Source organism: Dendrobates tinctorius, unplaced genomic scaffold (assembly GCF_039654945.1).
Source record: "Dendrobates tinctorius isolate UK_male_01 unplaced genomic scaffold, ASM3965494v1 ptg000079l, whole genome shotgun sequence".
NCBI classification, from domain to species: domain Eukaryota; kingdom Metazoa; phylum Chordata; class Amphibia; order Anura; family Dendrobatidae; genus Dendrobates; species Dendrobates tinctorius.
Window position 1 is genome coordinate 26,873,455 of NW_027361747.1, and position 72,089 is coordinate 26,945,543.

A 72,089-nucleotide genomic window follows, 5' to 3' on the forward strand; every position below is an offset into this window, starting at 1 on the left:
GTCCCCATGGATGAAGCTCCACTGTCTTATGGGCCCAAATAATGCTCCAAACATAATGGGCCCCATTTCTAATGCTCTAGTGTATAATGGGCCCTGTAAATGCTGCTCCAGTGTCTGATGTCCACCTTTGGAATGTTCCAGTGTATGGTGGGCCCCATCTATCATTCTCCAGAGTATAGTGCTCCCCAAAAATTGCTGTCCAAACATTGAAAACAATCATATAAGTCTCCTCGCTAGGGAATCCCTGTACTAGTCTGGACTCCTCGTCGTCCCCATCTTCCATCTCACTGCACAGTATTTCAACCTTGCAAGTGCTGTGATCCTGAGCAAGCAGGGGGGGCCCACTCGTTGGCGACGGCACTGGCACAGGGCCCCTGATAGTACGGTGGTGTGTCTGATGGCGGGTGGGCCGAACCTGCACTTTCATCTGCAGCTTCCTCTTTGTCACCGTGTAAGATGGAACTGTATATGGGAAGGGTAACCTGAGTTTCATCAGGGTCAGATTCAGGCCGGGTAGCGTGCGAGGGGAATGTAGTGGTCTGGGTCAATGTACCAGCAGATTCATCGAGCAGTGGCTGGGCATCAGTGCACTTGTGTCGCCCCCAGGAGTATGGTCGCCACAGTGGCATTACCTTCCTCCTAGGGAGTGTGATGTCATACTTGGGAGCAACGAAGGATCTCTCTAGCAGGTTAACTGATTGGGCGGCGTTATTCCCACGAGTCACGACCCTCCAAACAGCGTTAATGAAAGTAAAGTGTTTGTTTTACGTGGGCAGTATGGTTGCAAAGCTGAACCTTAAAGGAATGTCCAGAAGGGCACCACCAGGAGTGGAGCCTACGGCGTAATTTGACTCAACACGGGCAACCTCAACCATGCCAGCTACAGAACAGATGCACACATTGCAAGCTTAATTCCGTTAACGAACGAGACTCCGTCATGCCCCGTGGTCCGAGTCTGGCTTACTAGAGGGACACGTGAGGCTCTGACACATGAGATTGGCCAATAACTGGTGTGTCATGCCCTTACATGTCCGTGGCTGCATGTGCGCTACACTGAAAAGGCCAGCGTTTGTCGCTTACAGGTGCAGATAACCCACTGAACAACGTTAGTGATGGGGATCACTGATTACAATTATTACTCGCGAACGATGATTTCCCAGTAAGTACAGGTCAACCGCAGTTCCGGAATTAGGCCTAACCGTCATTCCTGAAAAAAATGAAAAACTTACGTGTGCAAACCACAGGTGCTGTAGCTTGCTTAACAGCTCGCCAGCCGTTCTCACGCCCAGTATGGGTTACACGTGATTGCACAAAGGTGAGAAAGGGTACCGTATCCCCGGATAACATGTATGGATAGCGTACACATTCAAAAGATATGTCTATACATCAGGAGGCAGGCTCAGACGGTGTTAGGCCCAGTATGGCTTGCACGTGATTGCACAAAGGTGAGAAAGGGTACCGTATCCCCGGATAACATGTATGGATAGCGTACACATTCAAAATATATGTCTATACATCAGGAGGCAGGCTCAGACGGTGTTAGGCCCAGTATGGCTTGCAAGTGATTGCACAAAGGTGAGAAAGGGTACCGTATCCCCGGATAACATGTATGGATAGCGTACACATTCAAAAGATATGTCTATACATCAGGAGGCAGGCTCAGACGGTGTCAGGCACAGTATGGCTTGCAAGTGATTGCACTAAGGTGAGAAAGGGTACCGTATCCCCGGATAACATGTATGGTTAGCGTACACATTCAAAATATATGTCTATACATCAGGAGGCAGGCTCAGACGGTGTTAGGCCCAGTATGGATTGCACGTGATTGCACAAAGGTGAGAAAGGGTACCGTATCCCCGGATAACATGTATGGATAGCGTACACATTCAAAAGATATGTCTATACATCAGGAGGCAGGCTCAGACGGTGTAAGGCCCAGTATGGCTTGCAAGTGATTGCACAAAGGTGAGAAAGGGTACCGTATCCCCGGATAACATGTATGGATAGCGTACACATTCAAAAGATATGTCTATACATCAGGAGGCAGGCTCAGACGGTGTTAGGCCCAGTATGGCTTGCACGTGATTGCACAAAGGTGAGAAAGGGTACCGTATCCCCGGATAACATGTATGGATAGCGTACACATTCAAAATATATGTCTATACATCAGGAGGCAGGCTCAGACGGTGTTAGGCCCAGTATGGCTTGCACGTGATTGCACAAAGGTGAGAAAGGGTACCGTATCCCCGGATAACATGTATGGATAGCGTACACATTCAAAATATATGTCTATACATCAGGAGGCAGGCTCAGACAGTGTTAGGCCCAGTATGGCTTGCACGTGATTGCACAAAGGTGAGAAAGGGTACCGTATCCCCGGATAACATGTATGGATAGCGTACACATTCAAAAGATATGTCTATACATCAGGAGGCAGGCTCAGATGGTGTTAGGCCCAGTATGGATTGCACGTGATTGCACAAAGGTGAGAAAGGGTACCGTATCCCCGGATAACATGTATGGATAGCGTACACATTCAAAAGATATGTCTATACATCAGGAGGCAGGCTCAGATGGTGTAAGGCCCAGTATGGCTTGCAAGTGATTGCACAAAGGTGAGAAAGGGTACCGTATCCCCGGATAACATGTATGGATAGCGTACACATTCAAAAGATATGTCTATACATCAGGAGGCAGGCTCAGACGGTGTCAGGCACAGTATGGCTTGCAAATGATTGCATAAAGGTGAGAAAGGGTACCGTATCCCCGGATAACATGTATGGATAGCGTACACATTCAAAAGATATGTCTATACATCAGGAGGCAGGCTCAGACGGTGTCAGGCACAGTATGGCTTGCAAATGATTGCATAAAGGTGAGAAAGGGTACCGTATCCCCGGATAACATGTATGGATAGCGTACACATTCAAAAGATATGTCTATACATCAGGAGGCAGGCTCAGACGGTGTCAGGCACAGTATGGATTTGACGGCCCAGACTACACAGCGGAGAAGCAGGGAGAGGTAAAGATTGCAAATGCTGGGGCCCTGCCCAAGCAAGGGGGGCCCACTCGTGGGCGTCGGTACTGGCACTGGGCCCCTCATAGTACGGCGGTGTGTCGGACGGCGGGTGTGCACCACCACCGTCAGAGATACTTGATTGCACTATGAGGGACCCTGTGCCAGTGCCCGCGCCCAAGAGTCGGCCTACCCACCTGTCCAGGGCAACGGCACTCGCACGGTGTCGTGCGCTAGGTGGTGACCCCGGCCATGGGGGGGGGAGGCAGCACAGTTAGGGAGTTTTAGAAAGTGGCATATGCTGATGTTGGACATTCAGCTGATGCAAAAGGTGAAATAGGTCAAGTCCCAGGAAGAGGTGGACCAAAGCAAGCCATTTTTCTGTCACCCTATGTGTCATCAGGGGAAGGTGGGACAAAATCCTTGGAAACCCATGCATGGTTCATTTTAATGAAGGTTAGATCATCCACATTTTGGGTTGACAGACGGGTCCTTTTTTCTGTCAGGATTGATCCAGCTGCACTGAAGACTCTTTCCGATAGCACACTTGCAGCTGGGCAAGCGAGCTCCTGTAAGGCATATTGTGCCAATTCAGGCCAGGTGTCCAGTTTAGCAGCCCAATAGTCAAAGGGGATGAGTGGGAGAACATCAATATGGGAGGAAAAGTAGTTTGTAACCATAGTTGACAACTGCTGTCTCCTGTCACTTTCCATCGATGCTGTATTACCAGTTGTGTGAGCGGTACTTGAAAAATCAGTCCACAACATTGTCATGAAACCCCTGTCTCCAACGCCACTTCTGCTGTGTGCACCATGAACACCTCTGCCAAGCTGCCCCCGGCCCGTACAGCTCGTGTGAGAACCATCACCGCTGCTGTGTGCTGGGAATGCCTCAAGCAACCGATTTACCAGAGTTGCTTGTTTATTAGCCAATATTAGGTCAAGGTTCTCCTGTGGCATGATGTTTTGTAATTTGCCTTTATAGCGTGGATCCAGGATGCTGGCCAACCAGTAGTCGTCATCGTTCATCATTTTGGCAATGCGGGGGTCCCTTTTTAGGATCCGCAAGGCATAATCTGACATGTGGGCCAATGTTCCTGGTGTCAATGATGCACTGCAAGTGCTGGTTGGAGGAGCACTTTCTGGCAAATCCACATCCCTCCAGTCACGCACAAACCCTGTACCAGACCTTGCCACGCCAACATTTTCACTTGCCCCACGAGATGCATCCTCCTCCCCTAAGTAATCATCCCCATCATCATCCTCCTCCTCCTCTTCTTCCTCCAACTCGTCCAGGAGAGGTCCCTGAGCAGACAATGGCTGAATGTCATCAAGGATTCCCTCCACCTCTTCCTCCTCATCAACATTGGCTGCAGACGCCTGCTCCTTAAGGTGCGTCAAAGTTTGCATGAGCAGACGCATAAGTGGGATGCTCATGCTTAGGATGGCGTCGTCTGCGCTTACCAGCCGTGTGCATTCCTCAAAACACTGAAGGACTTTACAGAGGTCTTTCAGCTTCGACCACTGCACACCTGTCAACTCCATGTCTGCTCTCAAAGTGCCTGGCCGTGTATCCTCCCACAAATGCATTATGGCCTGCCTCTGCTCGCACAGCCGCTCCACCATGTGCAGGGTGGAGTTCCACCTTGCTGCAATGTCGATAATGAGGCGGTGGTTGGGAAGGTGGAGCAATCGCTGCAGCTTCTGCATACGAACGGAGTGTACAGGCGACTGGCGGATGTGCGCGCACAGTCTTCGCACCTTATGGAGCAGGGCTGTTAACTCCGGATAATTTTTGAGGAAGCACTGCACCACCAGGTTCAAGGTGTGAGCCAAGCAAGGTATGTGGCTGAGTTTTGAAAGGGCTATGGCTGCCACAAAATTACGGCCGTTATCACTAACTACCTTGCCTGCCTCAAGATGTACACTGCCCAGCCATGACTCAGTTTGTCGCTTCAAGTACTTGGCCAGCACCTCGGCGGTGTGTCTGTCGCCCAAACACATCATCTGCAACACAGCCTGCTGACGCTTTCCACTAGCTGCTCGATAGGGGGACACCTCGTGTGCAACATTGGCAGCTGCAGATGGAGTGCTCGTACGACTGCGCTCTGTGGACGAGCTTTCGCTTCTGGAGGAGGAGGAGGAGGAGGGTGGAACGCCTACAGCCAACTGTTTCCTATACCGTGGGCTAGGCAGCACTGTCCCACCACCGCTGTCCCCTGTGGACCCTGCATCCACCACATTAACCCAGTGCGCAGTGATGGACACGTAAACGGCCCTGGCCATGCCGACTGGACCATGCATCAGTTGTGAGGTGCACCTTTCCACTCACTGACTGCTTGAGTGCATGGACATGATGGTGGAGGGCTGGGATGGCTTTGCGAGAGAAGAAGTGGCGACTGGGTAGGTCATAGCGTGGTACTGCATAGGCCATGAGTTCGCGGAAAGCTGCGCTTTCCACCAACCGATAGGGCATCATCTCAAACGAGATTAGTTTGGCAATGTGGACGTTCAAACCCAGTGTACGCGGATGAGAGACTGAGTACTTTCTTGACCTACTCATAGTGTCTGGGAGGGTGAGCTGGACTTGAGAGCTGCATATGGTGGAAGTAGCGGTGGACAGGGCGGACTGAGAGAGGGTTGATGATGGTGATGGAGTTGGTGTTCTTTCTGATGGCCTAGATTCAGTATTTCGTTGATATAACAGTGGGATTCCCTGACTGCTGTGGCCTTGCAACGACACCTCAACATTTGCTGCTGTGCTAACCGGTGGTCTTACAGTGGGGGAAACAATGTAGCGTTGCTGACTACCTTCTTTGTGATCAGTTGCACATGTGGCACTTGAGGTTTGGTGTTGTGTCCACGCTTGCAAGTGCATGCTGGTTAAATGTCTAAGCATGCAACTGGTATTCAAATTTTTCAGATTTTTCCCTCGGCTAAAGGTCTTTGCGCACTTCTTACAGATAACCTTGGCCTGATCATGAGGATTTTGTTCAAAAAAGTGCCACACTGCACTCTTCCTACTTTGGCAGACATTTTGCGGCCTAGCACGCTGTGATGTTTTGACCCTCTGGACAAGCTGTCCAGCAACTCTTTTGATTTTTGGAACCTGTCTTTGGAGTGCTCCGGGCCTGCCAGATAACAGCTGTTGCGATGTTGATGTCTGCTGTGGATGCTCCTCATCTGAGCTATTGGAAGCAGCACCCTCTTCCCCCAATGGATGCCAATCTGGGTCAACAACTGGGTCATCCATCACCTCCTCTTCAATGTCATGTGCACCTTCCTCTGTGTCACCGTGTATGGTGGTATAGTGTGCGGGAAGGGGCACCTGAGTCTCATCAGGGTCAGAATCTGGCTCTGTACACTGCAAGGACAATGTAGTGCTCTGAGTGAATGTACCAGCAGAATCATCTATCAGTGGCTGTGCATCAGTGCACTCCATGTCAGATTCATCTTGGCCTGGGTAATTCACCATTTCACTTGATAATCCAGGCTTGGTATGTGAAAACAGCTCCATGGAGTAATCAGTAGTATGGCCTGCGTCATCCTTCAATCTTGGTTGTGGTGAAGGACACAAGGAAAGGTGTGGTTAATGAACATGAGCCTCCAATGACGACTCAGTGCTTTTACTTTTTACAACTTCAGAAGAGGAGGCGATAGAGCTGGAGGCTGAGTCAGCAATGTAAGACAAAACTTTTTCCTGATGCTCTGGCGTTAAAAGCGGTTTGCCAACTCCTAGAAAACTAAGCCTTCGAAGCCTTATGGAGCCAGATGATGACGCAGGCTCAACACCTCCTGCATTCGGTCCTATTTTGCTTTTGCCACTACCATCAGATCCACCACCAACACCATCATTACCAGCTGCCAACCCCCGCCCAATTCCACGGCCTCTTCCACCAGCCTTCCTCATTTTTGGTAGAAATGTAGACAAAATCCAACAAACTATATAGTAATGTAAAACAAGGTACGAGGTGTCTATAGGACAGGGGAGATTTAGATTTTCTGCACACACTAGTGGACACTGGACACTTTTGGATTGTGTGAGGCCCACTGAATATCAGAGCGCTATGTCACAGGCTCGATGGCACAGGTGTGAAAAAAGTGACTACAGGATAAGGGAGATTTTGAATTTCTGTGAGATTTTAAATTTCTGCAGACACTTGTGGACACTGGACACTTGGATTGTGTGAGGCCCACTGAATATCACAGCGCTATGTCACAGGCTCGATGGCACAGGTGTGAAAAAAGTGACTACAGGATAAGGGAGATTTTGAATTTCTGGGAGATTTTGAATTTCTGCAGACACTTGTGGACACTGGACACTTGGATTGTGTGAGGCCCACTGAATATCACAGCGCTATGTCACAGGCTCGATGGCACAGGTGTGAAAAAAGTGACTACAGGATAAGGGAGATTTTGAATTTCTGCAGACACTTGTGGACACTGGACACTTGGATTGTGTGAGGCCCACTGAATATCACAGCGCTATGTCACAGGCTCGATGCAGCAGGTGTGAAAAAAGTGACTACAGGATAAGGGAGATTTTGAATTTCTGCAGACACTTGTGGACACTGGACACTTGGATTGTGTGAGGCCCACTGAATATCACAGTGCTATGTCACAGGCTCGATGGCACAGGTGTGAAAAAAGTGACTACAGGATAAGGGAGATTTTGAATTTCTGCAGACACTTGTGGACACTGGACACTTGGATTGTGTGAGGCCCACTGAATATCACAGCGCTATGTCACAGGCTCGATGGCACAGGTGTGAAAAAAGTGACTACAGGATAAGGGAGATTTTGAATTTCTGCAGACACTTGTGGACACTGGACACTTGGATTGTGTGAGGCCCACTGAATATCACAGCGCTATGTCACAGGCTCGATGGCACAGGTGTGAAAAAAGTGACTACAGGATAAGGGTGGTTTTGAATTTCTGCAGACACTTGTGGACACTGGACACTTGGATTGTGTGAGGCCCACTGAATATCACAGCGCTATGTCACAGGCTCGATGGCACAGGTGTGAAAAAAGTGACTACAGGATAAGGGAGATTTTGAATTTCTGCAGACACTTGTGGACACTGGACACTTTTGGATTGTGTGAGGCCCAATGAATATCAGAGCGCTATGTCACAGGCTCGATGCAGCAGGTGTGAAAAAAGTGACTACAGGATAAGGGAGATTTTGAATTTCTGCAGACACTGGACACTTTTGGATTGTGTGAGGCCCAATGAATATTAGAGCGCTATGTCACAGGCTCGATGCAGCAGGTGTGAAAAAAGTGACTACAGGATAAGGGAGATTTTGAATTTCTGCAGACACTTGTGGACACTGGACACTTTTGGATTGTGGGAGGCCCAATGAATATCAGAGCGCTATGTCACAGGCTCGATGCAGCAGGTGTGAAAAAAGTGACTACAGGATAAGGGAGATTTTGAATTTCTGCAGACACTGGACACTTTTGGATTGTGTGAGGCCCAATGAATATCAGAGCGCTATGTCACAGGCTCGATGCAGCAGGTGTGAAAAAAGTGACTACAGGATAAGGGAGATTTTGAATTTCTGCAGACACTTGTGGACACTGGACACTTTTGGATTGTGTGAGGCCCACTAAATATCAGAGCGCTATGTCACAGGCTCGATGGCACAGGTGTGAAAAAAGTGAATTGTAGAATTGGGCAGAATAGGAATCTCCCTAGAGTGTAGGTCTGTAAGAACGGAACAAGTCCTCCACAGTGACACACAGATAGCTTCACTGTGGCTGTGATAACAGCCGTTACACAGTACTGTGTGAGGAGCGTACACCGCTGTATGGTGTGAATAAATGCACGCTCAGTACCTTAGCAGGACAAAAAAAAAATTGGGATTGCTTTTAAAAAAGCAGTTTGCAGAGCAGTGGGGAAACAGCAATGCAGCTGTCAGGAAGCCTTAGAAGGCAGCCTAACAACCAACACCGCTGATCCACCACAATATAGCCTCCCCTTGCACTGCACACACAGTGACTGGTGTGTTGCACAGGCAAAATCGCTAGCAGCAGAAGCAGTTTTTTTTCTTCTTCCCTGCCTAACGCTCTCCCTACAGAATCAGCAACCTCTCCCTATGCTAAGATCGGCAGAAGTAAGATGGCGGTCGGCGTGCACGCCCTTTTATAACCCCTGTGACGCCCACCAAAGCAAGCCAATCACTTGCATGCCCTTCTGAAAGATGGTGGCGACCCCTGCCTATGTCAACACGTTGCCCACAGTGTCCGTGGATCCTGATTGGCTGAAAAAGAGCGCTAAACAAACTTTTGAAACGCGACTTTGGCGCGTAAGTCGCCGACCTCGTGGCCGACCTCATCCTAGGGTCGGGTTTCGTTTCATGAAACCCGACTTTGCCAAAAGTCGGCGACTTTTGAAATTGTTCGACCCGTTTCGCTCAACTCTAGTTATCACCAATCCACAGGTTAGGTAGGTGGTAACTTATTCATCGCTGGAATCCAACCACTGGAAACCTCACCGATTGGAAGAATTGGGAACTGTTATCCCTGATAGGGCACATTTTTCTCTAATTAAAATGGAGCAGCAGATGGGATGTCTGATCGCATCCTCATTCATTCTCTTTGGGGGCTTCCAGAAAAAGCCAAGTGCAGCTACATAGGAAATTAATGGATCACCGGTCAAATCGCACATGCTGCTAAACACTAATGGGGCTAAAAGTTTCACATTCTGCAGATTGATGCACGTCCCAGCAGTCAGATCCTCACCAATCAATAACTTTCATTTATCCTTTGGCCACGTTCAGTTTTTGGTCAGTAATTTACATCAGTATTTGTAAGCCAAAACCAGGAGTGCAACAATCAGAGGAAAAGTATAACAGAAAAACATGACCACTTCTGCATTTATCACCCATTCCTGGTTTTGGCTTACAAATGATAATGCAAAATCCTGACTAACTTGTGAAGCATGGCCTGTGAACATGGCCTTAGGATAGGTAGCTACTTGTTTTCACCGTAGAAGACCTGTAAGTGCATATTTGCTACTGTGTAATAGATACCAGACAGGGAGGGGTTAAAAATCAAAATAATTGATTTCTATTGTAAATCAAGAAGATTCTTCTCCTTATTTATATTAGAGAGAACAAGTGACCTCCATATACAACACAATCCACTGTACCTAGACCAATGATACCACATGCAAGGAACAAATACTGCCACACTGTGACCAGACTACATATTTAGTATCACCACACAGTGAACAAACAACACATAGAGGGTTAAATACATATTACCACCACATAGTGATCAAGTAATATCACATACAGGGGATTAATACCACCACACCTTGACCAGACTACATATTACCACCACATAGTGACCGAATAATTTCACATACAAGGGACAAATACCGTCACACCATGACCAGATCAAATACTACCACCACATAGTGACCAAATGATACCGCATACAGCTGCTGCAAAGGCAAATAAAATAATGGAATGCATTAAAAGAGGTATAGATGCTTATGAGGAGAACATAATTTTACATCTATATAAGTCACTAGTGCAATCACACTTAGAATACTGTGAACAGTTCTGGTCTCTGGTGTATAAGAAATACATATCTGAACTGGAGCGGGTGCAGATATGAGCAACCAAGGTTATTAGGGAACTGGGGGGTCTGCAATACCAAGACAGGTTATTACACTTGGGGTTGTTTAGTTTGGAAAATTGAAGGCTTAGTGGTGATCTTATTACAATGTATAAATATATGAGGGGACAGTATAAAGACCTTTCTAATGATCTTTTTACTCTTAGACCTGTGACGGGGACAAGGGGGCATCCTCTACGTCTGGAGGAAAGAAGGTTTAAGCATAATCACAGATGCAGATTCTTTACTGTAAGAGCAGTGAGACTGTGGAACTCTCTGCCATATGATGTTGTAATGAATGATTGCCTACTAAAATTTAAGAAGGGCCTGGATGCCTTTCTTGAAAAGTATAATATTACAGGTTACATACACTAGTTTCCTTGATATTGCGTTGATCGAGGGAGCTTGTCTGATTGCCGTATCGGGAAGGAATTTTTTCCCCAATGTGAAGTTTACTGTTTGTCACATGGGGTTTTTTTGCCTTCCTCTTGATCAACATGTTAGGGCAGGTTAGGATAGGATTTGGGTTTAACTAGATGGACTTAAAGACTTCCTTCAACCTTAATAACTATGTTACTATGTTACAGGGAACAAATACCACCACACCATGGCCGGACCACATATTACCACCACAGAGTGACTGAATAATACCACATACAGGGGATAAGTATAGTCAAACCATGACGAGACCACATACTACCACCTCATAGTGACCCAAAACTAATATTGATCATTAATAAAAACCACAATGTTAATAACACTGTTATTTCCACTGGAAACATTATACACAGGAGCTGTGTATATAGTTTCAATGTACATGTAATACAGTGATCATCAGTGACATTATGCACAGGAGCTGTGTATATAGTGCATAGTGTACAGGTAATACAGTAATCACCAGTTACATTATTCACAGGAGCTCTATATAGTTTCAATGTACAGGTAATACAGTGATCACCAGTGACATTATACACAGGAGCTCTGTATATAGTGTATAGTGTACAGGTAATACAGTGATCACCAGTGACATTATACACAGGAACCCTGTATATAGTATCAGTCTACAGGTAAGACAGTGATCACCAGTGACATTATACACAGGAGCTCTGTATATAGTGTACAGGTAATACACTGATCACCAGTGACATTATATTCATTATGGGATACGTGGCACCTCTGGTTCTGCTGTAATTTAAATGTCGTTTTCCTTTTGGGCCATTAACCGTTGCCAGTCTCTTGCTGGCAACTTCTTTTAAGCTGGTCATCTGATGTTGTTTGGTAACCACGCCCACCATCCTTTAACCCCTTCACTACCAGAGGTATTTTCGTTTATCTGCTTCTTCCCAGAACCATAACTTTTTTATTTTTTGGTCAATATGGCCATGTGAGGGCTTGTTTTTTTGTGGGACAAGTTGTACTTTTGAATGACACCATTGGTTTTAACATATCGTGTATTGAAAAACGGGAAAAAATTCCAAGTGCTGTGAAAGTGCAAAAAAAGTGAAAATCCACAGTTTTTTTTTCTTTTACCATGTTCACTAAATGCTGAAACTGACCTGCCATTAAGATTCTCCAGGTCATTACGAGTTCATAGACATCAAACATGTCAAGGTTCTTTTTTTATTTAAGTGGTGAAAAAAAATCCAAAATTTGGTTTAAAAAAATGACGGCATTTTCAGAGACCTGTAGCTACTCCATTTTTTGTGATCTGGGGCTGAGTGAGGGCTTACTTTTCGTGCGCCGACCTGCCGTTTTTATTGATACCATTTTGGTGTAGATATGATCTTTTGATCGCTCATTATTGCATTTTAATGCAATGTAGCGGTGACCAAAAAATGTAATTCTGACGTCTTTAATTTTTTACTAGTTATGTCGTTTAGCAATCGGGTTCTTTTTTTGTATTGGTAGATCGGGTGATTGTGAACACGGTGATATCAAACATGTGTATATTTGATTTTTTTGTATTGATTTATTTTGAAAGGGGGGTGATTTGAACTTTTATATTTTTTTATTTTTTTAATATTTTTAAAACTTTTTTTACTTTTTGCATGCTTCAAAAGTGTCCATGGAAGACTAGAAGCTGCAGTTGTCTGATCACCTCTGCTATACACAGGCGATGATCAGTTCGCCTGTGTGTAGCAGAAATGCTCACTTGCTACAGTATGAGCGCCGACCACCGAGTGGCAATCATAGCAATCCAGCTATGACAGCCATAGAGGTCTGCTAGAGACCTCTGGTTGACATGTCAACCCATCGGTGACCCGCGATCATGTGACGGGGTCACCAATGGGTGGGATTAGTTACGCGCTTCCAGTAAGCGCAAGTTAAATGCCACTGTCATAAATTGATAGCGGCATTTAAATAGTTAACAACCACAGGTGGATCACAATTCCACCCATGGCTATTGCGGGCACATGTCAGCTGTGTAGATCAGCTGACATGTGCCCGGAAAGGTGCATGCTCAGCACCGGAGCCTGCACCAAACAGGGGGTGTCCGACATCGGCATACTATTATGCATGATGTCGGAAAGGGGTTATATAGTCATATGACCCATCAGCTGATTGTTGGTAATAGAGTTATTCTATGCAGACCAGCTTGGAGTGAGGAGCTCTCCTGTGTTGGTGGTTTTGCTGCAGCTGTGGTAGTTCAGATTCCAGGTGGTGTTTTCTATGCTGCTGTGGAGCTGCAGCAACAGAGCCTGAAGTTGAGCATATTGTCCGTTTTTCTTTGTGCATCATGTGTTTGTCTCTTCCTCTGTGTTATACCATCAGCAGTGGTGACGCTAGTGTCCTTGCAGGCCAGTGCATTAGCTAGGGTACATTGAGGAGACAATCAGGGAGTAGGCACGTGTCTGCCATGGTGGGGAAGGACCCGCATAGGGCATTAGGCCGGAGTCACACTAACAACAAAAACCGACGAGTGCAATGCGATAAAAATTTGCATCGCAATCGTCCCAATGTTAATCTATGGGTCAGCTCCCATCATCCGATTTTTTTCTCGGCCGTTTTCCTTGGGCCGATACAATCGCAACATGCTGCGATTGTCACCGATTATCGGATCGGACTCGCCAATGCAAGTCTATGGTTGCGAGAAAAAATCGGATTACACACGGACCTCAAGTGTTACTTGCGAGAAATACGCACCAGGTGTCATTTAACAAAAGCCGGCAATTCATTTTGTGAGACAGTAAAATCAAACTGACATGTTTAATAAAGAAACAAAAGAATATATAGACATATAGAATACATATATACAGTATATATACTGTATATATACATATCATTGAGACACATATATATACATATTTACATATCATACAGTTCTACATAGCAGAATAGCCGCTAATTCAATTGCCAGCTTCTTTAAAGTTATTACAAAACCCAACATGAAATGACACATGGTTTACATACAGTAAACCATTTAACTTCATGTATTTTTTATATGTCCCTGACTAATAATTAGTTAGGGTTTGTGTGTAAAATATGGGACATGTAGGTGTTAAATAAATCGGTTAATTTGTTGAAAAAAAATTGCGTGGGCTCACGCAGTAAATGCGCAACCAGAGAGGGAAAGCCAGTGAGTGAGGGCATATTTTATTAGACTTGAGAGGGACCATTGTTTTTGGCCCCCCCCTGACTACAAAAATCTGCGCCAGACACCCTAGAAAAGGTGCATCTATAAGATGCGCTTTTTCTGGCACTTAGCCTCTCTTGTTATGAATGAGTCACCGAAGGAGGAAAAAACAAAAATACAAGCTAAGTCCAGAAAACCGGAGGGGTTGGTAGCTATCGGATTGTAGACCCCTGATCCTATCCACAACAACTAGCAATAGCCATGGGGGGTTCCTACGATGCCCTAGACCCCTCGATCACAGCCGGAGAACTAAATAGGCCTAAAGAAAGAAAGGGGAAATCTAAACTGCCCCAGAGCAGACCCCAAAGCAATAGGCAGCCCCCAACATATAATGACGGTGAAGCAAGATGAAAACACTAACACAGATAGAAAGATAGGTTGAGCAAATGATGGGGCCCAAGCTAACTAAAAAGGACAGGATAGAAAAGCTGCTGTCTGCAATCTGTAAAAAACCCTACCAAAAAATGTCCCAACTGTCTGATAGGAAAAACAGGCCCTGAAGTCGCTAGGACTTCAAAATGACTATATCAGCACTCAGGTAAATTCTGAAGACAGAGCAAAGAGAAAAACTGATCAGAGACAAAAATGGAACTCAGCACACCCCCAACCGGGGATGGCTGAACTCCAAAAAACAAGGTAAACAAAACAAAACTAATAAGTTCAATAGCAGAGCAAAAACTTATCTTTGGGAAGCAGGAATCAGACTGGTCTCCAAGAATCCAGCAGAGAAGTCACCAGCGACTCAGAAGGGCGTCGGCTGCCTTATATCCAGTCAGAAGTTCCTGTTACCCAGTCATCATCTACTCGATCAGGTGTTTGGTAATCAGCCTCGCTACCTTCCTTCACCAGAAGAGGGAGTTCATCAGACATCGACGGTGAAGGGGAAAATGAACTCACAACACTCTCTATTTCCATTGCCCTGTAGTGGTGGCTAATGGGTTAATATTAGTGGGTTAATGTCACCTTGCTATTAGAAGGTGACATTAAGCCGATTAACAATGGAGAGGTGTCAATAAGACACCGATCCATTATTATCCCTAGACTATTAAAGGGTTAAAAAAAAAAAACACACGGACATTAATGAAAAATTCTTTTAATGAAATAGACACACCAAGTTTTTGACCAGATTTATTACTCTGCTAATCCATAAATAAACCATTGACCTGTAACAAAAAATGTATAAAAAAGCAACAATATCCTTACCTCTCTGCTGGTCAGTCATGTCCCCCGCTGCAATCCATCAGAAGGGGTTAAGTGGTTTAGAACGGGACCAGTGCTAATACGACCAGCCCGCTCTAAACCACTACCAGAATGAATTAGTTCCTCTCTTTGCAGCCTCCCCGGCTGACTGGAGATGAACTAATGAGCGTGGAAAAGTTTCTGAATTTTTTCCCACGCTCATCAGTTCACCTCAGGTCAGCCACGGATGTCAGGGAGGCTGCACAAAATCCCCTGGCTGACCTGAGGTGAACTGATGAGCGTGGGAAAAAATGCAGAAACCTGCGAGCAAGGCGACCTACAAACCTGGATCAGTTACGGACTCTAGTTACTCCACTGTTGGTAAAGTCCCCTATATCACTCTATAAAGAGTCTAAAAGGCATTTTAGAGGTGACAGACTCCGTTTAGTGTAAAACTCAGATTTCTTTTTTCTTTATTTGTAGACACCTCCCCTACTTGTACTGGGATTGTGTGGCTGAATCAATATATTCTTTTATATACACAGGAGCTTGGGGTTGAGGGATGCTCCAGTAAGGTTATCAGAGTATACGTGCTGTATAACAATTTACTGTAGTGTTGTCATAAACCTTCTAGCAATATGTTTGAAAATTGTAGTTGTCCCTAATTGTAATAATGTAGACACTGATAGTATTCCCACCGACTCTCCCTTTATATGATGTAGACACAGATATCACTCCCTTCCCATGTCTCTCTTTATAAATGAGAGACATATTGCACTTGCTCCCCTTTTCTCCCTGTACTAGATGTAAGCACAGATAGTGCTCCTTCTCTACAAATAATATAGACAGAAGTAAGACTCCCTCCTCTTCACATCCTGAGAAATGTAGATACAGATAGCATCCCCTCAATCTCTCAGTGTATATAATGTAGATACAGGTTATTCTCCTTTTCCCGTCTTTCTGTAAGTTGTGTAGGCACAGATAGTACTTCCTCCCCTTCTCATCCTGTAAATCATGTAAACACAAGTAGCATTCCCTCATTGGCAACAATGTAGGCAAGTTGTGCTCCTTCCTGTTAATGGATCTTACTCATTCATGTTCTCTAATATGGTGACTTTCAGGTAGGTTTTCTTTTATTAGCACAGCACTAACCAACAAAAGCAGGAATTTCCCAATAATCACTGTGACAAGAACACGAACGTTGAAAATTTGTCAGTGAAGAGTGGAGTCCACATTAGCACATTACTGTAAATTGCAATTATTCTGTGAAGTTAGATGGATAATGCTTTATATATCTTCACAAACTTTAATTTAATCCTACAGAACGCCTTTTAGAAATTAAGAGTAAATAGGTGAGGTTATAGATTAGTTTGTGTCTGACCCCTGGGAAATCTGTGCACTGTTACTCTAGTTAGAATGGATCGGCAAAGCGCATGCTTGATCGTTGCTCCATTTTTTAATTTATTTTTATTATGAAGCTTCTGGAGCTTGGCAGTCCCATAGAAAGCAAAGAAAATGGTGCTTAAAAGGGGTTTCCCTACGAACAAAGCTAATTTCAATCAACATTTTACACAATAGATCTTTAAATAATAATATCCACAGTTGGATGTGTTAAAAAAAAATTCCTGTGCTGAGATAATCTTATAAATGTGCCCCTGCTGTGTACTGTGTAATGGCTGTGTCTTACCGTACAGGGACATGGTCTGATCATACCACAGCTCCTGGGCAGAGGAGGAAGCAAAAGAGTATACAGACAGGAGAGCATGGGATCACAACCAATTCTTTCTGGTGAAACATTGCTTAAAATAGGCAGTGAAATGTTTTGCCTCACAAAAACAATCATTTGCGATCCTGTGCTGTAATATCTGTATACTCCTTTCCTTCCTCCCTTGCCCAGGAGCTGTGGTATGAACAGATCATGTTCCTGTACTGTCAAACATAGCCATTACACAGTACACAGCAGGGGCACATGTATAAGATTACTAGCTGAAGAGCCCGGCGTTGCCCGGGCATAGCAACTAACTACGGTTAGTTATAACAAATTATTATAATGATTATATCTATATATATATCTATATATATATATATATATATATATAAAGCTGAGTGTAGAGCCCCTCCCACTCCGCAAAGCCACATTCACTATAATATCCCACATCATCCCTACAGCCAGAGCTACTGGACTACTACCCCTAATATCCCCCATCATCCTGTCAGAGCCACCGGACTACTACCCCTAATATCCCACATCATCCCATCAGCCAGAGCCACCGGACTACTACCCCTAATATGCCACATCATCCCATCAGCCAGAGCCACCGAACTACTACCCCTAATATTCCACATCATCCCATCAGCCAGAGCCACCAGACTACTACCCCTAAAATCGCACATCATCCCGTCAGCCAGAGCCACTGGACTACTCCCCCTAATATCCCACATCATCCCATCAGCCAGAGCCACCGGACTAATATCATCCCATCAGCCTGGGGTCATAACCAGAGCGCTGAGTGGAACGATCCTAACTTCCATACCGGGGATCCCTTTAATAGAAGCCTGGGGTGACAATCAAAGCGCTGAGGGATTTACCCTAACTTCCATACTGGAGATCCCTTTAAGAGAGGCCTGGGGTCAGTACCAAAGTGCAGAGTGGATTTGCCCTCACTTCCATACCAGGGATCCCTTTGAAAGGGGACTGGGGTCAGAATCAGAGTGCAGAGTGGATTTGCCCTCACTTCCATACCGGGGATCCTTTTAAATGGAATCTGTCACCCTTTGTTTGGCCTTTCACCTGCCGGCATAGACATCGGGGCTTATCTACAGCATTCTGTAATGCTGTAGATAAGCCTCTGATGTAACCTGAAAGAGAAGAAAAGCACGTTATATCCCGTCCTGAAATGGCTCCGGCGCAGGCGCATTGCTCTGCCCTGTTGAGGGCAGAGCAGAATTCTGCAGTGTGCAGGTGCCAGACCTCTCCCGACGCCTGCGCACTGCAGGACTCTGCTCTGCCCTCAACAGGGCAGAGCAGTGCGCCTGCGCCGGAGCCATTACAGGACGGGAGAAGAGGACGTCATCGCATGAAGAAGGGAGGCGCCGGACGGGATGGCGACACCCATCGGACCGGACCGCCCACCTCCGTGAGTATAATATAACGTGTTTTTCTTCTCTTTCAGGTTACATCAGAGGCTTTTCTACAGCATTACAGAATGCTGTAGATAAGCCCCCGATGTCTATGCCGACAGGTGAAAGGCCAAAAAAAGGGTGACAGATTCCCTTTAAGAGCGGCCTGGGGTCAGAACCAGAGCACTGAGTGGAATTGCCCTAACTTCCATACAGGGGATCCCTTTAAGATAGCCTGGGATCAGAACAAGAGCGCTGAGTGGCTTTGCCCTGACTTGCAGACCAATGGTCCCTTTAATAGAATCCTGAGGTCAGAATCAGAGCATTTGAAGGCAATTGCCCTGACTTCCATACCGGGGATCCCTTTAAGAGAGCATGGGGTCAGAGCCAGAGTGCTTAGTGGAATTGCCCTAACTTCCATACCAATGATCCCTTTAAGAGACCCTGGGGTCAGAACCACAGCGCTGAGTGGAACGGTCCTAACTTCCATAACGGAGATCCCTTTAAGAGGGAAGATGTGCCTATGGGACTATGGGATGGAGGATGTGTGATGGGTATATGGGCACGGGAGGGTGATTCATTTCTATCATGTGCTTTCTGCTCTTTTCTGGGGGACAGACAATAGCTGGGAGCTTACTGTATGTTCCCGGGGATGCTAGATTTCTCCCACCCGGTCAGTGTCTGCTGAGGGGTTGTCGTGGAGTGGGAAAACTGTTGCTCATGGCAACCAATCACAACTCAGCTTCTTTTAAACAGCTCTGGTGAAATGAAAGATGCTTCGTGATTGGTGATACACACATAGATTCAATTTTATATATATAGATCTCAGCACAGGAACATTTTTTTTAACACATTCAATTGTGGAACTTATTATTATTCAAAGATCTATTGATAAAAATGTACTTTGTTCGTGTGCAAAACCCCTTTAATCACTTTAATAAAACTCCTCATTAAAGCAAACAATGGGGTCCCCAGTGATCAGACGTCCACAGATCTATCAATTATCTATCCTGTGAATAGGTAGTAAAAAAAATTCAGAGGACAACCCTGGCTCCAATGTCCCATCATTGAGCGATTATCACCTGATATATTAATATGAATGCGGCAAAACAAATGTATCAGTAGCTAACCAAAGAAATATAAATTTAACTTAAAAAGATTCTTTAGTTTTATTATTGCCTATATGCAGCTATTCAGAGCTATGGGAATACAGGAGGCTCAGACTCAGGCCAACATTTCAACTCAGGCCCCTTTAGTAAATACAATTTCTCTTTTTAGAGATTCTGTTTCCCAAACTCTTATGATATTCTATTCTCACAACTGATGCCCAGATAATAAGACTCTTTATTTTTATATAGCGCTAACATATTCCACAGTGCTTTAGGGTACCGTCACAACAATACGACCCGGTCAGGATCGCTGGTGCCTCGCTAAGTGGTCGCTAATGAGCTGCCAAACAGGCAGATCTCACCAGCGACATAGCAGCGGTCGGCACTTACCCGTCAGACGCGGCCGCCCGGCGCCACAGGAAGGAGGAGCCGGTCGGAGGTAAGTATCACACATAGCGATATCGCTAGCAATATCGCTGCTGCGTCACAAAATTGGTGACGTTATAGCGATATCACTTAGTGTGACGGGCACACATTATCATCGCTGTCCCCGATGGGGCTCACAATCTAGATTCCCTATCAGTATGTCTTTGGAATGTGGGAGAAAACCCATACAAACACGGGGAGAACATACAAACTCCTTGCAGATGTTGTCCTTGATGGGATTTGAACCCAGGACTTCAGCGCTGCAAGGCTGCAGTGCTAACCACTGAGCCACCGTGCTACCCCAGATAGCTACCAACAGAATTTGCTAACATGTCTACCAACCTATGAGGCCATGATAGTAATGTTTTAACTTGTTGCACAACGCCAACATCAATGGTCTGTTCTGTCTCTGCAATTATCATATTTCTTCAATTTCAGTACTGATTTATGTAATTCAGGAGAGAGAGGGGGTCTAGATCTAATAGTTTAATAAATTATAACTTTAAAATATAAAATTAAAAATTTGTTTTTACCATCTCGGATATAGAACCGGTCAGTGGTGGGAGAGATCATTGAGCTGGGACTTACAGCCATCATGACAATGAAGGGACTAAGTAATAGACATTACAAAATCTTCAATTTCATTGTTACATACTAAGTTTCCTTCTTTCTTGAGACTTAATATGCTGCAGAAGCCACCGAGACTCCCAACCAATCCCATCATGTCAGTTCCAGCACCTTTTCTCACGTTCATCCATTTTCATGACTGCAATAAGAAATTTGAATACCTGTATGGGCCCATTTTGGCAGCTTTGCTATCTCCCTGCATTACTTGAAAGGAACTCAACAAGTTTCCTTTTTACTTGATACAGTTGCCAAAACAAAGCACATGACAATCTAGCGAATGTGCTGCCAAGTCACAGCCTTATCTTCCGAAAGATATAAAAAAAATAATGTTCTTTAACATTGGCTGGAATGACAAACCACAATGAATGGAAGCAGGTAGCAAGCTCTCCAGCTGTATTAAAAGTCATTTAGGATATGTTTAATGTCAACAGATGTAGATACCAAGGCCAAGAGAAACGCCAAAAAACAAAACAATACCAGCTCTTTCATCTCAGCGTTTAATACCTTGGAAAATGGACATTTAGTTTCTTACAATTGTAAGGCATTCATATACATTGCAGGATTCCAATACCTCCCTTTGTTGTCAATACCCAAGGTATCCTGATCAGATAAATTACTGTTTTCATTGTCAAAGATCACGACTTTCACAGAGTCGTCAGAAATTTGGAACGTCATAGTCAGCTGATAAAATGCGAGTTGAGCTCATGGTCAAAGAACTAAGACCGGTCTACGAACACATCGGTAAAAAATAGAACTTTTAAATAAATAAGTATAAAAAATAAATATATATTTTTAGATATATGCATATTAAGTCCACAGGTTGAAAATTGCATCTTTATCAAAACAGAGAGAGATGTCTGTAGGGAAGTACAGAAATGCAGATCCATCTTTGTATGCATTTGCAATCCGACTTGAGCGGGCACATTGGCACGTCCTATCAGTTCTTCTGAATTAGAGGTATGGAGGTGTCATCAGCGCCAATCAGATGGTCCAATTCAATAGATAAGCAGCCTTTGTATCTTGGCTCTCTGCTTTATCCACCAGTTACATTGACCACTTCCCAGGAGTAGGTGTTCCTAATTATGATTGCTAGCATTCTACGGTCATTGTCACCGATGGCAATTAGAGACCATAGTCTGGTCACGGATCGGTCTTCACTTTTCCCTCATGAAAAAGTTGTATCGAAATAGCAAGCGGATAGGCTGTCAACATTTTCAACTATAACCCATCACTTCCTTATAGAGTTCAGGCACTTTTTCTGGATCCACAGGTCTGGGCAGAAAATGTGTGAATTTTTGATGCCTCTTAGCCCTGGCTCCATCTCTTGGTGTACCATCTTTGTTAAGTGCTACAAAGTATCGCCTCCCAGAGTCACCATGTTTGTATAGGTTTGATGAGTAGGTGTTATACCAATTTTCTTCAAATTGTTCTCTGAAAATGCATTCAGAAGTCAACTTTTCCTTAAAATAAGACAAAATAAATTATTAATATCTTACAGAAGTTATTATTAGTAATAATAAAACTGCCACAAAATGAGATTGACTTATGAAGTATGATGCTACAATTTTAAAAGTACCAGGGCTGTTTTATTTGGCAAATGGCACGATTATAGCCAATTTTAGTTCCTGTAATCTCAACCAAAAAATAAATAAAAATATCTAAAACAGGGACCCTTCCAGAATAAACTAAATATTGTAAAACTTCATTAATACCAGTTCAATAACACCAGCCCAATAACAAGTGAGTCAAAATAGTGAAAACCTTTGAACTTGTGCAATCGTTTGTGTCTATGTGTGTCATAGACTATGGATATTTACTATAAAAAGGACAAATTTTTTCGTAGATTGATTAATTGATTGTAAAAGAACAGAACTACAAAGGTTGCCAAACTTACCGATCCAAAGAGTTCTCCTTTATCATTCATTCCTAGGTAGAGACCGCTGTCCACCCCTCTAATGCTGACGAGACCAATGGCCACACTAATGAACTCAAGAATACCTGTCAGAAAAGAAAATGTATAAATCAGTGATTTAAAGAATCGATTGGAGCATCCATCATTAATATGCCCAAACACAATAAAGCATTAGTCACAATTTGTGTGTTGTCCTGGGTTCCATTAATTGGAAATGTCACATCTATCTTTCTGCCAATGCATTTCCTCAATGATGTATCACTTTAATCAAGACTGTACAAAATGGCCTCTCCCCTGTGTGTGGATAGACTTCAAATGAAATTTATAAAAAAAATTCCAGCATTGTACTCTTCATAAAACCAGAACAATATAGCAACACTCTAAAAAAAAATTGATGAAAAAGTCGATTATTTCAGATCTACTCTAAGAACCTAGATTAGACCTAAATTGACTAAGCGACTTTTTCATTCATTTTTAGTGTGCGTCAATAAATTATTCATTATTTTATTTATTTATTTATTTTTATGACTACAGTGCTGGAATTTTCCATTTTATGTCTCATGTGTCCTGCACCTGATCTAGGCTACACGATCTTCTAGCTAGAATGTCATTTCAGGTAGAGTTGAGCAAATTTTTCAAAATCCGGTCCCAATTATAATCGGTGGCGAATATGGTTTTTGCAATATTTGTCGAACGTTAATGGAGTCAATGAAAGTAGAAATGAACGAATATGTTCGGAATAGATGATCAAATATAAATTCTGCACGAATTTGGGCACCAATATGGGCACCAATAAGGTACCAATATGGCAAATTCACATTTGGCGACTGATTCCGAACATATTCGTTCAACTCTAGTTTCCAGCTGATCTCCAGTTTGCATCCTAACGAATAAATAATATGTCTGAAATAAATGTCAGTGTATATAATAATAACGTCTAGTGGTTAGTCTGATCTTTCCAGAAAGCATGTGATATGCACGGACCATGTTTTTGGGTCATCTATGATTCTTGCCTTTATCTTTTTTTGCCTAGTTTTCAGTAGAGGATGGTGGTATTTTGTCTTTTTTAATGCTATCTTTTACAAAGCAAGACTTAAAAAAAAACAACAACAAGCAGGTGAGTCAACCAGGCGAGAGACCACATCAGAGGAGGCTCAGAGGAGAATAGGGGCGGCATAAAGGAGAAGGGATATAAAAGAACAACACATGTTTGATCTCTATCTACAACTCCAGGTTATTAGCAGAATATCCCTGTTCACAGACCGTACAACACTTTTCTTGCTTCTCATACCTGAGCCTGCCCGGAGTGACAACCTGGCACCGCCATTCTTTTTACAAAATGAATTTCCCCTTTGGGATTATTATAGGCTGGAAGATTAATTAACCCTTCAGTCGACAACCGCGTCTATTTGATGTCAGGCATCAAAAGAGTTAAGAATAATTGATATTTATTGTCTTGGCTATGGGAAAGTGACGGAAAACATTTTAATCAGTTATACAGCAGCTAAATCAATAAAAGGGGGGGAAAGAGCCTATCAACAATAGTTGGTTTGTTCAGATAAAAAGAACATTGAATAAATACCCTGATCATTATTCACTCTTCCTGTCAGATAAGCATTTACATCCTTTGCCTGTCCTCCGACGAGGCTTTTAGGTAAATGTATCAGGTTAATAATCACATAATATTATTACATTTTTCTTTTATTATTTATTACAATAATTCGTTTACTAGAGAATATTGAATACAAGAATTGTGTATAAAATAATATTTACAGAATTATTTGGTTTATGTCACTTTTACATGTGCAGAATTAGGGTACGGGCACACGTTGCGGATTGGGGTGCGGATTTGGCCACGCGGATTTTGTAAAATCCGCAGGTAAATCTGCAGGTCAAAAGACCTACGGTTTTACCTGTGGATTGGCCTGCAGTTTTTCATCTCCACAATGGAGGAGATGGCAAAGCAGCAGAATCCGCAGAAAGAATTGACGTATCAATTCTTTCTGCGGTTTCAAAACCGCAGGAAAACCGCACGGAAAAATCCACACCGTCTACACAGCTTTTTTTTATTCCCATAGGGAATAATGGTACTGTACACCGCAGCAAAAACTGCTGCGGACCCGCAGCGGCCGAATCCGCTGCAGAACCACAGCAGAATCCGCAGCGTGTGCACACAGCCTAAATGTTATGTCTATTACCCGATGCTCCTCGTGCATGCAATACTTGTATGTAGCTTTATATTGACCAGCCACTAAATGAAGTCAATATACAGTTTCTGCGTACCACATAAAAGATATTGCAAAATGTAGTAAACAGCATACAGATAGATGTACAGTCCTGATGTAAAGCATACAGGTATGTGATAAAATAAAGTGTAATGAGCACAGATGAGGTCCAATAGGGCGCTATACACTGAAGATGAGCAGGTGTGCATTCTGAGGTGTCGTATACCGGTAGCTGAGCAATGTGTATTCTACGCTGCATATACAGAAGGTAGATGTGCAATTCTGATCAAAAGTAAACAGCTGTGTGATCCTAAGAGGTGTTAGATACTGCATAAAGTTAAGTGTGCAGTTCTGCATTGTGTTATACAGGTAGGTGTGCAAATCTGAAGTGTATGATGTAGTTGGGTACGCAATCTTGAAAACAGATGCTGCAAAAGGCAGGTGCGCAATTCTAGTGAGCAGTGCTATAGTGCAGTGCAAAAGTAGGCGAGCAATGCTGGGGTGCAGTGTGCATGTAAGCATGCAAAGCTAAAGTGCATCATACAGGTAGGTGCAGAGTAGAGTGTGACGGGAAGGTAGGTGGGCAGTCCTAGAGTGAGGCATACAGGTAGGTGTACAAGTGGGTGCGCAGTTCAAGAATGTGGCGTATAAGTGGGTGCACAGCTCTAGAATAGGGCAAACAAGTGAGTGCACAGTTCTAGAATGGGGCGTGCAATTCTAGAATGGGACATACAAGTGGGAGCGCAATTCTAGAATGTGGCATACAAGTGGGTGCACAGTTCTAGAATGGGGCGTGCAAGTGGGTGCACAATTCTAGATTGCGGCATACAAGTGGGTGCAGAATTCTAGAATGCAGCGTACAAGTGGGTGCGAAGTTCTAGAATGTGGCATTCAGATAGGTGTGCAGTTCTAGAATGTGGCATACAAGTGGGTGCATAGTTCTAGAAATAGGTGTGCAACCCTACAGTGTTGTGTACAAGCAAGTGTGCAGTTCTAGAATGCGGCATACAAGTAGGTGTAAAGACCTAAAGTGCAGCATATAGGTAGATGGGCAACACTAGAGTGTTGTATAGAGATAGGTGTGCAGTCCTAGAGTGTGGCATATAGGTAGGTGCGCAACCCTAGAGTGCGGCATACAGGTAGGTGTGCAGTGCTAGAGTGCAGCATACAGGAAGGTGTGCTACCCTAGGGTGTGGCATACAGGTAGGTGAGCAGTCCTAGAGTGTGGCATACAGGTAGGTGAGCAGTGCTAGAGTGTGGCATACAGGTAGGTGAGCAGTCTGAGAGTGTGGCATACAGGTAGGTGGGCAGTCTTAGTGTGTGGCATACAGGTAGGTGAGCAGTCCTAGATTGGAGCATACAGGTAGGTGAGCAGTGCTAGAGTGTGGCATACAGGTAGGTGAGCAGTCTGAGAGTGTGGCATACAGGTAGCTGGGCAGTCTTAGTGTGTGGCATACAGGTAGGTGGGCAGTCTTAGTGTGTGGCATACAGGTAGGTGAATAGTCCTAGAGTGTGGCATACAGGTAGGTGAGCAGTCTTAGTGTGTGGCATACAGGTAGGTGGGCAGTCTTAGTGTGTGGCATACAGGTAGGTGGGCAGTCTTAGTGTGTGGCATACAGGTAGGTGAACAGTCCTAGAGTGTGGCATACAGGTAGGTGAGCAGTGCTAGAGTGTGGCATACAGGTAGGTGAGCAGTCCGAGAGTGTGGCATACAGGTAGGTGAGCAGTCCGAGAGTGTGGCATACAGGTAGGTGAGCAGTCTTAGTGTGTGGCATACAGGTAGGTGAGCAGTCCGAGAGTGTGGCATACAGGTAGGTGCACAACCCTAGAGTGTGGCATACAGGTAGGTGAGCAGTCCTAGAGTGTGGCATACAGGTAGGTGCACAACCCTAGAGTGTGGCATACAGGTAGGTGCACAACCCTAGAGTGTGGCATACAGGTAGGTGAGCAGTCTTAGTGTGTGGCATACAGGTAGGTGAGCAGTCCTAGAGTGTGGCATACAGGTAGGTGCACAACCCTAGAGTGTGGCATACAGGTAGGTGTGAAGACTTAAGGTGTAGTATATGAATGTGTGTAACCCTAAAGTTCTTGGAGACTGAATAAAACCAGGAGTGCAGTTCTGTATATATTGCAGGAGTGCAGCCATCATGTCAGACAGGAGACATTTGTAGAACAGGAGGTAACTTTCAGGAACACAGGATGAGATTGGGGAATCCTTCCTCAGCACGGAGTACCGTGGACACCTACCGAAGCGGCTGTGGTCTTGCCTGGTGCCCTGCACAATGCCATCTGGGAGGATCTGGAGGTGGAAGCCCGTCCTGCAGTAGAGCTGGCGGCGGCGCAGGATGCCCTGGAGATGCGCCAGGTCTGATGGGGCGCTGCTGCGGGAGAGGCGCTCAGGTTGTCCCAGGGGATCGTTGTATAACAAGGGGGTGTCCCTGGCAGGAGGAGGCAGCAGGAAATGAGCGCCCACTTGTCCCAGGGTGTCCAGCCCGGCCAGATAGTTCCCCACCTCGAGCAGTGGCGCCATGTGTGCGCCGGGGCGCAGTCCTGGATGAGTCCCTGTGCTCGCACCTGGCGCTGTGCTGCAGGTACTGAGATGCCAGGCAGGCGGCTGCCGACCTCGCTGTGCGGGCACTTTATATAGTGGCCCAGTTGACATAAGGTAATGAAGCCGGAGCGCAGGGTTTCTTCTTCACACCTCTGTTCACACTGTGCAAAGTGTCTGCTCCGCAGTGCAGGCCCATTCACATGTAATGTCCCTCACAGCCATGGGCACAATAATCCAGCTCTCCTGCCCCGACCGCTCCCTGAGGACATGGTGGGGAGAGATGACACCTGGTCACGTCTGGGATGGAGTCAGTGCAGGGAGCAGAGGCTCCGGTCCTCACACAAATCCCGGGAGGCAGCTGCAGACAGGAGTGATCAGGATGCAGGAGGTCCTCCTAATGCTCAGCACGGACAGGTGCAAGGAAAGGTAGAGGCAGAGGCGGGGTCTGCAGCCCAGACCTTCCCAGACACACACACCACACATGTCTCCCTGCAGACGGTGGGCACTCACTGTACCACACATGTCTCCCTGCAGACGGTGGGCACTCACTGTACCACACATGTCCCATACAGACGGTGGGCACTCACTGTACCACACATGTCTCCCTGCAGACGGTGGGCACTCACTGTACCACACATGTCCCATACAGACGGTGGGCACTCACTATACCACACATGTCCCATACAGACGGTCGGCACTCACTGTACCACACATGTCCCATACAGACGGTGGGCACTCACTGTACCACACATGTCCCATACAGACGGTGGGCACTCACTGTACCACACATGCCTCCCTGCAGACGGTGGGCACTCACTGTACCACACATGTCTCCCTGCAGACGGTGGGCACTCACTGTACCACACATGTCTCCCTGCAGACGGTGGGCACTCACTGTACCACACATGTCTCCCTGCAGACGGTGGGCACTCACTGTACCACACATGTCCCATACAGACGGTGGGCACTCACTGTACCACACATGTCCCATACAGACGGTCGGCACTCACTGTACCACACATGTCCCATACAGACGGTGGGCACTCACTGTACCACACATGTCCCATACAGACGGTGGGCACTCACTGTACCACACATGCCTCCCTGCAGACGGTGGGCACTCACTGTACCACACATGTCTCCCTGCAGACGGTGGGCACTCACTGTACCACACATGTCTCCCTGCAGACGGTGGGCACTCACTGTACCACACATGTCTCCCTGCAGACGGTGGGCACTCACTGTACCACACATGTCCCATACAGACGGTGGGCACTCACTGTACCACCCATGTCCCATACAGACGGTGGGCACTCACTGTACCACACATGCCTCCCTGCAGACGGTGGGCACTCACTGTACCACACATGCCTCCCATACAGACGGTGGGCACTCACTGTACCTTACATGTCCCATACAGACGGTGGGCACTCACTGTACCTCACATGTCCCATACAGACGGTGGGCACTCACTGTACCACACATGCCTCCCATACAGACGGTGGGCACTCACTGTACCACACATGCCTCCCATACAGACGGTGGGCACTCACTGTACCACACATGCCCCATACAGACGGTGGGCACTCACTGTACCTCACATGTCCCATACAGACGGTGGGCACTCACTGTACCACACATGCCTCCCATACAGACGGTGGGCACTCACTGTACCTCACATGCCCCATACAGACGGTGGGCACTCACTGTACCTCACATGTCCCATACAGACGGTGGGCACTCACTGTACCACACATGTCCCATACAGACGATGGGAACTCACTGTACCTCACATGTCTCATACAGATGGTGGGCACTCACTGTACCACACATGTCCCATACAGACGGTGGGCACTCACTGTACCACACATGTCCCATACAGACGGTGGGCACTCACTGTACCTCACATGTCTCATACAGATGGTGGGCACTCACTGTACCACACATGTCCCATACAGACGGTGGGCACTCACTGTACCACACATGCCTCCCTACAGACGGTGGGCACTCACTGTACCACACATGCCTCCCTACAGACGGTGGGCACTCACTGTACCTCACATGTCCCATACAGACGGTGGGCACTCACTGTACCTCACATGTCTCCCATCCAGACGGTGGACACTCACTATACCACACATGCCCCATACAGACGGTGGGCACTCACTGTACCTCACATGTCCCATACAGACGGTGGGCACTCACTGTACCACACATGTCCCATACAGACGGTGGGCACTCACTGTACCACACATGTCCCATACAGACGGTGGGCACTCACTGTACCTCACATGTCTCCCTACAGACGGTGGGCACTCACTGTACCACACATGCCCCATACAGACGGTGGGCACTCACTGTACCTCACATGCCCCATACAGACGGTGGGCACTCACTGTACCTCACATGCCTCCCTGCAGACGGTGGGCTCTCACTGTACCTCACATGCCCCATACAGACGGTGGGCACTCACTGTACCACACATGTCCCATACAGACGGTGGGCACTCACTGTACCACACATGCCCCAAACAGACGGTGGGCACTCACTGTACCTCACATGCCTCCATGCAGACAGTGGGCACTCACTGTACCTCACATGCCCCATACAGACGGTGGGCACTCACTGTACCTCACATGCCTCCCATACAGACGGTGGGCACTCACTGTACCTCACATGCCTCCCATACAGACGGTGGGCACTCACTGTACCTCACATGTCTCCCATCCAGACGGTGGACACTCACTATACCACACATGCCCCATACAGACGGTGGGCACTCACTGTACCTCACATGTCCCATACAGACGGTGGGCACTCACTGTACCACACATGTCCCATACAGACGGTGGGCACTCACTGTACCACACATGCCCCATACAGACGGTGGGCACTCACTGTACCTCACATGTCTCCCTACAGACGGTGGGCACTCACTGTACCACACATGCCCCATACAGACGGTGGGCACTCACTGTACCTCACATGCCCCATACAGACGGTGGGCACTCACTGTACCTCACATGCCTCCCTGCAGACGGTGGGCTCTCACTGTACCTCACATGCCCCATACAGACGGTGGGCACTCACTGTACCACACATGTCCCATACAGACGGTGGGCACTCACTGTACCACACATGCCCCAAACAGACGGTGGGCACTCACTGTACCTCACATGCCTCCATGCAGACAGTGGGCACTCACTGTACCTCACATGCCCCATACAGACGGTGGGCACTCACTGTACCTCACATGCCTCCCATACAGACGGTGGGCACTCACTGTACCTTACATGCCTCCCATACAGACGGTGGGCACTCACTGTACCTCACATGCCTCCCATACAGACGGTGGGCACTCACTGTACCACACATGCCTCCCTACAGACGGTGGGCACTCACTGTACCTCACATGTCCCATACAGACGGTGGGCACTCACTGTACCACACATGTCCCATACAGACGGTGGGAACTCACTGTACCTCACATGTCTCATACAGATGGTGGGCACTCACTGTACCACACATGTCCCATACAGACGGTGGGCACTCACTGTACCACACATGTCCCATACAGACGGTGGGCACTCACTGTACCTCACATGTCTCATACAGATGGTGGGCACTCACTGTACCACACATGTCCCATACAGACGGTGGGCACTCACTGTACCACACATGCCTCCCTACAGACGGTGGGCACTCACTGTACCACACATGTCCCATACAGACGGTGGGCACTCACTGTACCACACATGTCCCATACAGACGGTGGGCACTCACTGTACCACACATGCCTCCCTACAGACGGTGGGCACTCACTGTACCACACATGCCTCCCTACAGACGGTGGGCACTTACTGTACCTCACATGTCCCATACAGACGGTGGGCACTCACTGTACCTCACATGTCTCCCATCCAGACGGTGGACACTCACTATACCACACATGCCCCATACAGACGGTGGGCACTCACTGTACCTCACATGTCCCATACAGACGGTGGGCACTCACTGTACCACACATGTCCCATACAGACGGTGGGCACTCACTGTACCACACATGTCCCATACAGACGGTGGGCACTCACTGTACCTCACATGTCTCCCTACAGACGGTGGGCACTCACTGTACCACACATGCCCCATACAGACGGTGGGCACTCACTGTACCTCACATGCCCCATACAGACAGTGGGCACTCACTGTACCTCACATGCCTCCCTGCAGACGGTGGGCTCTCACTGTACCTCACATGCCCCATACAGACGGTGGGCACTCACTGTACCACACATGTCCCATACAGACGGTGGGCACTCACTGTACCACACATGCCCCAAACAGACGGTGGGCACTCACTGTACCTCACATGCCTCCATGCAGACAGTGGGCACTCACTGTACCTCACATGCCCCATACAGACGGTGGGCACTCACTGTACCTCACATGTCCCATACAGACGGTGGGCACTCACTGTACCACATATGCCTCCCTACAGACGGTGGGCACTCACTGTACCTCACATGCCTCCCTGCAGACTGTGGGCACTCACTGTACCTCACATGCCCCATACAGACGGTGGGCACTCACTGTACCACACATGTCCCATACAGACGGTGGGCACTCACTGTACCTCACATGCCCCATACAGACGGTGGGCACTCACTGTACCTCACATGTCCCATACAGACGGTGGGCACTCACTGTACCTCACATGTCCCATACAGACGGTGGGCACTCACTGTACCTCTCATGCCTCCCTGCAGACGGTGGGCACTCACTGTACCTCACATGTCCTATACAGATGGTGGGCACTCACTGTACCTCACATGTCCCATACAGACGGTGGGCACTCACTGTACCTCACATGCCTCCCTGCAGACGGTGGGCACTCACTGTACCTCACATGTCCCATTCAGGCGGTGGGCACTCACTGTACCTCACATGTCCCATACAGACGGTGGGCACTCACTGTACCTCACATGTCCCATACAGACGGTGGGCACTCACTATACCACACATGCCCCATACAGACGGTGGGCACTCACTATACCACACATGCCCATACAGACGGTGGGCACTCACTGTACCTCACATGTCCCATACAGACGGTGGGCACTCACTATACCACACATGCCCCATACAGACGGTGGGCACTCACTATACCACACATGCCTCCCTACAGATGGTGGGCACTCACTGTACCTCACATGTCCCATACAGACGGTGGGCACTCATTGTACCTCACATGTCTCCATACAGACGGTGGGCACTCACTGTACCTCACATGTCCCATACAGACGGTGGGCACTCATTGTACCTCACATGTCTCCATACAGACGGTGGGCACTCACTGTACCACACATGCCTCCCATACAGACGGTGGGCACTCACTGTACCACACATGTCCCATACAGACGGTGGGCACTCACTGTACCTCACATGTCTCATACAGATGGTGGGCACTCACTGTACCACACATGTCCCATACAGACGGTGGGCACTCACTGTACCACACATGCCTCCCTACAGACGGTGGGCACTCACTGTACCACACATGCCTCCCTACAGACGGTGGGCACTCACTGTACCTCACATGTCCCATACAGACAGTGGGCACTCACTGTACCTCACATGTCTCCCATCCAGACGGTGGACACTCACTATACCACACATGCCCCATACAGACGGTGGGCACTCACTGTACCTCACATGCCCCATACAGACGGTGGGCACTCACTGTACCTCACATGCCTCCATGCAGACAGTGGGCACTCACTGTACCTCACATGCCCCATACAGACGGTGGGCACTCACTGTACCTCACATGCCTCCCATACAGACGGTGGGCACTCACTGTACCTCACATGCCTCCCATACAGACGGTGGGCACTCACTGTACCTCACATGCCTCCCATACAGACGGTGGGCACTCACTGTACCACACATGCCTCCCTACAGACGGTGGGCACTCACTGTACCTCACATGTCCCATACAGACGGTGGGCACTCACTGTACCACACATGTCCCATACAGACGGTGGGAACTCACTGTACCTCACATGTCTCATACAGATGGTGGGCACTCACTGTACCACACATGTCCCATACAGACGGTGGGCACTCACTGTACCACACATGTCCCATACAGACGGTGGGCACTCACTGTACCTCACATGTCTCATACAGATGGTGGGCACTCACTGTACCACACATGTCCCATACAGACGGTGGGCACTCACTGTACCACACATGCCTCCCTACAGACGGTGGGCACTCACTGTACCACACATGTCCCATACAGACGGTGGGCACTCACTGTACCACACATGTCCCATACAGACGGTGGGCACTCACTGTACCACACATGCCTCCCTACAGACGGTGGGCACTCACTGTACCACACATGCCTCCCTACAGACGGTGGGCACTTACTGTACCTCACATGTCCCATACAGACGGTGGGCACTCACTGTACCTCACATGTCTCCCATCCAGACGGTGGACACTCACTATACCACACATGCCCCATACAGACGGTGGGCACTCACTGTACCTCACATGTCCCATACAGACGGTGGGCACTCACTGTACCACACATGTCCCATACAGACGGTGGGCACTCACTGTACCACACATGTCCCATACAGACGGTGGGCACTCACTGTACCTCACATGTCTCCCTACAGACGGTGGGCACTCACTGTACCACACATGCCCCATACAGACGGTGGGCACTCACTGTACCTCACATGCCCCATACAGACGGTGGGCACTCACTGTACCTCACATGCCTCCCTGCAGACGGTGGGCTCTCACTGTACCTCACATGCCCCATACAGACGGTGGGCACTCACTGTACCACACATGTCCCATACAGACGGTGGGCACTCACTGTACCACACATGCCCCAAACAGACGGTGGGCACTCACTGTACCTCACATGCCTCCATGCAGACAGTGGGCACTCACTGTACCTCACATGCCCCATACAGACGGTGGGCACTCACTGTACCTCACATGTCCCATACAGACGGTGGGCACTCACTGTACCACACATGCCTCCCTACAGACGGTGGGCACTCACTGTACCTCACATGCCTCCCTGCAGACTGTGGGCACTCACTGTTCCTCACATGCCCCATACAGACGGTGGGCACTCACTGTACCACACATGTCCCATACAGACGGTGGGCACTCACTGTACCTCACATGCCCCATACAGACGGTGGGCACTCACTGTACCTCACATGTCCCATACAGACGGTGGGCACTCACTGTACCTCACATGTCCCATACAGACGGTGGGCACTCACTGTACCTCTCATGCCTCCCTGCAGACGGTGGGCACTCACTGTACCTCACATGTCCTATACAGATGGTGGGCACTCACTGTACCTCACATGTCCCATACAGACGGTGGGCACTCACTGTACCTCACATGCCTCCCTGCAGACGGTGGGCACTCACTGTACCTCACATGTCCCATTCAGACGGTGGGCACTCACTGTACCTCACATGTCCCATACAGACGGTGGGCACTCACTGTACCTCACATGTCCCATACAGACGGTGGGCACTCACTATACCACACATGCCCCATACAGACGGTGGGCACTCACTATACCACACATGCCCATACAGACGGTGGGCACTCACTGTACCTCACATGTCCCATACAGACGGTGGGCACTCACTATACCACACATGCCCCATACAGACGGTGGGCACTCACTATACCACACATGCCTCCCTACAGATGGTGGGCACTCACTGTACCTCACATGTCCCATACAGACGGTGGGCACTCATTGTACCTCACATGTCTCCATACAGACGGTGGGCACTCACTGTACCTCACATGTCCCATACAGATGGTGGGCACTCATTGTACCTCACATGTCTCCATACAGACGGTGGGCACTCACTGTACCACACATGCCTCCCATACAGACGGTGGGCACTCACTGTACCACACATGTCCCATACAGACGGTGGGCACTCACTGTACCTCACATGTCTCATACAGATGGTGGGCACTCACTGTACCACACATGTCCCATACAGACGGTGGGCACTCACTGTACCACACATGCCTCCCTACAGACGGTGGGCACTCACTGTACCACACATGCCTCCCTACAGACGGTGGGCACTCACTGTACCTCACATGTCCCATACAGACAGTGGGCACTCACTGTACCTCACATGTCTCCCATCCAGACGGTGGACACTCACTATGCCACACATGCCCCATACAGACGGTGGGCACTCACTGTACCTCACATGCCCCATACAGACGGTGGGCACTCACTGTACCTCACATGCCTCCCTGCAGACGGTGGGCACTCACTGTACCTCACATGCCTCCCTGCAGACGGTGGGCTCTCACTGTACCTCACATGCCCCATACAGACGGTGGGCACTCACTGTACCACACATGTCCCATACAGACGGTGGGCACTCACTGTACCACACATGCCCCAAACAGACGGTGGGCACTCACTGTACCTCACATGCCTTCCTGCAGACAGTGGGCACTCACTGTACCTCACATGCCCCATACAGACGGTGGGCACTCACTGTACCTCACATGTCCCATACAGACGGTGGGCACTCACTGTACCACACATGCCTCCCTACAGACGGTGGGCACTCACTGTACCTCACATGCCTCCCTGCAGACGGTGGGCACTCACTGTACCTCACATGCCCCATACAGACGGTGGGCACTCACTGTACCACACATGTCCCATACAGACGGTGGGCACTCACTGTACCTCACATGCCCCATACAGACGGTGGGCACTCACTGTACCTCACATGTCCCATACAGACGGTGGGCACTCACTGTACCTCACATGTCCCATACAGACGGTGGGCACTCACTGTACCTCACATGCCTCCCTGCAGACGGTGGGCACTCACTGTACCTCACATGTCCCATACAGATGGTGGGCACTCACTGTACCTCACATGTCCCATACAGACGGTGGGCACTCACTGTGCCTCACATGCCTCCCTGCAGACGGTGGGCACTCACTGTACCTCACATGTCCCATACAGACGGTGGGCACTCACTGTACCTCACATGTCCCATACAGACGGTGGGCACTCACTATACCACACATGCCCCATACAGACGGTGGGCACTCACTATACCACACATGCCTCCCTACAGACGGTGGGCACTCACTGTACCTCACATGTCCCATACAGACGGTGGGCACTCATTGTACCTCACATGTCTCCATACAGACGGTGGGCACTCACTGTACCTCACATGTCCCATACAGACGGTGGGCACTCACTGTACCTCACATGTCCCATACAGACGGTGGGCACTCACTATACCACACATGCCCCATACAGACGGTGGACACTCACTGTACCTCACATGTCTCCATACAGACGGTGGGCACTCACTGTACCTCACATGTCTCCCTACAGACGGTGGGCACTCACTGTACCTCACATGTCTCCATACAGACGGTGGGCACTCATTGTACCTCACATGTGTCCATACAGACGGTGGGCACTCACTGTACCTCACATGTCCCATACAGACGGTGGGCACTCACTGTACCTCACATGCCTCCCTACAGACGGTGGGCACTCACTGTACCTCACATGTCCCATACAGATGGTGGGCACTCACTATACCACACATGTCTCCCATCCAGACGGTGGACACTCACTATACCACATGTCTCCCATCCAGACGGTGGGCACTCACTGTACCACACATGTCCCATACAGATGGTGGGCACTCACTATACCACACATGTCTCCCATCCAGACGGTGGACACTCACTATACCACACATGTCTCCCATCCAGACAGTGGGCACTCACTGTACCACACATGTCCCATACAGATGGTGGGCACTCACTATACCACACATGTCTCCCATCCAGACGGTGGACACTCACTATACCACACATGTCTCCCATACAGACGGTGAGCACTTACTATACCACACATGTCCCATACAGACGGTGGGCACTCACTGTACCACACATGCCTCCCATACAGACGGTGGGCACTCACTGTACCTCACATGTCTCCCTACAGACGGTGGGCACTCACTGTACCTCACATGTCTCCATACAGACGGTGGGCACTCACTGTACCACACGTCTCCATACAGACGGTGGGCACTCATTGTACCTCACATGTCCCATATAGACGGTGGGCACTCACTATACCACACACGTCTCCATACAGACGGTGGGCACTCACTGTACCACACATGTCTCCATAGAGACGGTGGGCACTCACTGTACCACACGTGTCTCCATACAGACGATGGGCACTCACTGTACCACACATGTCTCTATACTACAGACGGTGGGCACTCATTGTACCACACATGTCTCCATACAGACGGTGGGCACTCACTGTACCACACATGTCCCCATACAGACGGTGGGCACTCACTGTACCACACATGTCCCCATACAGACGGTGGGCACTCCCTATACCACACATGTCTTCATACAGACAGTGGGCACTCCACTATACCACACATGTCTCGATACAGACGGTGGGCACTCACTGTACCACACATGTCTCCATACAGACGGTGGGCACTCACTGTACCACACATGTCTCCATACAGACGGTGGGCACTTCCTATACCACACATGCCTCTATACAGACAGTGGGCGCTCACTGTACCAATCATGTCTCCATACAGACTGTGGGCACTCACTGTACCACACATGCCTCCCTACAGACGGTGGGCACTCACTGTACCACACATGCCTCCATACAGACTGTGAGCACTCACTATACAACACATGCCTCCATACAGACAGTGGGCACTCACTGTACCACACATGCCTCCATACAGACTGTGAGCACTCACTATACCACACATGCCTCCATACCGACTGTGGGCAATCACTGTACCACACATCCCTCCATACAGACGATGGACACTCACTGTACCACACATGTCTCCATACAAACTGTGGGCAATCACTGTACCACACATACCTCCATACAGACTGAGCACTCACTGTACCACCCATGCCTCCATACAGACTGTGGGCACGCACTGTACCACACATGTCTCCATACAGACTGTGAGCACTCACTATACAACACATGCCTCCATACAGACAGTGGGCACTCACTGTACCACACATGCCTCCATACAGACTGTGAGCACTCACTATACCACACATGCCTCCATACAGACGATGGACACTCACTGTACCACACATGTCTCCATACAGACTGTGGGCAATCACTGTACCACACATCCCTCCATACAGACTGAGCACTCACTGTACCACCCATGCCTCCATACAGATTGTGGGCACGCACTGTACCACACATGCCCCCATACAGACTGTGGGCAGTCACTGTACCACACATGCCCCCGTACAGACTGTGGGCACTTACTATACCACACATCCCTCCATACAGACTGTGGGCACTCACTGTACCACACATGTCTCCATACAGACTGTGGTCACTCACTGTACCACACATGCCTCCATACAGACTGTGGGCACTCACTGTACCACACATTCCCCCGTATAGACTGTGGGTACTCACTGTACAACACATGTCTCCATACAGACTGTGGTCACTCACTGTACCACACATGCCTCCATACAGACTGTGGGCACTCTGTACCTCACATGTCTCCATACAGGCTGTGCACTGTACCACAAATGCCTCCATACAGAATACGTGCAATCACTGTACTAGTATCACCTAATCAAAACCATATAATTTACAACTTTTTATCTAGTTTATTAAAAGCAGTAAATTATATTGCTCCTGTTGTTCGGACCAAGTATATTTGATAAATACTGTATAGATGTAACTTCATCAACAGTTCCACACGCCCATAGTATGATGTCCCCATTTACCCCCAAACTGTATTATATCCCCTCAGTTCCCACACACAGTATGCGAATGTAGGGGATTGAAATGGAACACCCCTTTAATGCCTTCCCTCCATTTAAGAGTTCTTATGTACAGTTGTTACTAATGTAAATATTCTATTGTGTTTCGGTACTGCTACACGGCTGTGTATTACCGATGGTCTTTTTGGTACTGCCACGATTATGTGTTACCAAACTGTAAGATATTATGCTTTGTTATGATCTTATCTAATATTGTATTGTATGTCATATATTAATAGATTAGGGTAAGTCAGTGCATCCTTTGGGTTCAATAGCGGAAGGCACTTGTATATAGTATTCATAGACTGGGTAAGTGTAGTGTTGGAACGGGCCTCTAGATGGGGGCATACTAGTGGGTCCTTGATAGGTACAGTTGATAGGTAGTTCATTAGGGGTTAATGTAGGAGGACCTGCTGTGGGTTAAGCTAGCGTAGGTAGTAGGAATTAGTCAGAAAGGCAGGCATGCCCGACAGGTCCACAGGGGCTCTAAGCCCAGGATGCCACAGCAGTTACCCAACGTTGATTAGAAGCAGAGAAGCATGGGCACAGTCAGACGGGTGCTGGATAAGACCAGAGCACCCATGGAAGTTTCAGTTCACGTCGGCAGATGGAATGGAGAAGGAAGCGTGGTCCAAAAGTCGTGCAGGATGCAGAATGTTCATGATGTAGCAGATTCTCAATAGGGCTGAGGCCTGCAAGTCTGAGGCGAAGCGGACGAGCGGGATCCCCTATGTACTGAGGTCCTACAGTAGTGAAGCTGCGGTACCGCCAAGGGCGCTACTACCCCCGTGATGTACGTGAGGGCAAAGAAAGTAGGAAAGGGAAAGTGCAGAAGGAATGCTGTGTGGACTGTGATGTAACTGATGTGTCCGGGACCATTACAGAAGAAAGTAAAAGCGTTATCTTTGCATCAGAACCGGTATTTGTGTCCATTATTTCATCTACATGCACTGGAAGTAAGTGTGCAGGAGCTGGGACGCACCGCAGTGGAAACCCTGACCATGGACCAGCAACCAGAACAGGTACAGCGGTAGATGCTGAAGATATTCCTGTGGGAGGAGGTTAGGACACCAGAGCCCCGGTGTCCTTGGCTGTGACTACCATCCTGCCCTCCTCTTACACCTCCACAGCCATCCAAAAACAGTATTATGCCCCTACAACCACTGCCTCAACACTCCCCCATACAAAGTATGATAAACCACACAATCCCCTTCACACAGTATGATGCCCCAAACTTTTCCATACACAGTATGAGCGCCCCACACCTTCCCTCAGACGGTAGAATAATTTGATTAATTCACAATACCCACAAATTTAAAGTGTGCCCTAAAAACACATTTCTTTAGACTTGTCTATCACCTCACTTATCTAACTATTCCCATTTTACCCTTCCAACATTTTCCTATGAGTCTGTTCTCTTGTATCATCTGTTTACCCACCCTCCAGTGTCAATTCCTGCACTATGACGTGCTATGCCCCTCATGACGTTGAACTGTCACTGCATGTAAACATGCAGTGACAGTTCAGTCCCGACAGCTGTCAGTGACCGCTAATCAGCATGGGAAGAGGTGTGTGGACCCATGTGATTGGTCCCCGTACTGAGATCGCTGTGATCGGTCAGTCAATCTGACTGACCGATCACAGCATGATCGCGCAGGAGATGCTAAAATATCAGCACCTCCTGCTCAACCAGAGTAGGAGCATGGCGCTGCTAACGGCCGAGCTCCTTCACTGCCTCCAGCTTAACTCCCTAAATTCTGTAATCAAGAGCGATCACAACATTTTGAAGGCAGGCAGATGGACAGGAGATCCCTCTGCCTTAAGATCGATGTCCCCACGACGTCATTGCAAGGGCACGATCATTGCCATGGTGACCCATGTGTCGTCATGACAAACCCCAGGTCATCAAGCAACGGAACGCTTCTGAGACCATGCTTAGTCTAAGAAGCTTTCTGTACAGGTCTAATGCATTGCACAGCTAGTGCATTACTATGCACAATACCTGTGATCAAAAGAAAAAAAAGAAAAACGTGAGAGTCCCATAGCGCGACTAAGTGAAAAAGTAAAAAAAGTAACAAAAAAATTGTAAAAATATTTTTAAAAAATACAAAAGAAAAAAAAATATTACACATTCTTATGTAAAAAAAAATAAATAAAACAAAAGTACACATATTTAGTATCGCTGCATCTGGAAGAAACAGATCTATAAAAGTGTCACACTAATTAACCCCTTCAGTGAACACCGTAAAAAAAATTACATATATGAGGTATCGCTGTAATCGTACTGACCGAAAGAATAATAAAGCTTCCTCGTCAATTTTGCCACATTCAAAACAGCACGAAAAAATAATGCCTGAATTGCTGCTTTTTGTTCATTCTGCCTCCAAAAAATCAGAATAGAAAGCAATCCAAAAATGTTATGTGCCTGAAAATAGCACCAATAAAAACATCAACTCGTCCCACAAAAACAAGCCCAAACATGAGTCTGTTTGCAGAAATATGTAAAAATTATAGCTCTTGAAATAAAGCAATGCAAAAACTATTATTTGTAAAAAAGTGTCTTTTAGTGTGGGACAGCAGTCAAACAGAAAAAAACTATATAAATCACTGTAATTGCACTGACCCGAAGAATAAAGGTATCTAATCATGTTATACCACATGAGGAACAGCGTAAAAAAATAAATAAAAACAATTCTTCATCTGCTGTTGATTTGTTCATTTTGCCTCCCAAAGATTGCAGTAATGCTCAGCTCACATTTATCCTGCACACTGCGCTGAGCGCTTACACATGGGTTTCTGTATAAATCTTGAAATATATGATTCAGGAGGAACTAGTGATGAGCGTGCTCGAAAAATAAGTTCAAGTCCTTGCGCCTGCATGTCTCGCGGCTGTTCGACAGCCATAACACATGCAGGGATTGCCTAACGTGCAACAGCCGCGAGACCTGTAGCCGCGGGGATTCAAACATATTTTTCTTGCACAACGAAGACACTCTGTTAGCACTCAAGCATGCTAAGATAACGCCTTATCTGAGTACGTTCGCTCATAACTAGATGGAACCCCTGGCAGAAGATTGCCTGTAATGAGGCAGATGGAGGCACTGTGTACATTGTCTGGCCTATGATCCGGCCGTGTCCGTCTTTTTAAGCACGGTCGGCCACAGTTTTGTGCACTTCTGAAAAGACGAATGTAGTCTAGAGTAACTCTGTTGCCTTGTTATAGTGAATGGATCCTCGCGGGTTTCATCTGAACCACATCACTCGGAGATTTAGTTGGAAACCCTGAAATAACTGCTCAGCGTAGAGAGCACAAGATAAATGTGATCCCAAATATTATGTAAAATGTTCCCAATAAAAGCTTCAATCAATCCACAAATAAAAAGCAATTCCCCACTCAGGTCCGTCATCTGTTAATGGAAATGTATTTCACGTTACTGGTAGTACAAAGCCTCTGAAAAAGTGGCTTCACACCCCCAAAAGAAATTCAACAAATTCTTTGCTCACAAATCCAAATGCCACCCCCCCTTCCATTCTGAGTCCAACGGTGTACTTAAACCACAAACAGGGTCTTTTTAGGGGGGATTCTACTCTTCTAGCACTTAGGAGCTCTGTATATGGAGTCCACAAACTATTCTTGGAAAATCTGCTCTCCAGGAGGCAAATAGCGCTCCATCTCTCCCAAGTCTCGCTGTGTGGTTAAGCAGTACTGTACAGCCATATATGGGGTATTGCCACATTCAGCAGAAAATGTGTGACAAATTTTGATTGTATTATTAAATAGAGTTGAGCGAAACGGGTCGAAAAAATTCAAAAGTCGCCGACTTTTGGCAAAGTCGGGTTTCATGAAACGAAACCCGACCCTAGGATGAGGTCGGCCACGAGGTCGGCGACTTACGCGCCAAAGTCGCGTTTCAAAAGTTTGTTTTGCGCTCTTTTTCAGCCAATCAGGATCCACGGACACTGTGGGCAACGTGATGACCTAGGCACGGGTCACCACCATCTTTCAGAAGGGCATGCAAGTGATTGGCTTGCTTTGGTGGGTGTCACAGGGGGTATAAAAGGGCGTGCACGCCGACCGCCATCTTACTTCTGCCGATCTTAGTATAGGGAGAGGTTGCTGCTGATTCTGTAGGGAGAGCGTTAGGCAGGGAAGAAGACAAAAAAACTGCTTCTGCTGCTAGCGATTTGGCCTGCACAACACACAAGTCACTGTGTGTGCAGTGCAAGGGGAGGCTATATTGTGGTGTATCAGTGGTGTTGGTTGTTGGGCTGCCTTTTAAGGCTTCCTGACACGCTGGCATTGCTGTTTACCCACTGCTCCGCAAACTGCTTTTTTAAAAGCAATCCAATCTCCCTTATCCTCTAGTCACTTTTGTCACAGCTGTGCCATCGAGCGTGTCACATAGCGCTCAGATATCAGTGGGCCTCACACAATCCACAAGTGTCCAGTGTCCAAAAGTGTACGCAGAGATTCAAAATCTCCATTATCCTCTCGTCACTTTGGTCACAGGCAGCTGTGCCATCGAGCGTGTCACATAGCGCTCAGATATCAGTGGGCCTCACACAATCCACAAGTGTCCAGTGTCCAAAAGTGTACGCAGAGATTCAAAATCTCCATTATCCTCTCGTCACTTTGGTCACAGGCAGCTGTGCCATCGAGCGTGTCACATAGCGCTCAGATATCAGTGGGCCTCACACAATCCACAAGTGTCCAGTGTCCAAAAGTGTACGCAGAGATTCAAAATCTCCATTATCCTCTCGTCACTTTGGTCACAGGCAGCTGTGCCATCGAGCATGTCACATAGCGCTCAGATATCAGTGGGCCTCACACAATCCACAAGTGTCCAGTGTCCAAAAGTGTACACAGAGATTCAAAATCTCCATTATCCTCTCGTCACTTTGGTCACAGGCAGCTGTGCCATCGAGCGTGTCACATAGCGCTCAGATATCAGTGGGCCTCATACAATCCACAAGTGTCCAGTGTCCAAAAGTGTACACAGAGATTCAAAATCTCCATTATCCTCTCGTCACTTTGGTCACAGGCAGCTGTGCCATCGAGCGTGTCACATAGCGCTCAGATATCAGTGGGCCTCACACAATCCACAAGTGTCCAGTGTCCAAAAGTGTACGCAGAGATTCAAAATCTCCATTATCCTCTCGTCACTTTGGTCACAGGCAGCTGTGCCATCGAGCGTGTCACATAGCGCTCAGATATCAGTGGGCCTCACACAATCCACAAGTGTCCAGTGTCCAAAAGTGTACGCAGAGATTCAAAATCTCCATTATCCTCTCGTCACTTTGGTCACAGGCAGCTGTGCCATCAAGCGTGTCACATAGCGCTCAGATATCAGTGGGCCTCACACAATCTACAAGTGTCCAGTGTCCAAAAGTGTACGCAGAGATTCAAAATCTCCATTATCCTCTCGTCACTTTGGTCACAGGCAGCTGTGCCATCGAGCGTGTCACATAGCGCTCAGATATCAGTGGGCCTCACACAATCCACAAGTGTCCAGTGTCCAAAAGTGTACGCAGAGATTCAAAATCTCCATTATCCTCTCGTCACTTTGGTCACAGGCAGCTGTGCCATCGAGCGTGTCACATAGCGCTCAGATATCAGTGGGCCTCACACAATCCACAAGTGTCCAGTGTCCAAAAGTGTACGCAGAGATTCAAAATCTCCATTATCCTCTCGTCACTTTGGTCACAGGCAGCTGTGCCATCGAGTGTGTCACATAGCGCTCAGATATCAGTGGGCCTCACACAATCCAAAAGTGTCCAGTGTCCAAAAGTGTACGCAGAGATTCAAAATCTCCATTATCCTCTCGTCACTTTGGTCACAGGCAGCTGTGCCATCGAGCGTGTCACATAGCGCTCAGATATCAGTGGGCCTCACACAATCCACAAGTGTCCAGTGTCCAAAAGTGTACGCAGAGATTCAAAATCTCCATTATCCTCTCGTCACTTTGGTCACAGGCAGCTGTGCCATCGAGCGTGTCACATAGCGCTCAGATATCAGTGGGCCTCACACAATCCACAAGTGTCCAGTGTCCAAAAGTGTACGCAGAGATTCAAAATCTCCATTATCCTCTCGTCACTTTGGTCACAGGCAGCTGTGCCATCGAGCATGTCACATAGCGCTCAGATATCAGTGGGCCTCACACAATCCAAAAGTGTCCACTGTCCACAAGTGTGTGCAGAAATTCTAAATCTCCCCTGTCCTATAGACACCTTGTACCTTGTTTTACATTACTATATAGTTTGTTGGATTTTGTCTACATTTCTACCAAAAATGAGGAAGGCTGGTGGAAGAGGCCGTGGAATTGGGCGGGGGTTGGCAGCTGGTAATGATGGTGTTGGTGGTGGATCTGATGGTAGTGGCAAGAGCAAAATAGGACCGAATGCAGGAGGTGCTGACCCTGCGTCATCGTCTGGCTACATAAGGCCTCGAACGCTTAGTTTTCTAGGAGTTGGCAAACCGCTTTTAAAGGCAGAGCATCAGGAAAAAGTTTTGTCTTACATTGCTGACTCAGCCTCCAGCTCTATCGCCTCCTCTTCTTCAGTTGTAAAAAGTAAAAGCACTGAGTCGTCATTGGAGGCTCATGTTCATGAACCACACCTTTCCTTGTGTCCTTCACCCCAACCAAGATTGAAGGATGACGCAGGCCATACTACTGATTACTCCATGGAGCTGTTTTCACATACCATGCCTGGATTATCAAGTCAAATGGTGAATTACCCAGGCCAAGATGAATCTGACATGGAGTGCACTGATGCACAGCCGCTGATGGATGATTCTGCTGGTACATTCACTCAGAGCACTACATTGTCCTCGCAGTGTACAGAGCCAGATTTTGACCCTGATGAGACTCAGGTGCCCCTTCCCGCACACTATACCACCATACACGGTGACACAGAGAAAGGTGCACATGACATAGAAGAGGAGGTGATGGATGACCCAGTTGTTGACCCAGATTGGCATCCATTGGGGGAAGAGGGTGCTGCTTCCAATAGCTCAGATGAGGAGCATCCACAGCAGACATCGACATCGCAACAGCTGTTATCTGGCAGGCCCGGAGCACTCCAAAGACAGGTTCCAAACATCAAAAGAGTTGCTGGACAGCTTGTCCAGAGGGTCAAAAGATCACAGCGTGCAAGGCCGCAAAATGTCTGCCAAAGTAGGAAGAGTGCAGTGTGGCACTTTTTTGAACAAAATCCTCATGATCAGGCCAAGGTTATCTGTAAGAAGTGCGCAAAGACCTTTAGCCGAGGGAAAAATCTGAAAAATTTGAATACCAGTTGCATGCTTAGACATTTAACCAGCATGCACTTGCAAGCGTGGACACAACACCAAACCTCAAGTGCCACATGTGCAACTGATCACAACGAAGGTAGTCAGCAACGCTACATTGTTTCCCCCACTGTAAGCCCACCGGTTAGCACAGCAGCAAATGTTGAGGTGTCGTTGCAAGGCCACAGCAGTCAGGGAATCCCACTGTTATATCAACGAAAGACTGATTCTAGGCCATCAGAAAGAACACCAACTCCATCACCATCATCAACCCTCTCTCAGTCCGCCCTGTCCACCGCTACTTCCACCATATGCAGCTCTCAAGTCCAGCTCACCCTCCCAGACACTATGAGTAGGTCAAGAAAGTACTCAGTCTCTCATCCGCGTACACTGGGTTTGAACGCCCACATTGCCAAACTAATCTCGTTTGAGATGATGCCCTTTCGGTTGGTGGAAAGCACAGCTTTCCGCGAACTCATGGCCTATGCAGTACCACGCTATGACCTACCCAGTCGCCACTTCTTCTCTCGCAAAGCCATCCCAGCCCTCCACCATCATGTGAAAGACCGCATTGTCCATGCACTCAAGCAGTCAGTGAGCGGAAAGGTGCACCTCACAACTGATGCATGGTCCAGTCGGCATGGCCAGGGCCGTTACGTGTCCATCACTGCGCACTGGGTTAATGTGGTGGATGCAGGGTCCACAGGGGACAGCGGTGGTGGGACAGTGCTGCCTAGCCCACGGTATAGGAAACAGTTGGCTGTAGGCGTTCGACCCTCCTCCTCCTCCTCCTCCTCCAGAAGCGAAAGCTCGTCCACAGAGCGCAGTCGTACAAGCACTCCATCTGCAGCTGCCACTGTTGCACACGATGTGTCCCCCTATCGAGCAGCTAGTGGAAAGCATCAGCAGGCTGTGTTGCAGATGATGTGTTTGGGCGACAGACACACCGCCGAGGTGCTGGCCGAGTACTTGAAGCGACAAACTGAGTCATGGCTGGGCAGTGTACATCTTGAGGCAGTCAAGGTAGTTAGTGATAACGGCCGTAATTTTGTGGCAGCCATAGCCCTTTCAAAACTCAGCCACATACCTTGCTTGGCTCACACCTTGAACCTGGTGGTGCAGTGCTTCCTCAAAAATTATCCGGAGTTAACAGCCCTGCTCCAGAAGGTGCGAAGACTGTGCACGCACATCCGCCGGTCGCCTGTACACTCCGTTCGTATGCAGAAGCTGCAGCGATTGCTCCACCTTCCCAACCACCGCCTCATTATCGACATTGCAACAAGGTGGAACTCCACCCTGCACATGGTGGAGCGGCTGTGCGAGCAGAGGCAGGCCATAATGCATTTGTGGGAGGATACACGGCCAGGCACTTTGAGAGCAGACATGGAGTTGACAGGCGTGCAGTGGTCGAAGCTGAAAGACCTTTGTAAAGTCCTTCAGTGTTTTGAGGAATGCACACGGCTGGTAAGCGCAGACGACGCCATCCTAAGCATGAGCATCCCACTTATGCGTCTGCTCATGCAAACTTTGACGCACCTTAAGGAGCAGGCGTCTGCAGCCAATGTTGATGAGGAGGAAGAGGAGGAGGGAATCCTTGATGACATTCAGCCATTGTCTGCTCAGGGACCTCTCCTGGACGAGGTGGAGGAAGAAGAGGAGGAGGAGGAGGAGGATGATGGGGATGATTACTTAGGGGAGGAGGATGCATCTCGTGGGGCAAGTGAAAATGTTGGCGTGGCAAGGTCTGGTACAGGGTTTGTGCATGACTGGAGGGATGTGGATTTGCCAGAAAGTGCTCCTCCACCCAGCACTCGCAGTGCATCATTGACACCGGGAACATTGGCCCACATGTCAGATTATGCCTTGCGGATCCTAAAAAGGGACCCCCGCATTGCCAAAATGATGAACGATGACGACTACTGGTTGGCCAGCATCCTGGATCCACGCTATAAAGGCAAATTACAAAACATCATGCCACAGGAGAACCTTGACCTAATATTGGCTAATAAACAAGCAACTCTGGTAAATCGGTTGCTTGAGGCATTCCCAGCACACAGCAGCGGTGATGGTTCTCACACGAGCCATACGGGCCGGGGGCAGCTTGGCAGAGGTGTTCGTGGTGCACACAGCAGAAGTGGCGTTGGAGACAGGGGTTTCATGACAATGTTGTGGACTGATTTTTCAAATACCGCTCACACAACTGGTAATACTGCATCGATGGAAAGTGACAGGAGACAGCAGTTGTCAACTATGGTTACAAACTACTTTTCCTCCCATATCGATGTTCTCCCACACAGGTCATTCCCCTTTGACTATTGGGCCGCTAAACTGGACACCTGGCCTGAATTGGCCCAATATGCCTTACAGGAGCTCGCTTGCCCAACTGCAAGTGTGCTATCGGAAAGAGTCTTCAGTGCAGCTGGATCAATCCTGACAGAAAAAAGGACCCGTCTGTCAACCCAAAATGTGGATGATCTAACCTTCATTAAAATGAACCACGCATGGGTTTCCTAGGATTTTGTCCCACCTTCCCCTGATGACACATAGGGTGACAGAAAAATGGCTTGCTTTGGTCCACCTCTTCCTGGTACTTCACCTATTTCGCCTTTTGCATCAGCTGAATGTCCAACATCAACATATGCCACTTTCTAAAACTCCCTAACTGTGCTGCCTCCCCCCCCATGGCCGGGGTAACCACCTAGCGCACGACACCGTGCGAGTGCCGTTGCCCTGGACAGGTGGGTAGGCCGACTCTTGGGCGCGGGCACTGGCACAGGGTCCCTCATAGTGCAATCAAGTGTCTCTGACGGTGGTGGTGCACACCCGCCGTCAGACACACCGCTGTACTATGAGGGGCCCAGTGCCAGTACCGACGCCCAAGAGTGGGCCCCCCTTGCTTGGGCAGGGCCCCAGCATTTGCAATCTTTACCTCTCCCTGCTCCTCCGCTGTGTAATCTGGGCCGTCAAATCCATACTGTGCCTGACACCGTCTGAGCCTGCCTCCTGAGACATATATTTTGAATGTGTACGCTATCCATACATGTTATCCAGGGATACGGTACCCTTTCTAACCTTTGTGCAATCACGTGCAATCCATACTGGGCCTAACACCGTCTGAGCCTGTCTCATGCTGTATAGACATATATTTTGAATGTGTACGCTATCCATACATGTTATCCGGGGATACGGTACCCTTTCTAACCTTTGTGCAATCACGTGCAATCCATACTGGGCCTAACACCGTCTGAGCCTGCCTCATGCTGTATAGACATATATTTTGAATGTGTACGCTATCCATACATGTTATCCAGGGATACGGTACCCTTTCTAACCTTTGTGCAATCATGTGCAATCCATACTGGGCCTAACACCGTCTGAGCCTGCCTCATGCTGTATAGACATATATTTTGAATGTGTACGCTATCCATACATGTTATCCAGGGATACGGTACCCTTTCTAACCTTTGTGCAATGACGTGCAATCCACACTGGGCCTAACACCGTCTGAGCCTGCCTCATGCTGTATAGACATATATTTTGAATGTGTACGCTATCCATACATGTTATCCAGGGATACGGTACCCTTTCTAACCTTTGTGCAATCACGTGCAATCCATACTGGGCCTAACACCGTCTGAGCCTGCCTCATGCTGTATAGACATATATTTTGAATGTGTACGCTATCCATACATGTTATCCGGGGATACGGTACCCTTTCTAACCTTTGTGCAATCACGTGCAATCCATACTGGGCCTAACACCGTCTGAGCCTGCCTCATGCTGTATAGACATATATTTTGAATGTGTACGCTATCCATACATGTTATCCAGGGATACGGTACCCTTTCTAACCTTTGTGCAATCACGTGCAATCCATACTGGGCCTAACACCGTCTGAGCCTGCCTCATGCTGTATAGACATATATTTTGAATGTGTACGCTATCCATACATGTTATCCGGGGATACGGTACCCTTTCTAACCTTTGTGCAATCACGTGCAATCCATACTGGGCCTAACACCGTCTGAGCCTGCCTCATGCTGTATAGACATATATTTTGAATGTGTACGCTATCCATACATGTTATCCAGGGATACGGTACCCTTTCTAACCTTTGTGCAATCACGTGCAATCCATACTGGGCCTAACACCGTCTGAGCCTGCCTCATGCTGTATAGACATATATTTTGAATGTGTACGCTATCCATACATGTTATCCAGGGATACGGTACCCTTTCTAACCTTTGTGCAATCACGTGCAATCCATACTGGGCCTAACCCCGTCTGAGCCTGCCTCATGCTGTATAGACATATATTTTGAATGTGTACGCTATCCATACATGTTATCCGGGGATACGGTACCCTTTCTAACCTTTGTGCAATCACGTGCAATCCATACTGGGCCTAACACCGTCTGAGCCTGCCTCATGCTGTATAGACATATATTTTGAATGTGTACGCTATCCATACATGTTATCCAGGGATACGGTACCCTTTCTAACCTTTGTGCAATGACGTGCAATCCATACTGGGCCTAACACCGTCTGAGCCTGCCTCATGCTGTATAGACATATATTTTGAATGTGTACGCTATCCATACATGTTATCCGGGGATACGGTACCCTTTCTAACCTTTGTGCAATGACGTGCAATCCATACTGGGCCTAACACCGTCTGAGCCTGCCTCATGCTGTATAGACATATATTTTGAATGTGTACGCTATCCATACATGTTATCCAGGGATACGGTACCCTTTCTAACCTTTGTGCAATGACGTGCAATCCATACTGGGCCTAACACCGTCTGAGCCTGCCTCATGCTGTATAGACATATATTTTGAATGTGTACGCTATCCATACATGTTATCCGGGGATACGGTACCCTTTCTAACCTTTGTGCAATCACGTGCAATCCATACTGGGCCTAACACCATCTGAGCCTGCCTCATGCTGTATAGACATATATTTTGAATGTGTACGCTATCCATACATGTTATCCAGGGATACGGTACCCTTTCTAACCTTTGTGCAATGACGTGCAATCCATACTGGGCCTAACACCGTCTGAGCCTGCCTCATGCTGTATAGACATATATTTTGAATGTGTACGCTATCCATACATGTTATCCAGGGATACGGTACCCTTTCTAACCTTTGTGCAATCACGTGCAATCCATACTGGGCGTGAGAACGGCTGGCGAGCTGTTAAGCAAGCTACAGCACCTGTCCAGACAAGTACAGGGATTCCCTAGCGAGGAGACTTATTTGATTGTTTTCAATGTTGGGACAGCAATTTTTGGGGAGCACTATACTCTGGAGAATGATAGATGGGGCCCACCATACACTGGAACATTCCAAAGGTGGACATCAGACACTGGAGCAGCATTTACAGGGCCCATTATACACTAGAGCATTAGAAATGGGGCCTATTATGTTTGGAGCATTATTTGGGCCCATAAGACAGTGGAGCTTCATCCATGGGGACCAACATATACTGTAGCATTATGTGGAGCTCATCATATACTGTTTCAAACATTATATGGGACCAATGATTCTGTATGGAGAAATAGATGGGCCTCGTCATGAGATGTAAAAAGTGAGGTATTTTTCATTGTACTATACCGCTATTTATCTGCCGTATCGGAGCATGATGAGTTGTGGTATGTGTTAAAGGGGCGCTCTTTCGCCCAGGGCACATGAAAACCTGCAGCCAGCCCTCCCCCCCCCACAACTTTAGCCAAATAACCCCCATTTTTCAGTGCGTAACTTATATTATGAAGTTAATTAAGGTTGACAAGCTTAAGTAAGAAGAATTGATGCTTTTGGCATTCAAATGGGCACTGTAGGTGAGTTTCCTGTCCTCCTCTCACTGCCGACTTTTATTCCCCATTGACTTACATTGGGTTTCGTGTTTCGGGACGACCCCGACTTTTCCCTATAATCGGACGATCTTGCTCGACCCGACTTTTGGAAAAGTCGGGTTTCACGAAACGAAACGCGACCCTAAAAAACCAAAAGTCGCTCAACTCTATTATTAAACCATTTCCCTGTGTGAAAAATGTAAAATCTGTGGCTAAAACTAAATTTTTGTGGTAAAAATGTAATAATTTTCCTCACTGCCCAATCATATAGAATTCTGTGACACAACCGTGGTATCAATATGATCACTGCACCCTTGGATGAATTCATTAAGAAGTGTAGTTTGTAAAATGGAGTCACTTATGGTAGGTTCTGCTGTTCTGGCACCTCAGGGGCTCTGCCAGTGGGTCATAGCACCTTCAAACCATAGCAGTAAAATCTTCCCTATAATATACACTCCTTTCCTTCTGAGCTTTGCACTGTGCCTCAAAAGTAGTTCTCGATTACATGTAAGGTATTGGCACAATCAGGAGAAATTGCACAACAAGCTGAGAGGTCTATTATTTCCTGTTAGCCCTTAAAAAAAAGTTAAAAATTTAGGGTGAAAACAACATTTTAGCGGTAAAAATGTAATTATTCTTTCTTCACTGCCCAATGGTATAAATTTCTGTGAGGCACATGTGGTGTCAACATGCTCACTTCACCCCTAAATTAATTAATTGGGGGTGTAGTTTGTAAAATGACATAACATATGATGTTTTCTACTGTTTTGGCATTTCAGGGGCTCTGCCAAAGTGACATTGCACCCTCAAACCATCCCAGCAACATCTGAATTCCAATATATGCACTTCTTCTCTTCGGTGCTTTGCACTGTGTCTCAGAAATAGTTTTTGACCACCCTTGTGAAAATATAATTGGGACTAAAAAAAAATGTGGGGAAAACGTGATTTTCTTTTTACTTCCAGTGCTCTACATTATAAACTTCTGTAAAGTACCTGGGGATTCAAGGTGCTCACCTCTCATATATATATATATATATATATATATATATATATATTAGCGGAAGAGCCCGGCGCTGCCCAAGCATAGTAACTAACTGGTTAGCTATAACAAATTATAATTATATACCCATCACACATCCTCCATCCCATAGTCCAGTGCCCATATACCCATCATACATATTCGCCATCCCATAGTCGAGTGTCCTTATACCCATCACACATCCTCCATCCCATAGTCCCATGCCAATATACACATCATACATATTCTCCATCCCATAGTCCCATGCCCATATACCCATCATACATATTCGCCATCCCATAGTTGAGTGCCCATATACCCAAAACACATCCTTCATCTCATAGTCCCATGCCCATATACCCATCATACATATCCTCCATCCCATAGTCCCATGCCCATATACCCATCATACATATCCTCCATCCCATAGTCCCGTGCCCATATACCCTTCATACATATCCGCCATCCCATAGTCCCGTGCCCATATACCCGTCATACATATCCTCCATCCCTTAGTCCAATGCCCATATACTCATCACACATCCTCCATTCCATAGTCCCATGCCCATATACCCATTATGACATCATCATCACCATGGCAACCGCTATGACATAAACGTCTCCATTGCAACCTATGATGAATCAGCGTCGCCATGGCAACCATTGTGACATCATAATGAAGGGCGGGGCTTGATGCGCACACACTTTTTCCCCATTATGTAGATAGGGGCAAAATTGTTTGGTGAATTGGAACACGCGGGGTTAAAATTTCACCTCACAACATAGCTTAGGACACTCTCGGGGTCCAGACGTGTGACTGTGCCAAATTTTGTGGCTGTAGCTGCGACGGTGCGGATGCCTATCCCGGACATACACACACACATACACACACACATACATACATACACACACTTGAGCTTTATATATTAGATATGTCTTACGGGGTGTACCGTAGTTTCCCAAATGGGGTCTCTTGTGGGGGGGATTCCACTATTTGAGGACATCAGGGGCTCTCCAAACGCGACATGCATCCACTCTCATTTCCACCCATTTTTGCGTTTGAAAAGTCACACAGTGCTCCTTCCCTTCCGAGCCCTGCCCTGCGCACAAACAGTAGTCTTCACCTACATATGGGGTATCGGTGCACTCAGGAAAAATCACACAACAAAACAAATTTTAGGGTCCATTTTCAACTGTTACCCTTGTAAAAATAAAACTATTTGGGCTAAAATAAAAGATTTGTTGAAAAAAGTTCAATGTTAATTTTTTTCCTTCCACATTCCATTAAGTACTGTGAAACACCTGAAGGGTTAATAAACTTTTTGAATGGGAGTTTGAGGAGAGCAGTTTTTAGAATGGTGTCACTTTTGGGTATTTTCTGTCATATAGGCCCCTCAGATTCACTTCAAATGTGATGTGGTCCTAAAAAAAAATGGTTTTGTAAATTTTGCTGTAAAAATGAGAAATTGCTGGTCAACTTTTAACCCTTCTAACTTCCTAACAAAAAGAAATTATGTTTAAAAAATGATGCAGAGGTAAAGTAGACATATGGGAAATGTTATTTATTAACTATTTTATGTAACATAACTCTCCAATTTATGGGCACAAGAATTAAAATTTTAAAAATTTTGAAATTTTCAAGATTTTCACCAAGTTCCCAGTATCTTCACAAATAAATGCAAGTCATATCGAATACATTTTACCACTATCATGAGGTACAATATGTCTCGAAAAAACATTGTCAGAATCAGTGGGATCCATGGAAGCATTCCAAAGTTATTACTTCATAAAGTGACAATGATCAGGTTTAAAAAATTAAATGCGGTCATTAACCTACAAAGTGGCTTTGTCCTTAAGGGGTTAATAGCCATTTGTAATTGTAGAGATACTGGCTGGCTGGTGACTAGTTGAGGCAGCATAATTTGAATACCTTATTATATTGATGACTGGATCACACATGACAAGTCATTTAACCATTGACTTTTAGTGCCTCCACTGTTTCCTCATAGATTGTAAGATGCAAGCAGGGCCCTCACTCTTCTTGGTATATGTTAAATTATGTGTTGCACTGTAATGTCTTTTATTGTCTGTACATGTCCCCTCTAAATTGTAAAGTGTGGAGGAATATGATGGTGCTTACACACATTCAGGGTCGTAATGAACAAGGTTGTAGAAGGTGTGACTGGGCCCGTCGATCCCAGTGTCAGCTGCGTGTGCGTTCCACGCACATCCAGATGAAGTGTCTTTCAGCACAGGGACCCGCCGGCTCACTGTGCTGCAATACAGACCACTGGCCAATCAGATGCCGGCAGCTGATATCAGCGTGCCTTCTATGGCAACGAATTATGTCACCGCCATGAAATGTCAATGCCTGGCACACCTCAATACACTTCAGTTGGATGTGCATCCTCGGACGCGCATCCACCGGAAGTACGTAGGTGCTGGAGTAGCATGCATCGAGATTGGCAAAGAAATGGTTCAATCACAGTGAAGTAGATGTGCTGGATTGGCCCCACAGTCCCCAGACCTCAACCCAATCAAACACTTGTGGGTAGAGTTGAAGAAAAGCTGTGTACATACCCAAGTGAGTCGACCAGTATGTACCAACTTTGAGAACATGTAGAAGAGACCTTGGATCAGGTTTCAGTTGAGACATGCTTGAATTTGATTGAGAGGATGCCCAGAATAATTCAGGCAGTTAAACGCCAAAGGTGGATTTACAAAGCACTAACAAAATTATAAAAAATAAAATTTTGATTTTAGGAGTACAACAGTAACAATGCAGTGGCATGACAAGAATCTGCATAACTAATCATGTGCTAAATAGTTGAAAGTCAATTTTATGTATGAGATAGATAATTGTCTATAAAATGATGGTAGCCTCACGTTCAAAGCAGTAGTGGTGAGATATGAAGCCTGAAACTCAAAACATTGTTACCCTTTGGCTCATCAGTGCATTTGACCATTCATCTTTCAATTATATGAAGTTTGCCAGTGCTAAATGTTGAAAAACACAAGATTTGCACCAAATTTTACTGTTGGTATGGTGCTTTTGGGGTGATATGCAGTGCCTTTTGGCCTTGAAACATGGTGTGTATCATGGCATCCAAAAACTTCAATTTTCTTCTCATTTGACCAGACTAAATACTCCCAGTACTTCACAGGTTTATCTAAACATTGGCAAACTTTAACCCCTTAACAACGAGGGGTATTTTTGGTTTTGAATTTTCATTTTTCCCTCCCCGTCTTCCCAGAGCCATAACTTTTTTATTTTTTCGCCAATATGGCCATATGAGGACTTTTCTGTGGGACGAGTTGTACTTTTGAACGACACCATTGGTTTTACCATGTCGTTTACTACAAAACGGGGAAAAAATTCCAAGTGCGTTGAAATTGCAAAAAAAGTGCAATTCCACACTGGCTTTTTGCTTGGCTTTTTTGCTAGGTTCACTAAATGCTAAAACTGACCAGTCATTATGATTCTCCAGGTCAGTACGAGTTCATAGACACCAAACATGTCTAGGTTATCTTTTATCTAAGTGGTGAAAAAAAAATCCAAAATTTGTTAAAAAAAAAATTGCGCCATCTTCCAAGACCCATAGCGTCTGCATTTTTTGTGTTCTCGGGTTGGGTGAGGGCTTATTTTTTGTGCACCGAGCTGGCGTTTTTAATTGTACTAATTTTGTGCAGATACGTTCTTTTGATCGCCCATTATTGCATTTTAATGCAAAGCCACAGGAACCAAAGAAATGTAATTCTGCCGTTTTGATTTTATTTCTTGCTAACCTGTTTAGCGATCAGGTTAATCCTTTTTTTTATTGATAGATCAGGCGATTCTGAATGCGGCAATACCTAATACAGTATGTGTATGTGTGATTTTTTTTTTTATTGTTTTATTTTGAATGCGTCGAATGGGGGGTGATTTAAACTTTTAGGTTTTTTTTATTTTTTTCATATTATTTAAAACTTTTTTTAACTTTTGGCATGCTTTAATAGCCTCCAAGGGAGGCTAGAAGCTGCCATAGCACGATCGGCTTTGCTACATATAGGTGATGCTCAGATTGCCTAAATGTAGCAGAAATACAGCATTGCTATGAGCGCCGACCACCGGGTGGCGCTCATAGCAATCGGGCATCAACAACCATAGAGGTATTCATCATACCTCTGGTTGTTATGCCAACGCATCGGTGACCCCTAATCACGTGACGGGGGTCAGAGATGCGCGCATTTCCGGCCGTGGCCGGAAGCTCTAGTTAAATGCCCGCTGTCAGCGTTTGACAGTGGTGTTTAACTAGTTAATAGGCGCAGGTGGATCGCGATTGCGGGCACATGTCAGCTGTTCAAAACAGCTGACATGTTCCGGCTTTGATGCGGGTTCACCGCCGGAGCCCTCATCAAAACGAGGGAGACGTCCAATGACGGACTGTGGTTGCGAAAGTCTTGAGACATTTCACTGGTTATACCTATCATGAGATGTTTCTTGTGTGGCACCTTGACACCTTTTAATACACCATAATTTGAACCGGCTGATAGTAAAAAATAGTAAGTGGCAGGATTGCTGATAGATTTCTACTGATGTCATGACTTTCCATATCTTTTTGCACCTCCTTTTGCTAGTGTTCAATATTTTTCATTGTGTCATTTCACATTACGACACATAACTTAATTTACGGACATCTATTTTTTGATATCTTTGCCTTTGTGGATTAATTGGGTAGTTACCGACATCTGGTGAGAATTTATGTAATTAGCAACGTTAGAAATATATTTAGAAAATTGTTGATGTGTTCAATACTTATTTCACCCACTGCATTCCAGATTGGGAGACATATATATAGTTGGGAAAAAAGTATTTAGTCAGCCACCAATTGTGCAAGTTCTCCCACTTAAAAAGATGAGAGAGTCATGTAATTGACATCATAGGTAGACCACAACTATGAGAGTCAAAATGAGAAAACAAATCAGATTGTCTGATTTGGCAAGATTTATTTTGCAAATTATGGTGGAAAATAAATATTTGGTCACCTAAAAGCATGCAAGATTTCTGGCTCTCACAGACCTGTAACCTGTCACAGTGACTGGCCTGCGGAGAAGATCCTAAATGCAGTGCCCATAGAAGGGAGGAAGAGGTACAGATTGTGGTGACTCGCAGGATTCCGGCTCCATAACTGACATACATGGGAGGGGGTAGTATTACAATGAAGACAGGAGGCAGAGATTTCTTACAGCAATGGACTGTGGAAGCTTGGAAGAAATCATTAGCATAAGGAAAGAATATAACATTTCTCCACCAGACAGTTAATACAAGCATACAGGTAGGACCAGTGTAACATTTCTATTACCTGTATGTCCATATTAATAGATCACATATGTCTCGGGGGGTGACAGATTCCCTTTAAAGCACCACTCCAGCATTTTTTTTTATTTCACCGCTGGAGTGGCGCCTTAACTCCTTAACGACCACTGATACGCCTTTTAACAGCAGTAGTTAAGGGTACTTAAACCACAGCGCCGTGAATTCATGGTGCTGTTGAAAAAGTGTATAGCGCCACCCAGAGTCGTATTTTCACCCCAGAAAACATGATTCAGAGTGGTTTTTACCGACCCCGATTTTGCAATCGCCGTTATTAACCGTATAACGGCGACCGCAAAAAAATAGTCCGATGTGCCATTTAATAGGGTCGACGATCCCCCCCAAAATACCTCTAATTGGCACCCGGCAACAATAAGAAGATTTTTCTTATTGGTTCATTTTGGTCACTGTGATAGACCCTATCACAGTGGTCAAAATAAAAAAAAAGTAAATAAACCCCCCCTTTATCACCCCCTTAATTAGGGAAAAATAATGAAAAAGAGAAAATATATTTATTTTCATTTTCCCATTAGGGTTAGAGTTAGGCTAAAGTGAGTTAGGGTTAGGGTTGGAATTAGGGTTACGGTTGGAATTAGGGTTAGGTTTGGATTTAGGGTTAGGGTTGTGGTTAGGGTTATGGTTAGGGTTGGGATTAGGGTTAGGGGTGTGATGGGGTTAGGGATATGGTTAGGGTTGGGATTAGGGTTAGGGGTGTGTTGTGGTTAAATTTGTGGTTAGGGTTGTGAATAGGGTTAGGGGTGTGTTGGGGTTAGGGTTGGAGTGAGAATTGAGTGGTTTTCACTGTTTAGGCACATCAGGGTGTCTCCAAACGTGACATGGCGCCACCATTGATTCCAGCCAATTTTGCATTCAAAAAGTCAAAAGGTGCTCCCTCCCATCCGAGCCCTGATGTGTGCCCAAACAGTGGTTTACCCCAACATATGGGGCATCAGCGTACTCAGGACAAGTTGCACTCCAACTTTTGGGGTCTAATTTCTCCTGTTACCCTTGGGAAAATGAAAAAATGGGGGCTAAAAAATCATTTTTGTGGAAAAAAAAAGATTTTTTATTTTCACTGCTCTGCGTTGTAAACTTCTGTGAAGCACTTAGAGGTTCAATGTGCTCACCACACATCTAGATAAGCTGCTTGGGGGGGTCTAGTTTCCAAAATTTGGCCATATGTGTGGGGTTTCTACTGTTTAGGCACATAAAGGGCTCTGCAAACGCAACATCACGCCTGCAGACCATTCCATCAAAGTCTGAATTCCAAAACGTCACTACTTCCCTTTCGAGCCCTGACATGTGCCCAAACAGTTGTTACTCCCCACATATGGACAACAACTTTTGGGGTCTAATTTCTCCTGCTATCCTAGTGAAATTAAAAAATTGTGGAGACAAAATGATTTTTTATTTTCACGCTCTGCGTTATAAACTTTAGTGAAACACTTGGGGGTTCAAAGTTCTCACAACACATCTAGATAAGTTCCTTTGAGGGCCTAGTTTCCAAAATGGGATCACTTGTGGAGGGTTTCTACTGTTTAGGCACATCAGGGGCTCTGCAAACGCAACATGATGCCCGCAGACCATTCCATCAGTCTGCATCCCAAAACGGCGCTCCTTCCCTTCCGAGCTCTGCCATGCTCCCAAACAGTGGTTCCCCCCACATATGGGGTATCAGCGTACTCAGGACAAATTGCACAACTTTTGTGGTCCAGTTTCTCCTGCTTCCCTTGTGAAAATAAAAATTAGTGAGTTAAAATATCATTTTTTGAGGAAAAAAAATCATTTTTTTATTTTCACGTCTCCGCTTTATAAACTTCTGTGAAGCACTTAGAGGTTCACAGTGCTCACCACACCTCTAGATAAGTTCCTAAAGGGGTCTAGTTTCCAAAATGGTGTCACTTGTTGGGGTTTCCACTGTTTAGGCACATCAGGGGCTCTCCAAACGCGACATGGCATCCGATCTCAATTCCAGCCAATTCTGCATTGAAAAAGTCCAACGGCGCTCCTTCCGTTCCAAGCCCTGCCGTGCGCCCAAATAGTGGTTTACCCCCAAATATGGGGTATCGGCGTATTCAGGAGAAATTACACAACAAATTTTGTGGTTCATTTTCTCTTTTTACACTTGTGAAAATAAAAAAAATTGGTTCTGAAGTAAAATTTTGTAAAAAAAAAAAAAAAAAGTTAAATGTTAATTTTTTCCTTCCACACTGCTTCAGTTCGTGTGAAGCATGTAAAGGGTTAATACACTTCTTGAATTTGATTTTGAGCACCTTGAGGGGTGCAGTTTTTAGAATTGTGTCACTTTTGGATATTTTCTGTCATATAAGCCCCTCAAATTCACTTCAAATGTGAGGTGGTCCCTAAAAAAATGGTTTTGTAAAGTTTGTTGCAAAAAGGAGAAATCGCTAGTCAACTTTTAACCCTTATAAGTTCCAAACCAAAAAAAAATTTTGTTTCAAAAATTGTGGTGATGTAAAGTAGACATGTGTGAAATGTTATTTATTAAATATTAAGGGCATAAATATTAGAAGTTTAAAAATTGCAAAATTTTAAAAATTTTCTCCATATTTCCTTTTTTCAGAAATAAACGCAAGTCATATCAAAGAAATTTTACCACTAACATGAAGTACAATAGGTCACGAAAAAATATTCTCAGAATCAGAGGGATCCGTTAAAGCGTTCCAAAGTTATAACCTCATAAAATGACAGTGGTCAGAATTGTAAACATTGGCCTGGTCATTAAGCTGCAAATTGGCTCCGTCACTAAGGGGTTAAAATCAAGACCTCCACCGACTGTCTGATACTCACCTTCCGGCATTTCATCTGTTTTTGCCTCCACTCGGCTCCATCTCCTTCAGTTTCTGGCATGCCGACTGCTCCAGTGTTTCATAGAGGGGCGCAGAGGTCTTTAAAACCCCTTAGTGACGGAGCCAATTTTTTAAATTCTGACCAATGTCATTGTATGTCGTCATAACTCTGGAATGCTTCAACAAATCCCAGTGATTTTGAGAATGTTTTTTTGTGGCACATTATAATTTATGATAGTGGTAAATTTAGATTGATATATTTTGTGTTTATTTATAAAAAATATCAGAAGCTTGACAAAAAAGTAAAAAAAAAATTGCAATATTCAAACTTTGAATGATTATCCCTTTAATCCAGATAATCATACCACAGAAAAGCATTAATAAATAACATTTCCCAAATGTCTGCCTTACATCAGCATCATTTGTAAAAAGCTAGTTTATTTTGTTAGCCTTTTAGGAGGTTTAAAAATGTAGCAATAATTTTTCATTTTTTCAAGGAAATTTACAAAATTTATTTTTGGAGGGACCTATCCAGGTTTGAAGTGACTTTAGGGGTGCTATATATTGGAAAACCCCAAACATGATACCATTTTAAAAACTGCACCCCCTGACATATTGAAAACTGCTGTCAGGTAGTTTATTAACCCTTCAGGTGATTTTCAGGAATTAATGCAAAGTGGTATAGCCGTAATGAAAAAGTGTTTGTTTGCCACCTAAATGTCAGTAACTTCTGAACTGACCACTATATCCGGGAGACTCTAAGGGTACCGTTACACCTAGCAATGCACCAGCGATCCCGACCAGCGATATGACGCGGTCAGGATCGCTGGTGCATCGCTAGGTGGTCGCTAGTGAGCTGCCACACAGGCAGATCTCACCAGCGACATAGCAGGGGTCGGGGGTCGCTACTTACCTGTCAGACGCGGCGATCCTGCGTCCTCCCGCCCGGCTCCACGCGTTGCTCGTCGTCACAGCAGGAAGCGCCGCAGGAAGTGACCGACGAGGAATGGTCGAGGAGCTTCTCGCGCGATCAGCGATAATCAGCGGGGGAGCCGGTCGGAGGTAAGTATCACATGCAGCAACATCGCTGCAACGTCACAAAATCGGTGACTTTACAGCGATATTGCTAGCGATATCGCAGTGTGTAACGGGGGCTTAAGGCCGCTATTTGGCCATGAACTGCTATGGCAAACATCAGGACCACAGAATCATGATCTCGGTGTGTCAATTAGATTAAAGTGCAAGCCCCCACAATCTATTAACCATTTATTTGATGTAGTCACTTTTGACAGCAGCAACTAAGGGGTTAAATAGATATGGACGGTGACAACACAGAGCATTTGTGATACAGCAAGTTGTCAGATATAGTGGACTGCCCACAGCTGCTGCATTGTCACCTGTATGGGGATGATATTCCCTTATATCTCAGGTCAGTATTTGGCTGTCATGAAGGGGTTCAATGTGAGTCTATGAGAGCATTTTTCTGGCCTCGTTCTCACCTCTTTCTGGTTCTCATAGACTTATATTGAGCCCTTGTGACGTAGCTTCTAACTTCTTGCCAGTCAGAAGCTGTGCTCACAAGTTTGAGCCGCCAGACTGGAGCGGTTGCTAAAAGCTGTGAATAAGCCAGATCATGAGTATATGACCGGGGAAGGGGACTTGTGCTTAAAGCACCACTCCTGCGGTGAGAGAAAAAAAACCTGCTGGAGTGGTGCTTTAATAATAAGTAATTTATTGTTATAAATTTAATAAAGGCTTGGAATAAATGTCTGCAGTCACTTTATGTGAATCATGACAGGGAGCGCCTGCTGTCATGAGCCCCCAATGTCACTGGTGTTATCAGGTGGTCATGCAACCACGTTTGCTATGTGTATGTGTTGACTAGAAAGGTTTGAGAGAAGCCGAAAGAGTCATCACATGATTGTCTGTTTGAATATGTGATACTAGGGCCATTGTTACTGTACATGGGGGGACTCAGGGGACATTATTAAATATTAAGAGGGCACTCAGTCATTATTGTTAGGCCGGGGTCACACTTGTGTGTGCAATGCGATAAACTTGCGCGAGTCTCTTGCATCAATAGCCAGCACTGCCACCAGAACTCAGGACCGGAGTGTGTGGCTGCATGTATTTCTATGTAGCCGCACACTCCGGCCCGAGTGCTGGCGGCAGTCCCGGATATTGATGCGAGAGACTCGCTCAAATTCCTAGCATTGCACACGCAAGTGTGACCCTGGCCTTATAGGGGCACTCAGAGTATTGTGACCATCAAAGTTGCAAATGGGGTATTATTTGTTTTTAACGACAAAATGTGGAGGGCACTAGCACAGGGCAGTAATATTTCTTAGGGGGGAATTTTACTATTTAGAGAGCATAAATGTGGCATTATTACTATGTAAGTGGGCCCAGTGGTGGCATTATTATGTGGGGCAGTAACAGGAGCCGCTATTGTACGTACGTTAATGCTACGCCTCTGGATGCCTCTCACAGTATCCCTCACACAGTATGACGTCCTCACAGTCCCTCACACATTATGATAACCTCACCACTTCTCCCACAGTATGATGCCCTCACAGCCACCTCTACAGACCTAATATGATGTCACCCACATTATGATGCCCCACAGTGCCCTCTACTAATAATGACTGAGCAGCAGGACAATCTAGTAATATCTCATTCACCTGTTCTGTTGAGACTCACTGACAACTGACAGCTGCCCCCTCCTCTCTCCTCAATATTCAACTGCCTGATCCCTTAGGATGTAGATACAGTAAAAATCAAGCTAGATGCTGGGTGGGCGGATCATGGTGCATTGCGCCACTGTTTCCTGCCTTTGCTCATACCAAAGTTCTGGCCGGACTGGTACAGCCATGTGGCTGATTGTAGCACATGGGCTTCAGTTTTTCCAGGTCTGGTCAATTGTATTTATATAATGTTGTCCCATAATATAAATCTAGCAAAATAACAATACTTGAATTATGGGGCTGCTTAATTAGATAAAAGGCTGTTGAATGAATCTGTGTAAAACTAAATATATGCATTGACACTACTGTGCATACAGATTTGAATATTGTGTTGAATGCTTAGACGATTATTAACCGCTTAACGACCAGAGGTATTTTTGTTTTTGCATTTTCCTTTTTTTCTCCCCTTCTTCTCAGAGTCATAACTTTTTTATTTTTCGGTCTAAATGGCCATGTGAGTGTTTATTTTTTGCGGGACAAGATGTACTTTGAAGGACACCATTAATTTTAATATATCGTGTACTGGTCATTACAAGTTCATAGACACCAAACATGTCTAGGTTTGTTTTTTTTAAGTGGTGAAAAAAAAAACAAAGTTTGTTAAAAAAAAAATAAATAATTGTGCCATTTTCCTATACCCATAGTGTCTCCATTGTTTCCATTTTTTGCGCGCCGAGCTGACGTTTTTATTGATACCATTTTGGTGTATATACAATCTTTTGATCGCCCATTATTGCATTTTAATGCAATGTTGTGGCAACCAAAAAAAACTTAATTCTGTCATTTTGACTTTTTTTCTCACTACACCGTTTAGCAATAGGGTTCATTCTTTTTTATATTGATAGATCAGTCGATTCTGAACGTGCAATACCAAATATGTGTATATTTGATTCTTTTTATTGTTTTATTTTGAATGAGTCAAAAGGGAGGTGATTTGAACTTTTATTTTTTTATTATTTAATATTTTTAAAAACTTTTTTTTTACTTTTTGCATGCTTCAATAGAAGCTACAGTACTTTAGTCTGCTCTGCTACACACAGGTGATGATCAGATCTCGTGTGTGTAGCAGAAATGCTCACTTGCTATGAGCGCCGACCACCGGGCTCACCGATCACCGGGGTCACCGATAGGTGGGATTTCTCACGTGCTTCTGGTAAGCGCGAGTTAAATACCGCTGTCAGAAATTGACAGCGGCATTTAACTAGTTAACAGCCACAGGTGGATCGCGATTCCACCTATGGCTGTTGTGGGCATGTCAGATGTCTTTTTACAGAGAAATCCTATCTTAGTATGTACGGTAAATGAGCTGTTAAGATCTATGGGCCGGACACTGATCTCGCTGACAATCTGCCTCCATACATTATTTTAACCCCTTCACCCCCAAGGGTGGTTTGCACCTTCATGACCGGGCCAATTTTTACAATTCTGACCACTGTCCCTTTATGAGGTCATAACGCTGAAACGCTTTTATGGATCATGGTGATTCTGACACTGTTTTCTCGTGACATATTGTACTTCATGATAGTGGTAAAATTTCATTCAAATAACTTGCGTTTATTTGTGAAAAAAATGGAAATTTGGCAAAAATTTTGAAAATTTCTCAATTTTCCAACTTTGAATTTTTATGCCCTTAAATCACAGAGATACGGCACACAAAAAACTTGAAAAGTAACATTTCCCACATGTTTACTTTACATCAGCACAATTTTGGAACCAATATATTTTTTGGTAGGAAGTTATAAGGGTTAAAAATTGACAAGCGATTTCTCATTTTTGCAGCACCATTTTATTTTTATGGACCACATCACATTTGAAGCCACTTTAAGGGGTCTATATTATAGAAAATACCCAAAAGTGATACCATTCTAAAAACTGCACCCCTTAAGGTGCTCAAAACCACATTCAAGAAGTTTATTAACCCTTTAGGTGCGTCACAGGAATTTTTTGAATATTTAAAAAAAAATGAATATCTAACTTTTTTTCACAAAAAAAATACTTCAGGTTCAATTTTTTTTATTTTACCAAGGGTAACAGGACAAATTGGACTGCAAAAGTTATTGTGCAATTTGTCCTGAGTACGCTGATATCTGATATGTTGGGGGGAACCACTGTTTCGGCGCATGGCAGAGCTCAGAAGGGAAGGAGCGCCGTTTGACTTTTTCAATGCAAAATTGGCTGGAATTCAGATCGGACGCCATGTCACGTTTGGAGAGCCCCTGATGTACCTAAACAGTGGAAACCCCCCACAAGTGGGGGTAAACCACTATTTGGGTGCATGGCAGAGCTCGGAAGGGAAGCAGCACCATTTGACGTTTTTGGCTGGAATTGAGATCTGACACCATGTCGCGTTTGGAAAGCCCCTGATGTACCAAAACAGTGGAAACCTCCCACAAATGACACCATTTTGGAAACTAGACCCCCCAAGGAACTTATCTAGATGTGTGATGAGAACTTTGAACCCCCAAGGGCTTCATAGAAGTTTATAACATACAGCCGTACAATTAAAAAATCATATTTTTTCCACAAAAATGATCTTTTCACCCTCAATTCTTATTTTTCCAAGGGTAACAGGGCCCTAAAAGGTATTGTGCAATTTGTCCTGAGTACGCTGATACCCCACATGTGGGGGTAAACTACTATTTGGGCGCATGGCAGAGCTCGGAAGGGAAGCAGCGCCATTTGACGTTTTTGGCTGGAATTGAGATCTGACACCATGTCGCGTTTAGAAAGCCCCTGATGTACCAAAACAGTGGGAACCCCCCACAAATGACACCATTTTGGAAACTAGACCCCCAAGGAACTTATTTAGATGTGTGGTGAGCACTTTGACCCCTCCAGTGCTTCACAGAAGTTTATAACGCCCGGGCGTGAAAATAAAAAATTCATATTTTTTCCACAAACATGATCTTTTAGTCACCAATTTTGTTATTTTCCCCAGGGTACCAGGAGAAATTGGACCCCAAAAGTTGTTGTCCAAATTGTCCTGAGTACGCTGATACCCCATATGTGTGAGAAAACTACTGTATGGGCACATGTCGGGGCTCGGAAGGGAAGTAGTGACGTTTTGGAATGCAGACTTTGATGGAATGGTCTGCGGGTGTCATGTGCGTTTGGAGAGCCCCTAATCTACCTAAACTATTGAAACTCCCCACAAGTGACCCCATTTTGGACACTAGACCCCCCACGGAACTTATCTAGATGTGTGGGGAGCACTTTGAACCCCCAAGTGCTTCACAGAAGTTTATAACGCCCGGGCGTGAAAATAAAAAAAATCATTTTTTTCCACAAAAATGATATTTTTGCCTCCAATTTTTTATTTTCCTAACGGTAACAGGAGAAATTGGACCCCAGAAGTTGTTTTGCAATTTGTCCTGAGTAGGCTGATACCCCATATGTGGGGGTAAAACACTGTTTGGGCGCATGGCAGAGCTTGGAAGGGAAGGAGCACCATTTGACTTTTTCAACTCAGAATTGGCTGGAATTGAGATCAGACACCATGTTGCATTAGGCGAGCACCTGATGTGCCCAAAAAGTGGAAACCCCCCAATTCTAACTCCAACCCTAACGCCAACACACCCCTAACCTAATCTCACCCCTAACCCCTAACCCTAATGGGAAAATGGAAATAAATACATTTTCTTTTAATTTTATTATTTTTCCCTTACTAAGGGGGTGATAACGGGGGGTTTGATTTACTATTTATGGCGGTATTTATTTTTGGCGGCTGTCGCACGCTAAAAGACGCTTTTTATTGTAAAAATAGTTTTTGCATCACCACATATTGAGAGCTATAATTTTTCCGTATTTTGACTCACTGAGTCATATGAGGTCTTATTTTTTGCGGGACGAGTTGACGTTTTTATTGGTACCATTTTCGGGCACGTGACATTTCCAGCGTTTCATGAATATCTTTTGGGGGGGTGCGTTTACCCCGTTCCGCGTGCGGTAAAATTGATAAAGCGGTTTTATGCTTCGGGTCAGTACGGTTACAGCGATACCTCATTTAGGTCGTTTTTTTATGTTTTGTCGGTTTTATGCAATGAAAACTATTTTATATAAAAAATAATTATTTTTGTATCACTTTATTCTGCAAGCTATAACTTTTTTATTTTTTCGCTGACGATGCTGTATGGCGGCTCATGTTTTGCGGGACAAGATGACGTTTTCAGCGGTACCATGGCTATTTATATGCGTCTTTTTGATCGCGCGTTATTGCACTTTTTGCTTGGCGGTATGATAATAAATCATTATTTTTTGCTTCGTTTTTTATTTTTATTTTTTAAGGGGTTCACTAAAGGGGTTAACTAATGGGATAGTTTTATAGGGCAGGTCGTTACGGACGCGGCGATACCTAATATGTGTACTTTTATTGTTTTTTATTTCAAAAAAATGGATTTATAGGGGAATATTTTTTTTTTTTCTCTAATTTATTTGGCAATTTTTTTTAATTATTTTAACACTTTTTTTTTTTTAACTTTATTACATAGTCCCAGGTGGGACATCACTGTCCTGTGACAGATCGCTGATCTGTCACATTACAGATCACTGTGACAGATCAGCAATCTGTCACAGGCAGTTCTGCAGACTTCCTCATGCCTGCGCTTTGCAGGCACTGAGGAAGTCAGCTCCCTACAGGCCCCCGAAGTCCCCCGTCGCTATCTTGGATTCGGGGGCCTGTAGGGAAAGAGACCCCCGCAGCAGCGCTGCACATTGCGCTGCCGTGGGGGGGCTCAGGGAAGCACGGAGGGAGCCCCCTCCCTGCCGATGCTTCCCTTTAACCCCCGGTACACCGCGATAATGTTTGATCGCGGTGTGCAAGGGGTTAACGTGTCGGGGGCAGTCCGTGACCACCCCTGACACATAGTGCCGGGTGTCAGTTGTGATAATCATCGCGGTAGACGTACTATCCCGTCCATGGGCATAGGGGCCCGGGTCCCATGGACGGGATAGTACGTCTGATGTCAGGAAGGGGTTAAATTATAGGGGGCATTACCAGTGCAAGACATGTATATCAGGAAAGCAGACTGTCAGTTTTAAAAATAAGCAACTTTGCAAGTTACTTGTTATTAAAAATACCGTACTCTCTGTTCTCAAGAAAGGAGGGATTTTTAATGTTATTGCTTACTCTCATAGCCTAGGTTGCTGGCTACTGCTTACGAGGTTTGTGAATAGAGCCTGTTAGCACTGCTCTGAAGCTGCCACGATGACTGGAGCGCACTATTTGCTTTTGTACCCCTGCGCTCATTCAGTGCTGCAGAGGCAAAGTTTCGAGAGATGCTACAGGTTCAAACTGTCAATCAAACAAGAGTGAACCTCTCCACAGTAAGCAGGAATCAGCATGGGAGGCTGGGGAGCCGTGCTCTCCTGCAGAAAATTATTATGGTACGTGCACACGATCAGGAATGGCTCAGGATTTGCTCAGGATTTGACGCAGGTGAAATCTGCACCAAATCTGCATCTGAGGTCACTGGCAGGTCACCTGCGTTTTTGATGCATTTTTTACATGCTTTTTTGATGTGTTTTTTCATTGCATGTGGTTTTCTTGTCACTTGAAATAAAGCTAATTGAAAGTTGGCTTCTGAGAAGGAAAAGAAAGTGATATCCTGTTTGCAGATTGTCACGATCCATTTTTAGATCCATGGCAGGTCTGGATTCTCACATTAAAACGTTTTTCCTTTCAGGGCATTTGGGATTAATATCAGTTTTCCCCCGATGACTGCTGGTATAATTACAATGCTGGTGAGTTTGTGATGCAGGTGGTGACTACTCCCACCATCCTTTAAAGCGTATGTGCACACGTTGTGGATTTGTCTGCAGATTTTTCCCTGCAGAATCTGCAGAATCCGCAGGACAAAATGCCTGCGTTTTACCTGCGGATTTACTGCGGATTTCCTGTGGATTTCTAGCGGATTTAGTGCAGATTTTGCCTGCGTTTTTACACCTGTGGATTCCTAGAATGGAATAGATATAGAAACGCTGTGGAATTCGCACAAAGAATTCACATGCTGCGGAAGATAAAACGTTGTGTGCAGAGCGGATTTTGTTTTCCATAGGATAACATGGTACTGTACATCCCTTGGAAAACTGCTGCGGATCTGCAGGGCCAAATCCGCTGCGGATCCACAGACAAATCCCCAACGTGTGCAGTGTGCACATACCCAAAATGTCACCTGATGCATCAGCTGACTGTTGGTTATGCAGGTCCTTTTGGATACCAACCATGCTGAAGACAGGAGGTTGCTGGTGCATTGGTGCTTCAGCTGAATGCTGTTATCTGGTGCCTTACTCTGCTGTGCGGTGCATTGCAGCAGAGAAAGCTAAGTGTGTTTTTTGTTACCCTGTTCCTTTTGCTGTTTGTCTATCCTTACCTTGTGTTGTATTAGTGCAGCGGTGGGACCAGTGTCATCACTTGCCAATTCCCTACTTAGGGATAGGTGCAAGGCAAGTGAGGGCTAAGGTATACTGCTCGGCGACAGGTTGAAAGAACCTGTATAGGGATGCTAGTAAGAGCAGGGCGCATCCTCAGGAGAGTGCAAGAGGTGTCCATTTCCCCGTTCCCTATCATTGTAGTTGTTTCCCCAGTGTTCCCCTGTTTACTTTATCATTTAGTTACCAACCGATTGTTTGGTCGTGTCACACAGGGCCAGTCACTTCATGACACAGGTATATTGAGGTGTTATGGGCTGGCGCAACGCACCAAATAAATAAAGATGAAATAATGTAAGGGGTGCGTTCGCAGTCTGGGCCCACCGTGCAGAGGTGACCAACTGCTGCTAAACAATGAGGGGAAGGCATGTAGGAGAAAAGCCGGACACCGGTAGGTAACCCCTTGTTGTGAGTTCATTCTCACCAGTTGTGAGTTCCCCTTCTGGACTCCCTCTGGTGGTGACGGGAGGTGGTGCGGCTGGTTTGATCGGTGGAGATCTGCCACCTAAGAATGAGCATGATGATTGGATCTCAGGATTCTCAGATTGGATTTAAGACAGCCGATGCCCTATTCAGTTGCTGGTGATTCCTTCTGGCTTGTCAGCTCTTGGTTTTCAGCTCTGTTCCAGTTGTCTAAAGCTAAGTTTTCCTGCTAATGTTCACACTTGATTTTGTTGGTCTATTCAGTTTTTTGTGTGGTCTGCCAGCCCCGGCTGGGGGCTGAGCTGAATTTCCACTCTTATTTATCAGTATTTTGAAAATTGGCTTTTTGTCCCTTACTAGTTCGGTCTCTTTTTGCTCTGTCTCAGAATATTCCAGAGTGCTGATATAGTGGGAGAAGTCTAGTGACTTCAGGGTTAATTTTGCTATCAGAAGTGTTGGACATTATTTTTGTAGGGTTTTTTGCAGGTTGCAGATAGTGACTTGCCTTTCCTTTCCTGTCTAGTTAGTTTGGGCCCCATCGTTTGCTCAGCCTATTTTCCTGCCTGTGTTTGTGCCTTCATCTTGTTTCACCGTCAATACATGTGTGGGGGCTATCTATTCCTTTGGGGTCTGCTCTGGGGCAGTTAGTTTTCCCTTTCCTTGCTTTAGGCTTATGTAGTCCTCCGGCCGTGACGAGGCGTCTAGGAACATCGTAGGCACGCTCCACGGCTACTGCTAGTTGTGTGGTAAGATCAGGGATCTGCAATCTGCATAGTTACCAACTTCTCTGGTTTTCTGTTTTCTGTTTAGCTT

General features: G+C 46.1%; 1 protein-coding gene across 1 annotated transcript; it reads right to left on the reverse strand.

Moving 5' to 3' along the window:
- Positions 1-21,242: 21,242 nt before the first annotated feature.
- Positions 21,243-27,809, reverse strand: FGF20 (fibroblast growth factor 20). The gene is made up of 3 exons (XM_073583676.1): positions 27,126-27,809; positions 22,636-22,739; positions 21,243-22,201 (listed from the first exon to the last, which is right to left on the reverse strand). The coding sequence occupies exons 1-3, from the start codon at positions 27,538-27,540 to the stop codon at positions 21,956-21,958; spliced, it is 765 nt and encodes a 254-aa protein (XP_073439777.1). The 5' UTR covers positions 27,541-27,809; the 3' UTR covers positions 21,243-21,955.
- Positions 27,810-72,089: the final 44,280 nt, after the last annotated feature.

Coding starts and splice junctions, on each gene's coding strand:
- FGF20 (XM_073583676.1), bottom strand. CDS start 27,540: ATGTCAACTGGGCCACTATATAAAGTGCCCGCACAGCGAGGTCGGCAG. Junction 22,740..27,125: donor GCAAGACCACAGCCGCTTCG/GTAGGTGTCCAC, acceptor CTTTTCTGACAG/GTATTCTTGAGTTCATTAGT. Junction 22,202..22,635: donor AAGGAGAACTCTTTGGATCG/GTAAGTTTGGCA, acceptor TCTTATTTTAAG/GAAAAGTTGACTTCTGAATG.